This window comes from Mesocricetus auratus, unplaced genomic scaffold, assembly GCF_017639785.1.
Source record: "Mesocricetus auratus isolate SY011 unplaced genomic scaffold, BCM_Maur_2.0 Super-Scaffold_100020, whole genome shotgun sequence".
NCBI classification, from domain to species: Eukaryota; Metazoa; Chordata; class Mammalia; order Rodentia; family Cricetidae; genus Mesocricetus; species Mesocricetus auratus.
In genome coordinates this window covers 11,862,702-11,934,790 of record NW_024429201.1, presented here as the reverse complement: position 1 = coordinate 11,934,790, position 72,089 = coordinate 11,862,702, and the positions used below count along the sequence as shown (strand labels likewise).

Here is a 72,089-nt window from a genome sequence, read left to right as displayed (position 1 = left end):
CGGTAAGATTGCCATTTTTACTATGTTGATCCTACCTATCCAAGAGCATGGGAGATCTTTCCATCTTTTGGTGTCCCTTTTAATTTCTTTCTTTAAATAATCAAAGTTCTTGAGCTACAGGTCTTTCACTGGCTTGGTTAGTGTTACCCCAAGGAATTTTATGTTGTTTGTGGCTATTGTAAAGGGCGATGTTTGTCTGATTTCTTTCTCAGCCCTTTTATTGTTTGTATATAGAAGGGCTAATGATTTTCTTGAGTTGATCTTGTATCCTGCCACTTTGCTGAAAGTCTTTATCAGCTGCAGGAGTTCCCTGGTAGAGTTTTTTGGGTCACTTATGTACACTATCATATCATCTGCAAATAGTGAAAGTTTGACCTCTTCCTTTCCAATTTATATTCTCTTGATCTCCTTTTGTTGTCATATTGCTCTAGCTAGAACTTCAAGTACAATATTGAAGAGGTATGGAGAGAGTGGACAGCCTTGTCTTGTTCCTGATCTTAGAGGAATCTTGTTGAGTTTCTGTTCATTTAGTTTAATGTTGGCTGTTGCTTTGCTGTATATAGCTTTTATTATGTTAAGGTAAGTTCCTGTTATCCCAAATATCTCCAAGACATTTATTATGAAGTGGTGTTAGATTTTGTCAAAGGCTTTTTCAGCATCCAGTGAGATGGTCAAGTGATTTTTGTTTCTCAGCTTGTTTATACGGTGGATTATATTGATGGATTTTTGTATGTGGAACCAACCCCATATGCCTGGGATGAAGCCTACTTGAGCATGGTGGATGAGTTTTCTAATGTGTTCTTGGATCCAATTTGCCAGTATTTTATTGAGTATTTTTGCATCAATGTTCATGAGGGATATTGGTCTGAAGTTCTTTTTCTTAGTTGTGCCTTTGTGTGGCTTGTTTATCAAGGTTATTGAAGTCTCACAGAAAGAGTTTGGCAAAGACCTTCTGCTTCTATAGTGTGAAATACTTTGAGAAGAATTGGTATAAGCTATTCTTGGAATTCCTGGTAGAATTCTGCACTGAGGCCATCTGGCCCTGGGCTTGTTAGGGTTGGGAGACTTTTGATGACTGCTTCTATTTCCTTAGGGGTTATAGGTCTATTTATATTGCTTATCTGTTCTTGATTTAGTTTTGGTAAGTGATATCTATTCAGAAAATTGTCCATTTCCTTTAGATGTTCAAATTGTGTGGAGTACAGGTTTTCAAAGTATGACCTGATAATTCTCTGGATTTCCTCAGTGTCCGTTGTTATGTTCCCCTTTTCATTTCTGATTTTGTTAATTTGCATGTTCACACTCTGTCGTTTGGTAAGTTTGGATAAAGATTTGTCTATCTTGTTGATTTTCTCAAAGAACCAACTCTTCGTTACATTAATTTTTTTGTATTGTTTTCCTAGTTTCCGCTTTATTAATTTCAGCCCTCAATTTGATTATTTCCTGGCGTCTACTCCTCCTGGGTGAATTTGCTTCTTTGTGTTCTAGAGCTTTCCGTTGTGCTGTTAATTCTCTAGTGTAACTATTCTCCAGTTTCCTCATGTGGGCACTTAGTGCTATGAACTTTCCTCATAGCTCTGCTTTCAAAGTGTCCCATAAGTTTGGGTATGTTGTGTCTTCATTCTCATTGAATTCTAGGAGGTCTTTAATTTCTTTTTTTTATTTCTTCATTGACCCAGGAATGGTGCAACTGTGCATTATTCCGCTTCCATGAGTTGGTAGACTTTCTGCAATTTGTGTTGTTGTTGAATTCTGATTTTAAGTATGGTGGTCTGATAAGGTGTATGGAGTTATTCCAATTTTTTGTACCTGTTGAGGTTTGATATGTTGCCCAGTATGTGGTCGATTTTTGAGGTTTCATGTGGCACAGAGAAGAAAGTATATTCTTTTTTATTTAGGTGGAATGTTCTATAGATGTCTGTTAATCCCAATTGGGCCATAACTTCTATTAGTTCCTTTGCTTCTTTGTTAAGTTTCTGTCTGGTAGTCCCGTCTAGTGGTGAGAGTGGAATGTTGAATCTCCCACTATAAGTAGTGGGACTTTATCTGTGATTTGAGTGTTATTAATGTTTCTTTTATGAACATGGGTGCCTTTGTATTTGGGGCATAGATGTTCAAAATGGAAACTTCATCCTGTGATGAGTATGAAGTGCCCTCCTTCATCTTTTTTGATTGAGTTTATTTTAAAGTCTAATTTGTTAGATACTAGGATTGCCATCCCTGCTTGTTTCTTGTCTCCATTTGTTTGGAAAAATCTTCTCCCAACGCTTAACTCTGAAGTAATGTCTGTCTTTGAGGTTGAGGTCTGTTTCATGTATGCAGCATAAGGATGGGTTCTGTCTTTGAATCCATTCTGTTAGCCTTTGTCTCTTTATGGGTGAGATAAGACCATTAATATTGAGGGATATTAATGACCATTGATTCCTCATTCTTGTTTGTTTTGTAATAGTTGATGGTGGTGGAATTATGTATGGATTTCCACCTCTTTTCTTTTGGCTGTTGGTAAGGTGGGATTATCTATTGCCTATACTTTTCTGGTTGCAGTTAATTCCCTTGGGTTGGGGTTTTCCTTCCAGAACTTTCTGTAGGGCTGGGTTAGTGGATACGTATTGTTTAAATCTGGTTTTGTCATGGAATATCTTGTTTTCTCCATCTATATTTATTGAAAGCTTTGCTGGGTATAGTAGTCTGGGCTGGCATCCATGGTCTCTTAGTGTTGGTAGAATATCTATCCAGGACCTTCTGGCTTTCAGAGTTTCCATGGAGAAGTCAGGTGCGATTGCCTTTGTTTGTTATTTGGCCTTTTTCCTTTGCTGTTCTTAATATTCTTTCTTCATTCTGTATGTTTGGGGGTTTTTACTATTATTTGGTGAGGGGACTTCCTTTTGTGGTCCACTCTATTTGGTGTTCTGTAGGTTTCTTGCACCTTCATTGGCATGTCTTTCTTTAAGTTGGGAAAGTTTTCTTCTAAGTTTTTGTTTGAATATGTTTTCTGGCCCTTTGAGGTGAATTTCTTTACCTTCTTGTATACCTATTATTCTTAGGTTTGGTCTTTTCACTGTGTCCCATTATTTCCTGGATATTTCATGTTAGGGATTTGCTGAACTTAAGATGTTCTTTGGTTGATGAATCTATTTCCCCTTGTGTATCTTCAACACCTGAGTTTCTGTCTTCCATCTCTTGTAGTCTCCTGGTTATGCTTGTATCGGTAGTACCTGACCATTTGCCCAGCCTTTCTATTTCCAGTATTACTTCAGACTGTGTTTTTGTTTTGTTTTTTTTGTTTTTGTTTTTGTTTTGTTTTGTTTTTTTGTTTTTTGGCTTTTCGAGACAGGGTTTCTCTGTAGCTTTGGAGGCTGTCCTAGAACTCACTTTGTAGACCAGGCTGGCCTCGAACACACAGAGATCTGCCTCCTGAGTGCTGGGATTAAAGGCGTGTGCCACCAACGCCCGGCCCAGACTGTGGTTTTTTTTTTTATTGTCTCTATTTCAGCTTTCAACCCTTGCACTGTTTGAATTGTTTCTTGTAATTTTTGCTTCGTCTTTTCCTCTCTTTCTTGCATTTGTTGAATGTTTTTGGTTGTCTTTTTTTCCATTTCTTGCATTTTTAAAATTGTATTTTCCTCTATTTCTTGCCATTCTTTCATTTTTTTGGATTGTTTTTTCCTCCATTTCTTGTATTTTTTGGTTGGTTTTTTCTTCTCTATCTTTAAGGGATTTTCTCATATCCTCTTTGAGGGCCTCTATCATTTTCATGAAGTTGTTTTTAAGGTCTTTCTCATCTGTTTCCTCTGCAATGGGCTGATGTTCAGGTCTTGCAATTTGCAGATTCTCTAGTTTCTGGTGGTGTCATATTGGTTTTTCTGTTGGTGGGTGTGTTTTTATATTGTCTCCATCCCATCATTTCTTCCTGTGGGTGCAGAAGGAGTCTCTTCCTCCCCTGGTAGGTATGTGACTATGGTTCCTTTCCAGTTGGAAGGAGTAGGTCCAATACCCTGGTGGCTTTCCTCTTGTGTGGATGGAGGCCGTCCTAGTATCAGGACCTTGGTAAACTCTGGGTAGGCTGGACCCTTGCCTTGCCTGTCCCATGGGTGGAGAATGGGACTTGGAAGCTGGCAGTCTCTGGGCGGGCTCAATTCCGTCGGGCTAGGATCCTGATCTGCTGTGCACAGACCTCTGATCTCTGGTGGTTCTGTTCAGGCCATCGGAAGTTCAGGCTACTGATTTATTTTAAGTTAATCTTGTATTCTGTTACATTACTGAAGCTGCTTATCAGTTGTAGGAGTTTTCTGGTAGAAGTTTTGGAGTCACTTATGTAAACTATCATATCTTCAGAAAATAGCAAGAGTCTGACTTCTTCTTTTCTAATTTATATCCCTTTTGATCTCTTTTTGCTTTCTTATTGCTATAGCCAGAACTTTGAGTACTATGTTGAGTAGATATGGAGAGAATGGAAAGCCTTGTCTTGTTCCTGATTTCAGTGGGATTGCTTTGAGTTTCTCTCCATTTAGTTTGAAGTTGGTTGTTGGGTTCTTGTATATGTTCCTTGTATCCCTATTTTCTCTAAGATCTTTATCATGAAGGGGTGTTGAATTTTGTTGAGGACTTTTTCAGCATCTAGTGAGATGATCATGTGTTTTTTCTTTTGCAGTTTGTTTATATGGTGGATTACATTGATAGATTTTCGAATGTTGAACCATCCTTGCATTTATGCGATGAATCCTACTTGGCCATGGTGGATGATTTTTCTGATTTGCTCTTGAATTTGGTTTGCCAGTATTTTATTGAGTATTTTTGCATCTATGTTCATTAGGGAAATTGGTCTGTAATTCTCTTTCCTAGTTGTGTCGTTGTGTGGTTTGTGTATCAGGGTAACTGTAGCCTCATAAAAAGAGTTTAGCAATGTTCCTTCTGTTTCTATTGTGTTGAATAATTTAAGGAGTATTGGTATTAAATCTTCTTTGAACATCTGGTAGAATTCTGCACTGAATCCATCTGGGCCTGGGCTTTTTATTTTCGGTTGGGAGACTATTGATAACTGTTTCTATTTCCTTAAGGGCTTCAGGAGTATTTACGTTGTTTATTTGTTCTTGATTTAATTTTGGTATTTTGTACTTATCTAGAAAATTGTCCATCTCCTTAAAGCTTTCCAATTTTGTGGAGTACAGGTTTTGAAGTATGAACTGATGAGTCTCTGGATTTCCTCAGTGTTTGTTGTTATGTTCTCCTTTTCATTTCTGATTTTGTTAATTTCGATGTTCTTTTGTCTTTTGGTTAGTTTGGATAAAGGTTTGTGTGTTTTGTTGAATTTTTCAAAGAAGCAACTCTTTGTCTCTTTGATTCTTTTCATTGTTTCTATTTTACTGATTTTAGCCTTCAATTTGACTATTTCCTGCCATTTACTCCTTCTGGGTGAGTTTGCTTCCTTTTGTTCTAGGTCTTTCAGGTGTGCTGTTAATTCTTTAATGTGACTATTCTCCGGTTTCTTCATGTGGGCACTTAGTGCTATAAACTTTACTCCTAACACTGCTTTCATTGTGTCCCATAAGTATGGGTATGTTTTGTGGTCATTTTCATTACATTTTAGGAAGTCTTTTATTTCTTTCTTTATTTCTTCCTTGACCCAGTGGTAGTTCAGTTGATCATTTTTCAATTTCCATTAGTTTGTGGGCTTTCTGAAATCACCGTTGCTGTTGAATTCTAACTTTAAGCTGTCGTGATCTGATAGGGGTTTATTCCTATTTTTTTTGTATCTGTTGAGGTTTGCCTTGTTACCAAGTATGTGGTCTTTTTTTGTGAAAGTTCCATAAGGTGCTTTAAAGAAAGTATATTCTTTTGTGTTTGGGTGGAATGTTCTATAGATGTCTGATAGGTCCAGTTGAGTCATAACCTCTGTTAGTTCCCTTATTTCTCTGTTAAGTTTCTGTCTGGCAAAACTGTCCAGTAGTGAGAGTTGGGTGTTAAAGTTTCTCACTCTTAGTGTGTTGGACTAGATTTGTGATTTAAGCTTTATTGAGTAATGTTTCTTTTACAAATGCAGGAACCCTTGTGTTAGGGGCATAGAGGTTCAGAATTGGTATTTCCTCTTTATGGATTTTTCTTGTGATGTATATGAAGTTCCCTTTATTTTTTCTTTAGGTTGGGAAAGTTTTCTTCTATGATTTTGTTAAATATATTTCCTGTGCCTTTGAGTTGGACTTCTTCTTCTATTGCTATAATCCTTAGGTTTGATCTTTTAATGGTATCTCAGATTTCCTGAATGTTTTGTGTTAAGGATTTATTGGATTTAAAATTTTCTTTGACTGATGAATCTATTCCCTCTTCAATGCCTGAAGTTCTCTCTTATATTTCTTTTATTCTGTTGTTTATGCTTGAATTTGTGGTTCCTGATCATTTACCTAGATTTTCCATTTCCAGAATTCCCTGGGTTTGTGTTTTCTTTTTTGACTCTGTTTCAGAATTCGTGTTTTGAATCATTTTCTTCACTTTTTGGTTGATTTTTCTTGGTTTTCTTTAAGGGATTGTCAATATCTTCCAATTTTTTGTTTGTCTTTTCCTCCATTTCTTTAAGGAAATTTTTCATTTCCTCTTTAAGGGTCTCAATCATCCTCATAATGCTATTTTTAGGTCATTTTCTTCTAATTCATCTGTGTTGGGATGTTTAGGTCTTGCTGTTGTAGCACCGCTAGTTTGTATTATTGAGTGTGTTCTTACCTTGTTGCCTATGCATTTTTTTAATCAATATAGGTGGGAGATTGTGCTTCAAGGGTCTCTCTTTCTTCAATTGGTATAGCTGGGGGTTGTGGCTCCATTGACTGCTCCTTCGGGCACTAGTTGTGCAGAGCTCCTGGTGAAGACTCCTCCTGGTGGAAATGGGCCCAATGCTCAGGTGATCACTCCTGAGGTACAGATGGAGCTACAGCTCTGGTGGACAGTCATCCCGTTGGAGGTATAGGTGGGACTGAGTTTCCAGTTGTCACTGTTGTAGCAGGGTATCTCCAACTGAGAGTGGATGCTGGCTGGGACACAGGTGCTCTTTCCCAGAGGAACCTTTTGTGACAGTTTCTGGAAGCTACTGCTGGAAACTGCTGCTGTTTCATCTGGCAACCACTCCTCATTCCTAGGCCTGACGCTGGGGCTGGGGCCTCCCTCTGACACTGCCCCCCAGGTCTTGGACTCATGGTTCCTGTGATGCTGTTTGGGGCTTGAAGTTCAAACCTCCCTCTGATGCTGTTCATGGGTCTGAGGCTCCTGGCTCTGTTGATGCTGCTCTGGGCCTGAAGTTACTACCTCCCTCTAATGCTGCTTCCAGGCTAGTATTCAGGCCTCTCACTGATGCTGCTCCAGGACCGAAGCTTAGGAAATCATACAATAATTTTATGCATATAAGTGTACATGATCCTTTGTAAGTGGCCTGGGTTAGTGAAACTCTTCATAGTATCTTTATTGCTTCCTATGACCCCTGTATTATTATTGACATAAAGAAATATGCTATTTATTTCTCTGACATAACTTCTGTATATCTTAATTTCACCCTTATTCTGTGGTTGGCTGTGTAACTGGGTGGCTGGCCCCTAGCATCTTCTTTGTTCTATCTTGCTCCTTCTTCTTCCCAGATTTCTCCTCCTATTAATTCTCTCTGCTTGCCCACCCTGCCTCTCCTTTCTCCTGCCATGCTATTGGCCATTCAGCTCTTATTAAACCATCAGGTGTTTTAGAAAGGAAAGAATTACAGCTTTACAGAGTTAAACAAATGCAGCATAAACAAAAACAACTCATCTTTACATCATTAAACAAATGTTCCACAGCATAAACAATTGTAACATACCTCAAAATAATATTCTACAACAACTAACTAATGATAGTCTAGCATTCCATCAACTTAAGATAAATCCTAAATCTTCTTTCAAGCTACCATCTCCACACACTTCAAAGGAAGACACGAGTAGGTACCACACTTGGAAAGGAATGAGAAGGTTCTCAGCCTTTTCTATACTAACAGCACAAACTGCAGGATTACCATTTTCAATAAATGAGATCCCTGGCTTCTGTAATAACATAGCCTTGTTCTCATAGAAGAAAAGGGTAAATAAAAAGTAAGCAACATTAACCTATTTTTAAAATTCATGTAAATTGTTCTTTTAAAGCATATTCCCTCCCCATCTAAGAATACTTACTCCATGTTGCATGGATTTGAAATCTCTCAAATCTCAAACTTCTGAAGGTAGTTTTGATGTCCCTACACCCAGACTCCAGGCTCTCCCTGTGGGAAAGTGTTCATGATCCATCTGACCCACACGACTGTCTGGAGGAGTAAACCCTTTGAGGAATGCCATGTCTCCCATCCAACTTTCCATGATTCTCTGCTTATTTATTCTACATAGTTATCCAGTTCTCTTTGTGCTTTGGCTACTCAGTTATTTTTAAAAAGATTTTTTTAAAACTTTGGACTTAGGTTTACAGAAAAATTTCAAAGTTAGAACAAAATGTTCGTGTGTAGTCTTCACCCAGCTTCCCTGAATGTTAACATCTTCCATAACCACAGCACTCTTCTCAAAATGAGGAAGCAGACATTGGTAAGATACACTAACTTGCGTGTCAGCAATTTTTCCACCTAATGTCTTTCTCTGTTCCAGGAGTCAGTTCAGAGAAGCATATCACAGTGAGTCATCATGATTCTTAGTCTTCTCCAGTCTGTGACTGTTTCTCATTCTTGACCTGTTTGCATTGACCTTCCTGATTAAAGACTATGTGTCAGTAACTTTGTCAAATGTGTCTCAGTTCATGTTTGTATGACATTCACCATTAGCCTACTAGAGTTATACATTTGAGAAGAATAGCACTGACGTAAGGAGCCTGCTCATCACTGTAGAGATCAGTATAGACTCAGGACCCCAAGACTAAGTTCTCAAAACAAAGATTTATTTGCCCCCAGAGGGACAAAGGGCAGGGAATAAGAGACAAACACAGGACGGGATGAGGGAGAAGGGAAAAGGATCAAGGGAGAGGGGGCAGGGGTATTTGCCCTGGAGTGGGATAAAGGATGGCCTCTGGATAGAGAGGAGACAGATGTGGCCCACAGGAAAATGTCAGTTTAAAGGTAAAAGGGGGAAACCCCATGTTAGGATGAGGTGTTTAATTTTGACTGGGCATGTTAATTAGGTCAGCCAAAGGGGACTTTTCATTACTGCACTTCAATACTTTGATAGGGGAACTTTGGTGGTCAGCCTCAGGAGGAGGAAGTGGCCAAATAAGGAAATAGACCTTGGTGGCTAGCTTTAGAAATGAAATCTAATGCGTTTTTTTTTGTTTTTTTGTTTTATGTTTTGCCACGCAGAGGGAATGGGGAGGAGGGCAGCGTCTGCCAGAGCCATGTATGCCAGGCCTGGGCTGGCTAGAGTTCTGTCAATCACTCTATACCAAAGGCTTCTCCATTCATCAAAACTCATCACTGCTGGTATGGACTGCATTTCCCAGGTCCCTTTCTTCTGTACTGTATTGTTCAGACATAATGTACTAAGCCCCACCCCCATAAGTGATCTGCATACATCATTCAGTGTCCATCAGACCTGCTCTTTGTCCTCCATTTGTTTATCAGCCATTTGCATCAGTGGGGAATTATGGGTAGTGCTTTATGTTATAACAGTCTTGAAGAAATTATTTTATTGCTCAAACTGTTGCAGCTTTGTCACTTGGGAAGTTGCTGGGACAAACACTGTGTCTTTTTTGGCTCTAAATCTCATTTTGCTCTCTCCCTTTCTGCCTCTTTCTCTCCCTGCTCCACCTCTCCTACTTCACTTCTGTTATTATAAGATGTTCCAAGCATACCAAGCACTCTCCTTTTCTGAGCCCTATGATCAACTGATTCATCAAGGTCCCCTGGTTCATTCTACAGGACACTGGCAAAGAAACCAAGATCTAGGTGCTGAATGTATTACTTGCTAATGACTACTGGGATTAATAATTAGGACTATGAAAAATATGTGTGTATAGTCACCCACATAAGCCCATATATTTCACATATATACATACATATGTCTGTATGCATGTATGTGCATATGTCCATATGTATGTATATGTGCATGCATGTGTTTGTACTGACATATCTGACTCTACCCCAGGGGTCATCCTAGTCCTTCTCCTTCTTCCTTCCTTACCTTCTTCTCTGACTTTGAGAATTTGTGTCCCATTGACTAGAATTCACTTGTAACAGACACATAAAGTAGCTTTGGAATTGCTAGCTTACATCTTTGTGAGAAAGGAGAAAGGAATCTACCATCTGCAATTCAGTACCTCCTTGCAGTGTTTTTGTCTTTAGCCTTACAGTGTCTAGTCAAAACACCATTTTACAAAGTTACATAGGTAAACTCCTTTTGTTCCAACCTCTTCATGAGCTTGTGACACACCAGAACTCAGTTGCCGGTTTGAATTTCACCTGGTACCAGGATAGTTCTCGGATGTCCCAGTTGACCTTCAGAAATGCATATCAAGTTTCCTCTTTGTAGTATAGTAAGCTCCATGACCTTCAAGATGCTATGAAAATGCTGAAAGTGTGCTGTACTGTAAGTAGAAGACTTAGATCTATGTTCTAGATCCACCATGGTGTGATCTGTCTATGACCACTGAACTTTGGGACCTCAGTTTTTGTTTTTGTTTTTGTAGTAAAATAGAGATGACTTGCAAGTCTTAGACTAATGTAGCTGACTATGACTTACAAGTTGCTTGGACTAGTGTTTCTTAGCATTTGAGCCAATTAACATTTGAACCCAATTTGTCTTCCTCTGCCTTAATTCTTGCCCACTGTAGCCCTATCCTCCAAGCTACTTGGAGACAAAGAACATTGCTTGGGTCTCAACCCTCAGTCACTGACAATAGCTCTTTCAGAGATTCCTCCTACATCTGTACATGGGTAGTTCATGGGGCTGGACTAAGGACTGGCTATGGCTTCTCCAACACCCTAACCTTTATATGCTTCCTCTTTTCCTCCATAGATTTTGTTACCAAATACTTTTTATCAATAGACTACCATCTACCATATACCACTCAGGGAAACAGTGTAAGACATTGGGAATGAAGGGTTTCCCCCCCCCCCCGGACTCACCTACACAATTTCACCTGAAGCTTGGCTCAGCAGGGGCCAGCCTACAAAAGCACAATGCTGTAAACGTATTTTGTTTGAACTTCAAAGCATGAGAATATGATTATTATCATTATTACTTCATCCACACCAATGAGTAAGCTACATTCAGGAAGCTAGACACACTATTGCCAGAGTAAAGTACAGGGACCTGAATCACATCTCACAGACACCTGGTCATCAGAACTCTTTCCTGTTCCGGTTGGTTCTGCCACCCTGTCATCTCAAGCAAAAGCTTCATGCTTCAGAACACACAACTAGATCCCTGCTAGAAGGGATGGTTATCTAGCGGATTGTGCGCAACCAGCCAGACACAGAGCCCAGCAGTCGCCAGAAGCCTTTCAACTGTTTGAAAGTGTATGTTAAAAAAATGAAGGCAGGCAAGACAGAAAAGCTGGCCTCCCATCCCTTCCTAGGCCCTGGGGGAGCCCTCTGATGGCCGCTCTCAGGGAGCACAGAGCGCGGTTGACAGCCATGCCTGCACTGTACAAGGTGCACAAGGAGAACCGCCTAATATTGATTTCTGAAACAGAGACAAGAACTAATGACAGCATTTGCTTGACTGTGGGTCTCCTGTGGCCAGCAGCAGAAAGATAGCACAGAGGCGAAGCGTTTGTTCGCCCAAACATCCTCCTGCCCTTGTTCTACCCAGCCGCTGTCTCTGCCTCCCGTTTCCTGGTGGACACTTGCTGTCTTTATGGAAAAGACTTGTGGATACACCCATCTGGACCTGTCTGATGGGGGGTGGGGAGCAGGAACAGGTGGCGTGGTTCCCGTTCAAAAAGCGAGAAGCAAACACAACCCTCCTCTGTGCCTCCACTGCTAAGGAAGAGACCCTTAGAAGGTTGTTTCCAGTCCCTGTGGACAATGGTCAGCCTAACCTTTTCCATAAAGGAGGTTGCTGCCACAGCAGAGATTGTCCATTCATGGCCCGCTGCACAGCTGATCTGTTCCCATCTTACAATGGTGCTGAGAGTTTTACGGTGGGGGTTGAGATAAAAAGAAGCTTCCAAAAGCAGCTACCAGTGCTTGTCCTGGAGACAGGACATATAGGTGAGGACTTCTGTGATGACTAATCCTGGTTGTCAGCCCGACTGGATTGAGAGCCATCTAGACAAACGTACTTCTAGGTGTGACTATTTGCACAGAAACATTGTTATATGTACCAATAAATAGAGGTGGGGATATACAACTTGAATGTGGGAAACCCTGTCTCAGAGATGGAGGCCCTAGAAGGAATGGAAGGTAGGAGGAGGAGGCTCACTCACATACTTACTCCTTGAACAGATAAATCTTTTACTGATGCTGTGGTGAATGGATATCAGATGCCGAATTGCTCAGTCTTCGAAGGTGGACTTGCACCAGTAATCCTCCCAGGGGTGCTAGGCCTTCAGTCTTAGAGGAGGCTGTCTTATCTCCCCCTTCTTAGAGTAGCACCAGGTTCCCCAGCTCCTTGGCTTACACATGACTACTGTGGGGCTATCCAGCTTTCAAACTGTGCAGATTGATCTAAGAAGTTCCCTCTTAAACTTCTGTATGTATTCTAGGAAGCATGGGGAGGTATATCTAACACTAAAGTCCTTTAGGACATATACCAATCTACTACTATAAAAGCTGTGAGGGAGATAAGGAGGAATTAGAGGGGGTAGATTGGGGGTGTGTTTGATCAAAATAATTATATTTATATATAAATTTTTCAAGCAATATAATGAAGTAAATAGAATCATATGTCCCCTTTATTATATATGTATTCCAATGGTTCTACTTCTTCGGAAAACAATGACAATGCAGTCTCTGCCTCTGGTTAAGACTTCTTTTGTTTCATGGCTGTCAACAGAATCCACAAGAACACCAGGAAACATTCATCCTGTAGGAGTGGATGGACCTCTCTTTGGAAAGGATACCCTTAGAGCCAAGAGTGTTGGCCCATGCATGTTATCCCAACACTCAAGAGGCTTTCCATTAGTTTGAGGACAGCTTGAACTGACTCTAGGTGAGGTATGGTCAACCTTGGTTACAAAGTGAGACTGTATCTTAAAACCAGAAAAAATAACCACTCTGCACATTGAAAGCCAACTGTTGACAAGAAAAGCAAGCTTCACTACTTAGGTTTAACTTTGAATCTATTCTCATGTGGTGAAATTATATTATTTCCCAACAGTGGTATTTACCTGTTATGGATTGTGTGTGAGACAGCTTTTGAAGTGGGTTATGAGTATGATCAAGAAAGCTATTTCAGAGTGAGTGACAGGCTAGAGGTCAATGGAAGAGTTATATGTGTAAAAAGCCTGTGAAACAGAACTTATGATTTTTTCCTTCCTTCCCACCTTCACTCATAGTCTTTAATCTGTAACTGCTCTTCTAGAGAGGTCAGAGAAAGACAATCAAGGTGTATTTTTGCTTTTAATTCAGCAAACAGAACTACATGATGTCTTAAAGGGCTAGGAGAAAAAGGATGTTGAAGGAAGGAAACAGTGGGTCTTAAATGTGTCACTGCACAGATGATATGTCCCATAACCTAACTACAATATTTTTAGAGTCTTCGGAAAGGGTGGAGAAAGGAATTTTGACATTCTCGTTGTGAGGTTTCATAAGGACTTTCCTCTATGCTAATCATAACAATTGTTCTTCTAGATTGCACTTTGAGAAGATGTTTCTCTAAACCAACCAGGAATGATAGTAAGAGAATTCTCTAATGTGTATAACTTAGATTTTAAAATGTAAACACCAGACAAATAATGCAGAATACTTAAGTAGTTTTACTAGGCCCAAACCAGAAAAGAATTAAATACAAAAATCTACTTGGATCTGAGAGACCGGTAGTCATTTCTAAGTTACTTCCTGTTCTTTCTGAAGAAAAAAGTATGTATGTGGAGCTCTAAGAGTTCTGAGAATGAAAACAAAGGTTCCGTAGTCTGTTATCCAAGCAGAGCAGTCAGGAGGCAGGCTGGCTAGGCACTATCCCCAACCTGACCCCATTAGCAGCAAAGAGGGAGGAACCTGTCCCCACCACTCATAGTGATGGAGGTATGGACAGGTGGGCATGATGGAATGGAAGAAACTAGTCTCCAGAAACACAGGGGGGTGGAGGGCACTGCCTAGCCAGACACCTGGATGCTGAGAGTCTGAAGTAGAAGACAGTTTAAAGTAAAAAGCCCAGAGCCAGAGTGCTGTTGAAATTGAAGAAATCAGCCAGATGGTGAGCTGGGCTGGGTCAGGGAAGAGCTATCAAGTCAGTCATGACATTGGCCAGTCTGAGCTGGCTCTTGGGGATGAGTAAGGAATTGGTGGGTTGAAGACGTTGGGAGAATTTTGTGGGGTTCAAAAGCTGCAGCTGGCTGAGGCTGATCTGATCCAGATGTGGTACACCAGCACAGTGCTCCATGTGGAAGCCATCTTTTAGCACAGGACAAGGCAGCCATTGGCATCCTGGAGCTTCCTAACTGCAAAGCTGGCCACTCTCTATTTCACTCATTGTCTAGTTCCTTATTTGAAAAGTTAGGATAATATTAGTATTTATCACAAAGTGTTGTTGCAAGAACTGAATGAGTTATATATACTCAGTGTTAGCAGCGATGGTGGCATATCACATGTCCATAATCCTAGCACTTTGGAAAGTGGGGTGGAGGATGCTGACTTTGAGGCCAGACTGGGTATGGAAAACCTGTCTCAAAACCAAACCAAACCATATTAAGTGTTTAGAGAGCTAGCTAGAAGATACCACGTGCTCAATAAATATTAGCTCTTAATATGATTTCCCGTCTTCATCTAGAAAGTTTCAGTGAGCTATGGAAGAATGAATCCCAGTACTGAGCATACCTAGGGTGCTTCTTTGGGAATGTAAGACCTGCCCCCCAAGTGTCTGTCCTGCATTGTCCCTGTCATAGTTTAAGGTAGTCTTCCTCCTCTGTCACCTCCTCTCTGCCTTCCTAGTCACCTCCTTTCCACCTCACCATGACTGCAGGGATCTCGGCAATAGTCTATCTTGTCTTACCCTGACCTTCAGTTCCATCTTTACTCAGCCACATGGGATCATTCTAAAATGAATATCTAATCAAACCTTCTGGCCTAGTAACCTTCATGTGTTCCCTTTATCCTCAAGGTCCTTTTCCTTTTCTATCCTAGAGTGACTGAGGATCTCCTTGCAGAAGCAGCTGGCTCTAGGGCTGCGGAGATGTATAAGGGGAACCTGGAACATCAGGTAATAGCAGAAAGTAAGGAAATGCTTAACAAAAACATTAACTTGTGTTGATATGGGAAATGTCAGAGTGATTGAGGGGCCAACTTGGAAGGGTTCCTAACAGCCAAAGCTGGAGCCATTTAAACACACAACAGCCATGTGGAAATAGAATTCAAAGCAAAGAAAGAGCCCTAGTTTACAATGTAAGCTTATGTGAATGGAGAAAAACCAAATCTCCCCTGCAGAAGAATGCTGAGTGACTTGTGTAGACAGCTCAGTTCTCTAAGCATGGGCTGCATACAGTCTGTTCTTTCCAGAGAACACAGCTTGTTAAGGGGAGAAACAGAACACGCTTGTGTTGAAGTCGCCTGGCAAACACTGTCTCTATTGGTGACCAAGGTCAATGTAGCAGTGTAACTAACTCATCAGCAAGAGGTATATAGCTCATGCGATTTGGGACAATACAATGAAAATGATTTTGCCTTAGGAGGTCTTTCTCTTCATGAGGAAAAAGACAGACCAACATCTTACAAATATTTAATTAGTCCAACGTCATCAAAAGAAAAAAGGGGTGAGAAACAGTCTTGGGTAAGATGATTTTAAGGATCAGTTGCAACTAAATGCAACGTTGTGTTCTCTAACAGGAACAAACAAGAAAACCTAAATGAAGTATTAGCCCATATCATTATTGGTTTATCAACAGATACTGTAGATATGTATATATAGTGTTGAATAGTAGGAGAAGCTATTTGGGAACCATAACTTTCTTAATATTTATGTTACTCTAAAGATTTTTTCAAAATTAAAGTTCATTAACACGGAAAAAAGAAAGAAGTCAGAGAAATTTTATACCAGTCTCAGAATTCTGGCAGGTGAGCCACCATTAGACTAAGCCCATTCTCAAATTAATAACGGTGTCTCCTCTGCCTGTAGGGCTCTCCAAGTTCTTTAGGGAGGTAAGAACAGTGATAACCAAAATTGTCCATTCAGAATCTGGGTGGTGCCCAGATTCACCCTTCCATGGTACGCAGTCAGCAGGGCACATGACTGATGAATGCCATGGACTTGGGAAGGAGGCGGCTTGGTTCTGAAATGGACTCTAGTAATGTTTTTAGCCTGTTTCTTCATCCAAAATGCAATAAAATAATGATACTCATATAAAGTGGGTGAGTTTATATGATGAAATAACAAAATGCTTAATATGCAGACTCTACATAGAGGTAAAACAGAAATGGCTTCTATTACTTAAAAACGTCTCAGTTATCACAGTTGTTGATGTGCATGTCACCAGAAACGGTCTCAGTGTTTGTCCAGAGCTGGTTCAGGACCTCAGGCTGGGACTTACATCAGCTGCTTTCAGGGGCTGTAGATTTGGAAGGAAAGCCACAGGGAGACCCACTATTAACCTGAGGCAACCGTTGGCCATTCTCTGATTGCATTCGTTTTCTACAAAGCCAGGAAGCTCTGTTTAATCTCCATCTAGTATTTGGCCTACACAATGATTACAATCAGATCCAAACCAGTTCAAGCAGAATTTTGCCAGTAAAATGTCATGAGACCACACAGTTAATTCTTATTACTTCAATAAATTGAAACATTCAACAGCTACAGCTTTACTTCCAACCAATCAGGCATTTCATAATTCTAACACAAATGGCAATTGAGTGTCTGGCATGATGTGTTCTCGATGCTGGGAAGGCTTCTATGGTGAGGGAGCATCATTCTGTCCTCCCCACAAGCATTTACCAAGGTCCTCACCACATTTGCTTAGTTGATCAGGTAGAGATGTTGGTGACCATGATTCCTGGCACCGCCATCCTTCTTTCCCCTGAGGACTGGCCAAGCAACTTCCTGGCTGTCTCCACCCAGCCTGGGCAATTTCCTGGCAGAGTAGACCAGCTGCAGTGCCAGTTCTTGGGGTCAGGTTTCTAGCCTCACAAGTCCCAGCTTAGGCTTCTATTCCCTTAAGTGTTCCTTCCTAACAAGCACAGCAAAGAAGAATCCCATGATGCCTCAGGCAAAGGCCACAGCATCTTTAAGGATAGTCTACCATCCTTTTCTGTTTTTGGTATACTACAATTTATCTACAATATAAAAGTCACTAGTGTGCTCATTAGGTACTTTGGTTCCATTGCAATATGAATTCATCACCACATGTTTATTGAGTGCCCAGCATTCATGATCAGAGCTTCAAATTATCCACAGAAACAGGTTACTGATAATTTGTCTTTTCTTTTAGCCTTATCTTTACTATTAGGTGTTTTACTATTTCCATAATAATTTCAACATTGTTTTTTCTGTGTGTGTCTGAGTGTCCATGTGTGTACACTGTCCCTGTGTGTGTGTGTGTGTGTGTGTGTGTGTGTGTGTGTGTGTGTAGCCAGCACATGCACCATGCACAGTGGAGGCCAGAGGTTGACATGGGGTATCTTCCTTTATTGCTTTCCATATTACACAATGAGACAGTCTCTTGGTGAATCAAGACCTTGTGTTTCTCTAATCTTGCTAGTCAGCTTGATGTTGAAGTATCCTGTCTGTACCTGGGTCCTGGGATTACATGCAGGTCACCTGCCTGCCTGCTAATTACATGGATGCTCGGGATCCAAACTCCTGTTCTCTTTCTTGGGCTGCACGTGCTTTACCCACTAAGCCAGCTCCCCAGTCTCTCACATTGAATAATGTGGTGGTCTGAATGAGGATGCCCCACATAGGCTCATATATTGAATGCTTGGTCCCCAGTTGGCAGAAATAATTATTTGGGAAAGAATAGAAGGTGTGGCCTTGTTGGAAGAGGTGTGTCACTAAGGACAGGTTTGGAGGTTTCAAAAGCCCAGGCCATTATCACCAGTTAGTGTCTTTTTCTCTGCCTTGTGTTTATGGATCAGACGTGTTCTCAGCTCCTGCTCCAATGCCAGGCCTGCCTGCCTGCTGCCGTTCTCAGTGTATTTATAGTGTGGACAAACCCTCCGGAACCATGAACCATGAACCATGAGCTCCAAATTAAATGTTTTCTTTTTCAAGTTGCCTTGGTATGGTGCTTTGTCATGACAGTAGAAAAGTAATTGAGTCAGAAGCTGGTACCAGGAAGTAGACTAGTGACAAGTCTGATCATAATGGGTTTTAAAGGAATGTGGAAAATTTTAGGATTTTGGATTAGTTGGACACTGTGGGGAGCTTAAAGGACCATGCTTGTAGGAACTTGGAAGACAACGATGCTGAGATCAGAGTGAACTATGGAAGTACAGTTGAAGAAGTTTCAGAGGGGAACAATATTCGCAACTGAGTCTATTTGTGTAATATTTGGCAAAGAATGAATCTGTATTTGTCCTTATCCCAAGAATCTGCTTGAGACTAAATTGAACTGTTTTGGACAAATTTCTTTGTCCAAAGGGGATTTCAAGATAGCCTAATATTAACTTTGTCATGTGGTCATTAATGATCACTCTTATTCAAGTCTACAATAAGAAGAGCAAGTAGAGCAAAAAAGAAATACAAAATTCAGTTTGTGGAGAAGTTAGGAAGTTTAATGTTGCAACCATAGTTTATGTGGAAAGAGATAAGGGAAAATGGAATTAAGGGAATGGTGCCCTCAGGGCAAGACCCTTGCAAATTGTGAAAAGAAAAGGTCTAAGAAATTCTTTGTTTCCAAAGAGCAACAGCAAATTAAGGCTTGTGCAAATATAATTCACAGAGGGACCAGGTTCTACCTCAAGCAAGCGACAGAACTTGGCAGCATCAACCACAGGGTTCTGGCTTTAGAGTCAAGAATGATGCAGGCTTAAGAGGGTTGTGGAATTTTCCTCTTGTGGTTAAATCAAGACACTAAGGCCAGATGTGTGACAGGGACATCCCTACATGGAGACCCACAGAGGTCATTTCATGAAGCTGTGAAAGTGAAGCCTGGATTGTGTTTGAGACGCTAAACTGTTAGATGTGCCAGAGCCATGAGATGCCTGCCAAGGAATGCTGCACACGAGGAGTGGAATCAGCCGAAGAGAGAAGTGTGCCGCAGTCGGCAAAGCTGGAAGCGCAGTCATCTAAGCCCTTTGACATCGGACATGGAGTTACAAGATCTGGAGTTTGCCCTGCTGGATTTCAGTCAGTCTTGCTTTGGTCCAGTATTTCCTCACCATTCCCCTATTGCTCCCTTTTAAAATGGTGATGTATGTTCTGTGCTGTTGTATATTGAAAATATGTAGTTTGCTTTTTTATTTTGTAGGGGGTTACAATTAAGAGATTTCCTTGAGCCCCAAAAGAGACTTTGGACTTTTAAACAGTGCTGAGGCTGTGAAAGACTATGGGGACATTTGAAGTGTAACTAAATGCATTTTGCATTATGATATAGCTGCAAGCCCATAGGATCCAGGGAGTAGAATATGATGATTTAAATGAGACTACCCCCCATAATCTCATATATTTTAATGTGTGGTCCCAAGTTGGCGAAACTGTTTGGGAAGAATTAGGAGGTGTGGTCTTGTGGAAAGAGATATGTCACTGAAGACAGGCCCCTGTCATTTCCTGTTAGCACTTTTTTTTTTACTTCTGCTTGTGAACGAGAGGTAAGCTCACAGTTACTGATCCAGTACCATGTCTGCCTATCTATCTGCCTGCTGCCATGTTTCCTGCTGTGATGGTCATGGACTAACCCCCTGGAACCATGAACCCCTAATGGAAACTTTCTTTCATAAGTTGCCTTGATCGTGGTGTTTCATCCTAGCAATAGATAGGTAACTAAGACAAATACCTTAAGTCTTAAGGTATTTTTCTTTTTTCCTTTTCTTGTATATCTTGTTCTGTGGGTCTTGCCACGAAGTAATCTTAATCTTAAAACATAGCAACAATTTAGGATTTGTTAACTGAGTTCATACCGAATTTTCAGTACAAATTTCCCATCCATTCCACTCTGCTATGAACAGCTGGTTAGTCCCAGTCTCAGCCCTTAGGGAAGGGGTAACTAATGTTTGGTGTGTACCCATAGGTCCTGGTCACTTTTTAAAGCACTCTCCAGGCATCCTTTGCAGAGGTGATTGACTACAATCATCCTAACGTGAAATTTTTTTCAGGAAGTTTAACATCATGTTTGCCTGAGTATGTGCAAGATAAGCTACAGTAAAATCTGACTAGTAGTTTAATAAGTGACCTGCGTATGAGGATAGTATTCTCCTACAAACCAAGGTAGCACCTTTATATACTAGCCAATTGTAAGCTATCGACTTGAATATATAATCTGTTTTAAATCTTTATATACCTACTAAACTCTACTTATACATATAAAGGAATAATATAAAGGAATTTTGTAGAAGAAAAACCTAAGTTGCTACTAAAATTATTCAACATGTAGACAAATGTTTTAGAATGGTTTCTGACATATCTGTCTTTGCCCAGTGTTTGGATGTCTTATTAACAAATAAGAATTTGTTATTTGAGTTATTTAAACGATGGGATAACAGGTTAACTTGCTATAAATACTCTTGGCTTTAGATAACTCTGGCTGTGAAAGTGTAAATTAAATACCTGAGAAATCTCACCTGCATAGGAGAGCATAGTTAATTCAGGTTCCTCTTCAGAAGCTGGTCACACTTTCTGGTTATTCATGACAAGCTCAGGTAACATTATATTGTATCTGTAGAAGAAAAGGATGCATTCAGGCATTTGCAAAAGTGGATTGGTTGAAAGTCCATTGTCAACCTACTGGTATAACCTGGGAACACTAATGACAAGAAAGACAGTTCTTCCATTTTTACAGAGATGAGTCTAGCATAGTTAAACCAGATAGGAAAGGACAAAAAGTGAGGTCCAATTCAATTTACTAAAATGTTTGTGTATGTGTAAATGACAACAGTTACAAACACAATTCAGTGAAGACCTTTTGACAATGGTCTAGGCTTAGGTAGGCCAGCCAGTCTAGCCAAGATGGTGAGCTTCAGGTTTAGCAAGAGACTCTGTCACTAGGGAGTAAGGCAGAGAGTGATAGAGCTGGATCATTGACAGTCTTGGTTGCCAAGTAACTTACAGCTAAATAATAAACATGGATGGATGGGTGGTTGGGTGGGTGGATGGATTTTACTGCATGGGAAAAGCTTATAAGGGAGCAGACTGGTAGGACAAGTATATGTAACTACGCTATCAGCTATCAGGTATGAAATGACCACATGCAGGGCAAAGAAGATGCTGTAAGGAGAAGATTAGGGATCTAGGTCTCTGATAGAGAAATACAGGGACAGAGTCTGTGGGGAACTGGCAGGGGGCAGGCAGGGCTTTGCTAGGAAATGGCAGCCCGAGAGAACATTTAAAGCACAAACAACTCAATGGAGTTTTCTGATTCAAAATAAACTGCAAAGTGTATTAAGCAGATTGGGAGAAGAAAACAGAGATAAGAAGATTCATTAAGTAAAGTCTTGATCTAAGATGGGTAGTAGGACAAGAGACAAGGAACTTGTCAAATGCATAACTAAATTCTGGAGTAAGACTATCAATGAGGGGCATAGCAAATATGAACAAAATACAATGGTCTATATCTGTATCTATGTAGATGTATACATAAAATGCAATGGTCTATACCTACATCTATGTAATTATATGCATATATGAAAATGCTATGCTGAGCATATAGCAGTAGATATTAAAGTACTCTAGTTTTTTTATATTGTTTTGAAAATATAAACTTTTTTGACCTTGACTACTGAACATATTTGGAATAGCAATATAAGAGAAATGACAAAAAAGCCTAAAACCGAGGCAGCAGACACAGTGATTTTGGGGTGTGTGTGTCAGAGGATGATGTCAGCTATCTGACTCTATCGTCCTCTGCCTTACTCCCTTGTGACAGTGTCTCACTGGACCTGATGCTTGACATTTTGCTACGCTGGATGGCCAGGGAGCTCCTGGGATCCACTTATCTCTGCCGCTGGAATACTGGGTTGCAGGCACATGAAGCCATGCCTGGCTTTTACATGGATGCAGAGGATCTCAACTCAGGTCCTTGTTTTTGTGCAGCCAGTGCTCTTACATACTGAGCTACATCCCCAGCCAAGGTAATGTTTAAAAAAAACCCTGACATGTAGAGCTTCAGGAGTGGAGGAGACTGTATTTTATCTTAAGGGCCAGAGGTTTATCATATCTTAGTGGAAGGAGGTGTTGGTCTGAGCTGGGAAAGCAAGGATGGCAAGAACATGCATAAAAGAGGAGGCAGACAGAAATGCAAGATAAAAACAACTGGTTGAGAACGGTGAAAACCAGGGAAGTTAGTCACACTGCTGCTATCCCTATTATTAACAGCAGTTATTTAATCCTCGGCTACTGTAGCCATTAAAGCAATTATTTAGATATTAGGTCTATAGATTGGAAGACATTGAATATTTTGTAATAACCTGATAAATTACAAGTTTTTTTTTAATTTTGGAGTCTGAGATCACATAGTAACAGCTTCAGCATCTGGTTTGTTTTTCATATTAAGATTCTCAATCTCCATCCAAGAATGAGAGAATATTAAGTGCCATCAATTTATCCAGGATCTCATAGGCAAATGATAAATTAACCAAGGATATGGACTTTGGAAAATGTTATTTTCTAATAGAATTTCTGTTTAAGGCTAGGGCTGGGAAAATTAGAATTGCTTGTAAAATAGGAGATGAAAAAATCATTTTTGTTCATTTTCAAGTGACTACAAAATTGTAAGCATTTCTAGTGAGGAGGGGAATCTTTATAAATGAGGAAAAATGAATGGAAGAACAATGAAGAAAAAAATCAGTGACTGCTTTCTGCTTCATTCTGACACAGAAAGTTAAAACCAGGTCGGGGTTACTAGTGACACGTATGGCTGACTTTAAAAATCACATTTTATTTCATTCTATAGACAAAATTCGATTGCTTTGGATCACTTTGAGGTTCTAATGAGCATTGTGTCCAACATACAAGTTTAACAAACACCTTCATTCCCTGCTCTTGTTGCAACCCAAGCAGACGCAATTCAATGGTGAAGTGAGTAGGTAGATATGGTGGTTAAGACCATCAAACCAGTGTTATTTGGTTCTTAGTTAAGCCTGACATTGTGATAGTAATGATTCTACTCGTACTGCATTAAAGAAATTTGTATTCTAATCAGGAAGAGTAGCAAACATCTACAGACTCAGCATTCAGAAGACTAAAATTGAGAGTTTGAGGCCAGTCTGGAGTAGGTAGGGCGACCCTGTCTCAAAAACAAACAAAACAAATAAAAAGAGAAATAAAGAAATTGGCATTCTTTATAAATGCTGTCTGTGGCCTTCAGCTGTAAGATCACTCTCTGGTGCTCTTACACTCATGGAAGCTGCATGTGCCCTGTGCATCGTGCCTGCTTATTGGATCACAGGCAGCCACCAAACTGTGCTGAGAGGACCCCAAATCAAAACGGGAACCCACAGGGACACGGCAGGACACTTACCTTCTTTGGGAAAAGCACAGCGACAGCTGTCAGACCCCATGAGACCCCAGCTCACAGTAGTTTATAAAGCTGGGTTTTGTCATTTGCCCTAACAATAGGAAATGTTGCAGGAAATCAGCTGAAACAGGAAATGACGCGAAGACTTAAGACCTAAGTGGCGTGAAGTCTCACAAGCACACGCATCCTATTTGCTAAGCAATTGAGGCTAAGGATAAAATGAATATGTTATTTTCTCTTTAATTTGTGTGTTTTTAACTAATAACTGATTTACTAGGACATAAGTGGTATTGATTTAGATGAACTATTATATCAATAGAATCACCAAGTAATTTTTGGGATATCTATGGACAAAATAAAAAGATTGCTAACATGCTAAGGGAATGAGCCAGCAGTCCAAAATGCTTGGCAATGACTATTCTAATGCACTCACTCAGAATCAATGAAAAATCTGGACATAATATGAATAAAAGAAATTCAAACATCTAGAACATTTTGAGAATCAGAAAAGAGAAAGTTAAGGTGCTATTGAGTTTAGTCTTTTAAAAAGAATAAGTTTAGGTTAAGAATGGTGGCACGCATAATTAATGCCAGCACTCAAGAGGCAGAGGCAGGCAGATCTCTGTGGTTTTGAGGCCTGACTGATCTACATAGTGAATTCAAAGCCAGCCAAGCTTACTTAGATACTTCATGTTGGGGAGAAAGCAAGAGTTCTATAAATGGCAACAGAAGAACATTTCTGCTGGGAGAAACAGCATGGCCAATAGCCCAGAGGCATGCCAACATACCTTTGCTTGTGTTGTGGGAAAAAGCCACACTGTCTGGAAAAGAGGTAGGGCAAGTTGTGGCAAGAGATGACCATATTGCCAGTACTGCAGCTTTTTTTCCATGCACAATGAGAAAACTAGAATCTTCTGGGGAGGAAGTAATAGGATAAAACAAAACAAAACAAAACTATCATGCTTCAGGAAGCTTCGTGTTACAGTGACACGCAGCATGGGTAGGCCGCTGGGAGGAGGGAGAGAGGCACTGTCTCTGTGGCTACCAGCTTGGACAAGTCCCCCTTTCTGTAAAAAGTGTGCTTTATTAATCTAGGTATTGACAGTGTCTAACTGTAGCTGTAGTTTGAGGCACTGAATAAAATTTGAACTTGTGACACCTTGGGGAACAGGGAACTAGATTGCTGTAACCATGGAGAACTCTCCTATAGCGCAGGGGCGAGTTCAAACTTGTGATGTCAGTTTGGAAGTCATCCACCTTGAAATAAAGGACCTTGACAAAAGCACCACTTCACAGGGAGAAAATACGGACTGAAAAGAGCCACATCCGGTTCCTGGGGAGGGAGCTTGAGCTGCGCCAGAACCGGCAGAGAAAGATGGATGATAAAGGAAGGGGGCCCGCAGCCAAGGAAGCACCCACCCGGGAAGCAACTGAAAGCTTTCTGGATGGAGCTATGATGTATAGCGGCTAACAGAGAAGGACAAATTCTCCACAGCAGCTACGGGGTGCACCTTTCACAGGTCCTCGGTGACGCTCGAGAGGACACTGCGAGCAGGTGTTGGAGGCAGATGCCAGGTGTCTGTGGAAACGACCTGAGAAGCTCTTCTGCAGAACTTTGATGATGAAATGGTCTGAAGTGAGAGCATTAGGAAAAGCTGTTTGAGGGGACGTGATTCTAAGACAGGAGACAGCTGAACATATGATAAGGCATGGAAGGGTATATCTAAGAGCCATCAGTACTGTTAAAGGGGGGTGGTGCCTCAGCTTTCCAAGAAGAGGTATTGAAATTAAGAATACAGTTTATTTCTTCCCCACCCCCCACACACACTGTGTCAGGCAGGGGCATCTATATGTGAGAGGTAAGGAGGACAGATGCAATGAGGTGAGACAGTCATAGCATGGGAAGAGTTCTTTCATTTGAGGATCTGGTTCAAGTAAGTAAATGCACTAAGATTAAGGGAGCTGCCTTGCTCACGGCTGGCGTAGGGCTTCAAAAATAAGGAAACATTAGAACAAATTTTCTGATTTGGGTATAAAATTAAAGATGTGTATGGGATGGTATGGAATTCAATATAGTTGAGCAGATATGCAAATAACTATAGAGAGATGGAAGCAGAGATAAATAGAAAGAAAGAAAGATAGATAGATAGATGGAATACTGTAATTCCATACATGTTTTTTTCTGCCTCTGTCTCCTGAAAGGAAAAAGGACTCAGCAATTCTTCACTGAAGTGAACACATATAGTGTAAAGTTAACTTTAAAATTACACACTTTCTGAAAAGAAAGTCAGGACTGCAGATAGGGAAACAACAAGCAGGTGTCTGACATTGTGCCAGAGACAGAGGAATGAATGCTCAAAGAGTCCATGTCAAAAGGACCAGGGGCCAGACTTAAGTGCCTTCTACTGGGAAAAAAGGCTAACAATTTCAAATCAATATAATGCTAATAAAAGATTATACCCATTTATCAAAATAAGAAGTCATGCATCCATACAAATACATGGTTAGTCAATGTGAGTGAAAACAGGTATTACATCATTCCAAAGGCCCTCCCACAACATGTTTATTAACTTTAGAGGAATAAAGAACAACTTTCTGAAAAGAAGGTGGGCTAATGCCACTTTAGTCAAGTAATTTTAGAGAACATCATCAGTAGCAGGCCAAATGCAGATTGTGGGCCACCTGACAAATCTCAATACCCATGTCTCACTCTGTGAAAGTCCTACTGAAGGTGCTGAGCTGGAGTTGAACCATTCAACAGGTGATTGCCAGTAGGAGCAGGGACTCTGACAAATATACTGCCTCGAACATTGCACATTCCTACACCTTCAGACAATTCACAAAAGTCTGAAAAAGATAAAGGAATTAGCCCAGACCCTGGGTTGAATAGACACTACAGTGCTGCCATGCCCCTATCTGCAGAAATATACATCAAATCCAGGGAGGTAAGATGATGAAACTTTGTTTAGCAACAATTTCATACAGTTCAGCGAAAACATAAGTTCTGAGTCATATTGCAACCTTTGTATGTCTGATATTCCATCAAATTTCGAAAGTATAATTTATAAAATGTGTTCAATACATAACCAAGAGCAATGGAAATAGACTATATTATTTTGGGGGGTTTCTGGGGCCCCTTTGATCAACAACTCTATAGGGATATTCTATAATTAGCACAAACCCTATTGCTGGATATAACCACACACTTTGATTACAGGAGACAGAGAGATCAAGTGGGTACCAACCCTGGAAGCTACCTGCTGACTAGCTTGTCTAGTGCTGCAAGGTGTTTTGTAGGCAGTTTGGGGTCAGAGGAGAGTCAAGACAAGTCTTGCTGACATTTATTCCTAATAGGGCCAATCATTGTTGTAGCTTATAGTGACCACAGCACACAGAGGAACTGAAGTAAGAGTGATGGGTGGATATGATCTAAATATATTCTGTTCATGTAAGAGATTACCAAAAAGTAATTTATTTTAAAAGTATTCCTTACTTTAGCCATTCTCTCGAAGCCATAATGGGCTTGTTCCTATATAGCTGCCTTCCTCTAAGCTGGAGTCCTTGAAGGAACATGCATGAGGTTGACATGCAGCTAGGAAGCCCAGTCAAAAGCAGCAGAGCTCAGGTCATCCCCCAATGAACTCAAATTTGGAATGGCAGAGTAACAATGTTGAAAACGCTTGCAGCAACTTTCAGTGGAGCACTGCTTGGCAGAACTAGGTCGCCAAGTGAACTCCAGTCTCTGCAGTTTCTACAGAGGAAGGGATCAGCTTCGGGAGGGTGCTGAGTTGTAAACAGAGGTTTCTCTGTCCCACCCTGTCCCTTCTAAATACTCACTCAGAAGCTTAATATTAATCACAGAATGTTTGGCCTATAGTTCAGGCTTGCGACTAACTAGCTCTTAGATTTAAATTAACCCATTTCTATTCTATTTGCCACTGGTCTTGTGGTTTTACCTGTGCTCTAATACATCTTGTTCCTCCTGTGGATGGTTGGTGTCTCCCTCAACTCTGTCCCTCTATATCCACCTCACCTTATCCTGCCTTGCCATAGGCCAAACAGCTTTTATTATTAACCAGTGGGAGCGATGCATATTCACAGCATACAGTAAGACCATCCCACAGCACTAAATCTGACTCATTACTGCTGCTGCTGTTGCTGTAGCTGCCAACACCACCAGCACCAGCATTTCCAGAGCCATGCTGTTCTTGCTATGACTACAGTGGAAGCTTTGTGCTCTCTTCCATCACACCTTCCAGCCAATCATAGATGCTGCCACAAATATAAAGCTAGGATGCTCCATACTAGACCATAGACACAGTGGGAAGCCAGCTACCTTGGTCCTGTCTTCCAAGCATCATGTAAGTGAGCCAGTCAGGCCTATACTTTATCACCACCTCCAAACAGTCTTTGAAGTGCAGTGTTTAGACTTCAAAGTCTTTACTATAGGAAAGATAATAAGATAAGGATGAAATAGGTGTGAATTACCAAATCATCAAGTTCATCAAGCAAAACAGAGAGAGTAGGGAGGAGGAAGAAAAGAATCCTATCTTATTTAGATAGTGGCCAACACCGTAATAAAATTCAACATAGCTTAAAGAAAAGCCATATACATTTCAGTATAATAATGTGCAAAATGAAATTCTTAAAATAATAATTCACCATTGATACAAGATTAAAAATGTTGCAAAAATAATACTATACACCATTAGAAGGAAGTCTAAAAGCCTGTATCAGAGGGATTGATTGCTGGTTCCAGATAGCTGGTTCCAGATAGCCTCACTTCTGAGTCCAGGGTCTATTTTTGATGCCTGAACTACTACTTTTTGCTGAGGTCTCTCTCATGAACTCTACCACCCACAAAGAAGACAGAATGGACTTGTTCACAGAGTGGCATCACTCAGGAAGTTGGAAGAAGACACTGGGAGGCCCCTCTCAGAAGACTAAAAGACTAGTAGTCATGTAGTACCATTCACACATCTTGTGTGGATAAACTGTGAACCAGCCCGGGGGCAAAGTATGTAAGACACCTTTTATATGCAAAGCTACAAGAATTTTACAGTCACATTTGATGTGCCATGGAAGATCTCCATTGCATCTGTCAGTATTCCAACACTATGACAAAATACCACTCCCAATTGGCTTACTAAAAGAAAAGGTTATTCTGTCTCTCGATTTTAATGGTGTCAGTCCAGTAATCCCCACTGCTTTGGTTGAGGCAGTACATGACTGTTGGAGAACACAGTGGAACAAACATGTTTGCCTCTGTGACCAGGAAGCAAAAGGAGACAGGGAAGAGGCTGCCCACCCTGTATCCTCATCATCTCAAGGACCTCGCCTCAGTGATCCATGATTTCCAACTAGGCTCTCCTTCTTAATAGTTCCACCACCTCCCACTGGCACCACGCTGGGGACTAAAAGACTTTAACACAGGCATTCAGTGGGCATTCAAGGTCTGAACTCTAGCTGGTTTATAATAATACTTAGGAAAGGCTAGCAACCTTTCTGTGATTTCAGAATACTAGGTACTGGTTACAGTTGTTCATTACAGTGTACCCTGCCCCCAGCCACTGTGTCTGAAATGTGACTACATCTTCCTTATCCTGCTCAGAGCCCCATAGGTATTCAGATTCTTGCATTTGTCAGAAAATCATTATTCAGCCCTCTTCTTGGTTCTAGAATCTAGTCCATAGACTTAAAAACAAAACGAAACAAAACCAACTCACAACAAGAAAACCTTTTCTGATGAAACACCAGCTGTATTTGGAATTTTTTTCTCTGTATAGTATGTTCATGGCTGCACAGGTGCTTTGGCACAAAGGTGTTAGGCATCTACTCATGGGCACGATTTTCACAAGAGCAAAGGAAGGCTTTGGGCACACTCTGACCATAATTATGTTAAGGGATGTACAGATGTAAGGTGGACAGGAGTAACCCCAGTGGGAGCCAGATTTCCGAATGCGGGAGATGAACTCTCTGCATGAACAGGACTGAAGGTGTGGCACAGTACATCAGCTTGACAGCAGGACCCAACCAAGAGCCCTGGTTCTCTGCAGTTAGTGCTGAGGGTGATCCCATACAAGACCTGTGCCAGAGATGAGACCTCAGGCAGTAAGTGATGGGAATGGTTTTCTTCTTAATTTTTAAGAACTACAATAAGGCATACTAATGCTTGTCCAGATTATCAAGATAAAGTGACAAACCACTTAGTAAATGTTCTTTGTAAGAGAATTCTGCAGGAAAGGGTTTTCCTCTAGTCAAGGCGATGGGGACCTGACTCCTTCAACACTGGAGTTTTAATTGAGAGACACTGACTCTTGATGGCTTTGGATGCTGACATTGAATATCTCTTTTCTCAGCTTTTATACAAGTGACATTTAGCAGCTATTTAATTACAACATGTTTATGGTGTCTATATGGAGCTCATTTCAGATTCCAGAGCCTCGGGACACTGAAACCATGTTTAGAATTGTAAGGCTATGCAGAGTGCAGTCTAGCCCTTCGCCAGTGTGAGGTGTTTATAGCCAGCCTCCTTTCCTCTTATTTGACAATGGTGGGGTGACCAGCTATTACAGTGGATCTGGCACACTTTTTCTTCTTCCTTATTTCAACACACAACAAATCCCCAATACTTTTATTTTTATTAATATTACTAAACACTATCACATTCACTAAATTCAAATATGCAATTTGAAGTTTAACAAATGCATAAAATTGTGTAATCACCACTACAATCACGATATAATATTTTCATCAAAATAATCTTTTGTGCTCCCAGAAATCCTCCTGCTTTTATTTCTGGCATCCTGCCAATGCCTGATTGGCTTTTTATCACTCTAGGTTTTCCTTTTCTAGAGTTGCACATAATGGAACCATACAGGAAGTTGTCTTTTGTGTCTGGCTTTTTCACTTAGCATAATGCTTTTGGGATGAATGCATTTTTGCTGAGTGTTTTAGTAGCTCAATACTTTTTTATTTTTCTTTAACAAAATCACTTATTGTAATTAACTCACAAATAAAATCACCACATAGCGAGTTTAAGAAGCCACTCATACACTTGCCTTGTCCCAAACTCTGTACATTGTAGTCAACTTCTATATTGTTGGAATGGCCATTCTGAAACAATGGGGCTCTGCTTGGTTTTCTACACACTCATAATCAATTACTTTTATTCATTGATCCACCATAAAAAGGAAAGAAATCATGATGGAGTTGAAACCAGAAAAAAATAGCTTTATCATGCTGGCTTTAGTTTCCTTATCTTCTCTCATTCCCTTTGGACTCTGAGTAATATTCTCTTGTATACTATCATTTATTTAAAGGACATTTGAGTTGTTCTTAGTTTTTGCAGTATTAATAGAACTTCTTTAAACATTTTGCACACAAGTTTTCCTGTCAGTGTATGCTTTTATTTCTTTATGGAGTGGGATAGTTGGTCACAAAGATAAATTATATGCTTAAGTTTGCAAGAAATTGCAAAACTGTTTTCCAATCTGTGTTTTCACCTGCAGTGTGTGAGAGTTGAGTTCTAGTTGCTAAGTATATGTGTAATACATGTTTTCTAGAACAACCACAAAGGGAGGCTGGGTGATGAGCAGGGGGAGAGTGTGTAGCAGAACCCATTGGTCTGGAAACAACCAGGCTGCTTTAATTGAGATGAATTCGGAAGTTAGACCCTGAAGAAAGAGTGTGATAGGAAAAGAAGCAATTATCACTTAAAAACAGCAGTGACTATGTGATGAAATGAGAAGAATTAAGGCTGTGAAAATGGCCTGTGGCAGATAGAGTTGGAAGAAAAATAAACAAGGGTTCTTCTGTAAATAGGCCAACAGTTAGAAAAACAGAATTGGTGACTAAAGAGGGAAAAGTGCTGAAAAAAGGGTGTTTCCTCACCTTGGGCTTTGCATTGGCAAATGCACTGAGTTCTTGTTATTATAAGATGACCACTGCTCTTAATACAAATGAACTACTAATTTATCTGTGTGGCATCCCTCTATATGAGGGGATAGAGGAAAGTGCAGTTTTCTTAAGACATCATAGGCACAGGAATGACAGGTCTGGTCTAGCACAGGTGCTAATCCAGGTACCAATGCAGGTGCTAGACCAGGTTGTAACTAAACTTTGGCACTTCCACTGAGGTTCCAGGCAAGGGCAGTGTTGCTGGGCTACAGCTGTGGTGTTAGGCAGCCCAGGTTCAGGTCCAGCTCTGGCACAGCTGTGTAAGCCAGGGATACTTCCTAACCCCTCTGCTTTTTTTCCCTGCAAGACGGAGGCACTCCCTAGCAGCACTGTAATGATTACATAAGCCACATGCTTAGGCTAGCACCCAGCACGTAGGAGGAGCTACATATTTCTGGAGATGTCTAGAGATCCCATTGTCTAGGGCAGCTGGTCTACCAGCCTTGAACCATGTTGGTTAATCTTTGCTCTGTGTTTAAGCTCCCCCGGTCCTGTCCTGTACTTCTGGTAGCAGCCACTGGTTCTGCTAGTGGTGGTAATTAAGGGAGCTCATTCAGAGCCACTAGACTGAGACTGCATTGGCAAAAGAAAACCCACTGAAAGCATGTCAAAGAGAGATTAACCGTTTGATAAGCCTCACCTGGTGGAAATGTCACAGGTTCAGTCCCGTGGGGAGACATAGACATTTCTACAGGCAGAGGTGATGCTCAGAAGGTACTCAGACAGAGCATTTGAAAGCATTTCCAGTCTAACCCAAAGGCTCTGTTGACAGCTAAAAGCGCTGCACCAATGTGCCCTTCTCTCCACGGCAGCCAGGCTCTGGCTCAGCCCCAGCAGCCAGTGAATAGATGTTCTTGAATTGTTTGCATCCTGCTCCTTTATCTGCCTCCAGCCTGGTGTGTATGTCCTAATTGGTCCTCTGGATCCAGCCCTCTTTGGCCTGTCAGCTCAGCAATGTGTACACAGCGCACTTTCATCTTCCTGTTGCTTGGTGTGTTGCTCTGTTCTTCCAGTTTTCTGATGTTAAAATGCAGTTTGTAGGGCTTGGATGGTCTTCATGCCATTTCTGCCTCCCTGTTAGTAACTGTATTAGAAAAACAGCTGTTAATCTCAATTAGGTTTTGATTGCTAATTAGCAGCTACCTGTCAGGATCATGCAGCCCCCTTCCTGGTCCCATCAGCTATTTCTCATGCAACTGGTACACTTGGTTTCCATGAGAACCGTTTAACTAAATGCCTCCTCAGCCAACACTGAACTGTCTTCTGTGGTTTTGATGATCTCCAGTATATTGCGAGGTTCCTCGTCTGCCTCCCACCTTCTTCACTTTCTGCATTTTAGCCTTAAACCAGACTTTCCAGTGAAAGCCGTTCTATGCGTACTGTCGACACACGCCCGTTTTGGAAATGGGTACGCGACAATTAGTAAGTCCATTCTTCACAGTTTAAAACTTCATCTGTTTATGGTGTGTGCTCTTTTGCCTGGATCCCATTTACCTATACGGAGAGTTGGCAAGCTATTTCATGCAGGCAAACCTGGCTGCCTGCCTTTTTACATCAACGGAGCTTTGTTAGAATATAAGCCCATGGTGTCACATGCTGTCTGTGATGTGGCTGCAATCAATTACAGCAGCAGGATAGTCATATCAGAGACTCCATGGCTCACAAAGCCTCAAGTATTTGCTTGTTCTTTTATGGAAGAAGGTTACCAACTCCTGACCTTCCTATTTTGAAAGTGTGGTTTCCTGGAATGGCACTGTAAATGTCACCTGGGAACTAGGATTTTACAGTCTCAGGCTCCCCACAAGAGGGCTAGGGCTCAGAAACTCAGAGAACAAAATCTGTATGTTTAAAATTTCTATTTAAAATATTTAATGATAAACAAATATCACATGCACATTAACATGTTATGATTATTTGATATGTTTATGCACAATGGCTGCAGTGATCAGGGTGATTAGCCTTCATTGTCACTTTGCCATACACCAGAGCCCTGGAGCTTGTCCATCTTATAGACAACAGTTCACACTCTAATTTTAAAGATTTGAAACATTTAAGCCACAAGTAAAAATTCATGTATTAAAGGCATAGAGTATGATTTTATATGCACATACATTTTTACGATGATTCTCAAATCAAATTTGCATCTGTCATGACTCACATTGTACTTTGCATCTCAGTAACTTGCTGGTCACATGACTAGCAGTTTGTATGTTTTGGTCAACATCTTTAGCAATCTAGATATATATGTAGGTGTGTATGTATAAACGTATGTATGTGTATGTGTGGCATATGCCTGTGTGTGCACATGTATGGGTGGGTATGCTTGCATGTGTGTGTGTGTGTGTGTGCACATGCGTGTACGCACATGCACATCTGGAGGCTCACTAGCTGTCTATTACTCTCCATCTTATTTTCACAGACTGGAAACAGTGCCTCTAACTAAACCTAGAGCTCCTTGACTGGTGAGACTAGCTGTCCAGTGGATGCTTGGTATATGCCTATAATTGCTCCTCCTCACCCACCACCAAGGGATTAAAAGCATCTACTCCACACAGCTTGCTTTGTGGATGCTGGGATCTGAACTCAGGTCCTCATGCTTGTACAACAAGCACTTTACTCACTGAGACATCTTCCCAGCATCTCCCTAGCCCAGCAATCCTGATTTTAAGGACCCTTGAGGCGATGTGGGTACAATGAGAATATGGAAACCACTGACGTCTACCATTAAACCTGAGAGCCTTTTTCCATGATATATGCCAAAGATGAAAGAGAAAATCTTTGACTGAGCAATGGGTACTTGGATAGCTTTCAGGAAGGGGATTTGAACTAGGGATGTGCAAATACATTACATGTCCCTAAATGGCCAAAGCATGAGATACCTTTGTTTGTGGACATGGATCTAGTGTAAGTTATCATTTGTAATCACTTCGTTGTATGCTTTGCCCATTTTTCTGCTTGGACTACTAAATATGTTGCACGAGTCTTTTGTGTTCTGGTATAGCTGATTCCACATCAGCCCACATTTACTGCTATACAGGTTGTGCTACTATGAATTTTGACGGGCGGGTGATTTACATTTTTGTGTAGTCCACTCAATCAGGATGCTACCTGTTGTGACTCATACGATTGTTTCTTCTCTGTTTCCGAGATCATTTTCTCCAAGGGCTGTTGGTCCTCAGGAGCTGCCTCATTAGCAGCATTCTGTCTTGGTGCTCCCCTCTTCATCTTTTAGTTGTGTTGTGAAGGAGGTAACTTCTGTCTGTCAACTCGAGTCAATCAGGGATTGGGCTCAGCTATTGACACTGCTGTGTTAATCTTAGCTATAATTCTCAAGGCTCCCGCTTGTTTCACACTAACTTGCTCTTTTTGTGGGAACCATGTTCTCACAACTATTTGCTGAGGATCTCAAGCTCTTTAGCATTTTTCTTCTTTTCCTCTAGCAACTGTTTCCTCAATGTTTGTCTCTTAGATGTTGGCTCACCTTTTAAATTGCATCTTTTTATTTGCTTAGTGTGTATGTATGTGTCTGTGTGTGTATGTATATGTATGCCTGCGTATTTCTGTGTGTGTATGCATGCATGTCTGTATGAGTGTATCTGTGTATGTGTGTGTCTGTGTGTATGTGTGAGTGTGTCTGTGTATCTTTGTGTGTGTATGTGTGTTTGTGTGTCTGTATGCGTGTATCTGTGTATGTATGTGTCTGTGTGTGTATCTGTGTGTGTATATGAGCATGTCTGTGTGTATCTGTGTATGTGTCTGTGTGTGTGTGAGTGTGTCTGTGTATCTCTGTATGTGTATGTGTGTTTGTGTGTATGTCTGTGTGCATGTGTGCTCATGCTGCCATGATGCATGTGTGGGGGTCAGAGGACAGCTTGTGAGAGTTAGATCTGTCTTTCCACAATGCGGGTCATCCCATCGAGGTTTGGCAGCAGGCATCTTTACCCACTGAGCCACCTCAGTGGCCCATCTGCTCACTTTTGAGTTTGAAATTCTCTCAACCAAGACTGGCAGGCCATAGCCCATGGGCCAGATTCAGCACATCTGCCACTTGCCCTTGGAAATGTTTTTCTCAGAGCACCCCCACCCCTGCTCCTTTATGTATTGTCTCTGGAAACTTATCTACAGTGCTTTTGTGTCTACAGCAATGGAACTGAATAGTCGAAACAAAGAACTGTACAAAGCCAAACGTATTTACTCACTGACTCTACACAGAAAACCATCGAAGCTCTAAACTGAGCACATTTCTTTTCATGGTCCAATAGAAAAAGTTTCCATGGATACCTTGCTTTATAGCTTGCGTATTTACATGCTAGTGAAGAAGAGAGCTGAATACAGACAGTGTAGTGGGCAACAAGGGGGCAGATATTGTCATAGACAGAGTCTGAAATATCCCCCACAGCCTCATGTTTGAGCGTTTGTTCTCCAGCTATAGAGGAACCATGACCACAGGCAAGTGTGGAAATTCTTAGGAGGTAGGTAGGGCTTAGCTAGAGGAAGTGAGTCACAGAGGGGCAGGGGTAGGGGCAGTTCGTGGAGTGTATATTATCCTTCCCTGTTTCCTGCTTTTCTCTCTGCTTCCCTCTCCCCAATGATGTAAACAGTTTCTGCCACCACAGGTTGAGCTATTCTACTATGACTTTCCCACTAAGACAGACGGAAACTCTTTGAGACCATGAGCTCAAAAAAATACTCCCTCCTCACTCCCCTTAAGCTATTCCTGTCAGGTTTTACAGTCACAGGGATGCATTAGTTTCTAATGCAAACAGCAGGGTGAATATTTTAACTTCTAAGTGAGGAGATTCAATTTCCCACCACAGGCATGGATTGAACTCTTCAACCCCACAAAAATGCTGGTGAATCCCTTTGTTAAAGCTACTTCTTCAGGGAAACATGTATTTGTAAATTATTCTGGGGAAGAAATGAAAATCTTGCTTCCTTCACTCTGCTAGTATCAAGAGACTAGGGATTTCTCTAGTTCTGTGTGCCCCCATCACCTCCTCCCCTATTTAGCAATCAATAAGGTGGAACTTCTTCTATAAAGAAAGAACTTGTGTTTTGAGTGGCATTCCTTAGACTCGGCCTTGAAAGAAAATGCCCTGACTAATCCTTGGTCCATATTTAGGACAGTGTAGTAAAGGCCTCTTTTCCCAGATCCTTGGAATGCAGACATGTCCAATTGACCACGATGGAATCCATTCAGCATAGGTATTTGACTATGAGCAGGGAAGGCAGGCATGATGTGCACTAGGAGTGTTACAGCCTAGGATATTGGGTTCCAGCATTTTAGATCCAAACAGATCTGCAGTGGGCTTCAAGGCTCTGTAGTTCAGACAAGCTCCCAGGTGCTACTGGCCCAGAAACTGGCTGCAGGGCTTTCCTGAGAAGATCGGATCTCCTTCGTGGAATGCCTTGTGGCTTTTTTGCTCTAGATGTGGTCTCTCCCAATCCTGCCCCCCACTCTGTGTTCCGTATTCCCTGGTACATTGATAGTGCTTGTTTTGTTTGTATTCTAACAGATTTAATTTTTTCCAAAGTACTCTTTGTTATCACCTTTATGAAGAGGAAGGTATTAGACATATTCCATCTTCCACTTAGTTAAAATCTTCCTTTGCCATTTCCTACTTAAAAAGGAACTTCCCCAGGTTGACAATTATCACTAGTATTTAAAGTGTTAAAGGTCTCCCACTGCAATTTATTTTAGATAAAGGTATTTTAACTTTGTTTTTCCAAATGGTATCCATTTGTTCCATATCATTTATTCAACAATTGTGCTGTCTCCACTGATTTTTGATTCCACCTTTAACATGTACTCAGTTTGGGGTATGATACCAAATCCATTGCATTGAGCCTGGTGCTTCCTTCAGCAATGTCCACTGCTTTCATTACTAAATTACATCAACGAGGAGAGTAAGTTCCCTTTCACTGTTCTTTACTTCCAACATAGTCTTGATTATTTTTACCCTGTCTCTTTAAAGTCCCTTTATCATACTCCCTCCTCTTCATCCATCTTGGGTTTTTAAATGAATATTTCATAAATCTGTCCACATTTCCAAAAGCAAAACTATTGCATCAATTGAGTCAAGTATTCTTATATACAGTTCTAACTTTTCTAGTTGCAAAGAGAAGTCATATACTCTTTTAATGGCTAGTTTTATGTCACCTTGACCCAAGGTAAAGTCATCAGAGAGGAAGATCAGGCCATAGAGAAGTTTGCAGGGCATCTTCTTAATTTGTGTGATGGGGGAGAGATTGCAGTCTGTTTGGTGGCTCTGTGTATGATTGTGTAGAAAGTGTGTGTCTGTGTGTGTGTGTGTGTGTGTGTGTGTGTTGGGAGTTGGGGGCTCATGGGTATGTGCACATTTATGTGCGGGTAAGTGTATAAATGTTCAGGTATACATGTATAGGCCAAAGGCCAACACTATACACTGAATGTCCTATTCAACCCCTGTCCAACTTATTTTTTTTGGAGACAGGGTCTCTCACTGAATCTGGAGCTCACCAGTTCTTCTAGGCAGTCTGGCCATCAAAATCCAGGGATCCTCCTGTTTTTTTTATCCCCATCCCAAGCACTGGGATTACAGCTGTACTTTGTCTTACTCTTATTTTTAATGTAGGTAGTGGGGATGTGTGCTCAGGTCTACATGCTGGCTCAGCAATCCCTTTACTGACTTGACTTGTCTTCCGAGCCCTGCTTAATGGCTCTTGACTTAAAAATCTATAGCAATAAGTTTACATTATCCTGAATTTTTGCAATAAAATGAAAGAATGATGAAATGCTCACCATATCAGAAATGCAATTCGTATCTGAGCTACCCTTCAGTAGCTGGAGATCATGGAGAGTAGTGAGCACAGAGTAAGCAAACACTCCTCTGTTTTGTGTTAGCCATGGGATGTGCACTCACTACCTGGATGGTATCAGAATACATCAGTCTCTTAACAGTCTAATTTAACTTAGTTCATGTCCCAAATTTATCTTTCCAGTTCCAGATGATGTTTTGCATATTGCCTTTAGTTTACAAAACAGAAGTCAAATCATGAAATCTTATCCTTGTGTTAAAATTAGGCAAGCATGCTGTAAAGAACACTTAAAGCCATCCACACACTGTCCATACAACTCTATATGAAACTTAGGAAAATAGAAAAACTGTACTTGAAAAATTAAGCAGCTATAACTACCTCCCCAAAAAATGAATAAAAGGAAAAACAAAACACCTAAACTTACAATACCATCAAATGCAAGTAATTCTTCCTAACTAAGGCATACTAGACATAGATATGTCATCATTTTGTATGCCCCAAAGATGAGTGAGAATTCTACCATATAAACTATGTAAGTCTGTGGGTGGTAAGGTTTGTGCTGTAGTTCAATGATTTGAAAATGAGGCAGGATGCGTGCCTTTTAGAATCAAATAGAATAGAGCAGAATAGGGAAACAAAACTGTTAAGGCTTTTTTGTTTTGTTTTGTTTTTGTCAACTTGACACAAACCAGAATAATCTGAGACAGGGAACTTTAGTTGCCTCTGTCAGATTGGTCCATAGGCTAGTCTGTGGGCCACTTCATGATTAATGACCAATAAGGAGGGCCTAGCTCCAATTTGGGTCACAAATTACTGTTGAGATTGCTGTTGCCTAAAACAGTAATGGCTCTCTCCTCTGGTCCCTTGAAGAGACAGATGACCCTCCTGCCCCAGACTTGGTTCAGATATTGAGACCATACACTCACCACACACACACACACACACACACACACACACACACACACACACACACACACACACACACACACACAGAGAGAGAGAGAGAGAGAGAGAGAGAGAGAGAGAGAGAGAGAGAGAGGAAGAGAAGAGACTCAAAAAACATTGTAACTTCCAAAAGGTCTCTGGAGAAACATATTGAGCCTGCCAGCATGTCTTCAATGATTTAAAAGGAGCAAGAAAAGAAAACTGCCTCTTTTTCCTTGTCATTAGTGAGGATCAGAGCTAGAGTCCTCCGAGCAGACAATGACCATGATGTAAGTCTCCCTTCAGTACCATGGAGAGAGCACTTAGGCATCTTTACTGACTTGCAAAGGTATGAAGAAGCAAAAACAGAGGCTGTATCTTAAAGCCCCCAGCTGTCAAACATTTCAAATAAATAAATAATAGAGTGAGGGCCAGGGGGCTGGCTCAGAAGGTGAAGGCACTACTTCCAATCCCGATGACCTGAACTTGATCCCTGAGACCCGCATGCCGAAGGAGAAAACCAACTCTTGAAAATTGTCCTCTGACCTCCACATGAAAACACATGCCCCCCCCACATACATACATGCATACTCAAACACATAAATGTAATTATAAATAGAAAAATAGAGGTCTGGAGAGATGGCTCAGTGCATTAGCTGCTCTTGTAGAAAACCAAGGTTCAGTTGCCAGGCTGCACATGGTGGCTCACAACCAGTGTAATTCCAGCTCCATGGGATCTGACACCCTCTTCTGGCCTCTGGGGTGCATACACATACTTGCAGACCAAACACCCATGCACATAAAATAAAAGTAAATCTTTAACAAAAACATTTTTAAAAAACCAGAGTGAGATTGCTTGTTAATGCTTGCCAAAGGTGGCTGTCTATATTAATTAACAAAGCTTAAATGCAATATTCTTCTCTATTCTTCAGACCCACTGGACATATTTCAAGTACTTAACAGTTATATTTGGCAGGTATATAGAACTCTTCTGCCATCCCAGAAAATGCTACTGGACCATGCTGATCTAGTGCAGGGTCAGCAAACTGGAGCCCGCAGACCAAATCCCACCCACTGTGTATTTTTATATAGCCTGCTAGATAAAAGTGGTTTTTATGTTTTTAAATGGTTGGCAAAAAATAATATTTCATGACTTGAAGGTTCTATGAAGTTCAAAATTTTAGTTCCCAGAAATAAAATGTTTTTGAGCTGAGCCATGCTCATTCACATGTGTGTTGTGGTCAGAGCTGCTGGGGCCGGAGTAACTGGGAGAGAGACCATATAATCGCAAAGCCTAAAGAATGTGTAGTCTGATCTTTTAAGACAAGTTAACGAGGATCTGGGCTTCAGGAATAGGGTGATCCGCTGGTCTGGGAAATGGGGGTGGAGTCTGTACTTTTCCTGAGTGTGGTGTGTAAGGACCTAAGACGGGGCCTGAACAATATTGAAGAGATGTTGGGAAGGAGGAAACAGAATGGATGTTGGAATGCTACCAGAAAGACCCACCAGACCTGGCAGGGACCACACTAATATCTATCCTCTGTGTGGAAAGCGCTCACAGGCCTCAGGGTCTCTACTCTAAACAGAGACCACTCTTGCCACAGCACTGAAACCTGTCCTGACTTAGCCACAAAACTTTGATTCTATTTTATGTTCGTGATCTCACCCAAGGTTCATGACACCTTAGTCATGAAAAATAAATTTCACATTCAGCTAATGTCACACTGTCACTGCTTGCATATTATACAAAATGTCATTCCAATTCTTTGTGTCACAACCTTCATTATCACTTTCTCTTCTTCCTACACCGCCCCCACCCCTGCCCTGTCTCCGGCAGCTCCCTGCAAGGAGTTAGCTACTTTATTTCCTACCCCTTGCTTACATGTCTTTTATCTTATTTTTATTTATGCGTGTGTGTATATGTTTGTGTGCATATATGTATGTGTGTGTGTGTCTTAGTAAGGTTTTTATTGCTATGAAGAGAGACCATAACCACAGTAACTCTGACAAGGAAAAAATTTAATTGAAGTGATGGCTTGTAGTTTCAGAGGTTCAGTCCATTATCATCGTGACAGGGAGCATGGTGGCGTACAGGCAGTTGTGGTACTGGCTACATCTTGACCAGAAGGCAGCATGAAGTCAACTGTTACACTGAATGAAGCCTGCAAAAAGAGACCTCAAAGCACACCCCCGCAGTGACACACTTCCTCCAACAAGACCACACCCACTCCAACAAGGCCACACCTCCTAATAGTGCCATGCCCTTTGGGGGCCGTTTTCTTTCAGAGCACCACCTGTGTGTGTGTGGGTGTGGGTGTGTGCGCGTGCTCGTCTTCATGAATTTACGTGTACCACCTGTGTACAGTGCTTGCAGATGCCAGAGGAAGGCATTGGATTACCTGGAGCTGGAATTACAGGTGAGCTGCCCAGTGTGCCTGCTTGCAACAGAACCTAGTTCCTCTGCAAGAGCAGTAAGCACTCACAACTGCTGAGCCATCTTCCTAGCCTCAGATTTCCTCCTTTAAAGAGGTTCCTGTCTAACTAACTTTGGTCAGATAATTAAGAAACCCAGTTAAGATATAGATTTTTTTAAAAATTATGTTACTGGCCTTTTAAACTATATATACATAATTACTATGTATTCGTTAATAGACCCTCCCTTCCCCTTAGAATAAAACACATTCTAGAGTATGCATGAGAACAGATTTAGTGCAAGCTATTGCAACATACATTTTAAAAGGGACGTAACTTTTTAGAGCGCTTTTGACAGTACAGTTGGGAGTCTTCCTGCCTCCACATGCGTAACCACCCCAATGATTACCTCTTCACACACACCTGTATGGCACAGTTTTGAGAATTGATGAACCTTTATTAATTTTATCATAATCATCCAAAGTCCACAATTTGCCTTAATACTTAGTCTTGGTGCTGCTACACATTCTCTTGGTTTGGGGGAAAATGTACTGAGATGTAGCCACCACTGCAAGAATAGTTTTTCTGTCTGCAAAATCCTGTTTCTAGGTTTAATCATCCCTAATATAGGGTAGCCAGTGATCATCTTAGTGTCTGTGATGGTTGGTTTTATTTATCAGTTTAAAAGTATCTAGAATCACCTGGGAGACAGGCTCTGGGCATACCTGTGAGGGATTAGTTTGAGGTATTGTCTTGACTTTGCTAATTAAGGAGGGAAGAGTCATGCACTGCGGGAAACACTATGCCTTGGACGATATGAGCTTCCTGACTGTGAACACAATGTGACTAACCATGTCATGCCCCTGCTGCCATGACTCCCATGGGTGACAGACTGTACCCGGGAACTGTGAACACAGGGAATGGTGAACACAATGTTGCTAACCTCTCCTGCCCCTGCTGCTGACTCCCCTAGATGACGGACAGTACCCTAGAAGTGTGACTGTGAATACAATGTGTCTAACCCCCTCATGCCCCTGCTGCCATGATGTCCATGGATGACCGACTGTACCCTCAAACTGTGAACCAATACAAACCCTTTCTCTCTTAAGTTGCTATTGTCGACATATTTTATCACAGCAAGAGGAAAAGTAACAAAGACACTGTCTCCATGATTTTGTTTTTCCCAGAATGACAGACAGTTGAAATCTTTTCAGATTGGCTTTCTGCCTAGTAATAGGCATTTAAGTTTCCTCCATGTCTTTTCATGGCTTGACAGCTCATCTCTTTTCAGTGCTGAAAAATATTCTACCCTGGATAGATTAGTACCACAGTGTATTTATCTGTTCATCCACTGAAGGACATCTTTGTTGCCGCTGACTTTCAGCAATTATGAACAACGCTGCTATAAATATTCATGAGTAGGTTTTTGAATGAACATGTTTTTAATTCATCCAGGTAGCTATCTAGGGTTTTGTTACTGTATTTTGTGATGAGAATGCTCAGATTCATTTGATTTTTTATTTTATTTTTGAGTCAATGTCTTGCTATGCCGTTCAAACTGATTTTCAATTCGATATGTAGCCCAGGATGGCTTTGAACTTGTGCTCTTCCTCAAACCTCCCAAGTGCTTGGATTACAAGTGTATGCCACCAGGCCTGCACACAGAAAGTTTTGTTTAGCTTTGTAAAGCTGTTCTCCAAAGTAGCTATACCATTTTGCATTTAATCATCTGTGCTATGCTGCCTTTTTCTGAGATTACAGTATAATCACATCATTTCTCCTTTTCTTTTCCTCCTCCATTCAAATCCATATACCACCTTGCTCTCTTTCAAATTCAGGTCCTTTTTTCATTAAATTGCTGCTACATGCACACACACACACTCACACACACACACACACACACATACACACACACCTCGGTCTATACAATCTTTTAGCATATGTCTGCCTAATACATATAATATTCAATCTCTATTTATGTACTAGTTTCTTGCATTTCTATCTTTGGATGCCATTCTTCAGGCACTCTATACACTTCATTTTGAGACATACCCACTTATTTTTGCCTGAAGCTCACATAGTAGGCTAGGCTGGTCAGCTATCAAGCTCCAGGATTCCTATTATCTCCACCTCTCCAGTGCTGGGATTACAAGCTCACACTACAATGCCAGGCATCTTCACCTAGGTTCTGAGAACTAAACTCATATTCTTGTGCTAGTAAAGCAAACATCTTACAGACTAAACCATCTCCCCAAACCCTATTCTTAAGTTTAAGAGTTCTTTGTTTATTTTAGACAATCTTTTTCCAGCTAACTGGAATTATAATACTAATGAAGTCCAGCTAATCAATTACATATTTTGTGTATTATGCTTTTGATTGTCATAAACAATGTAGATTTCCTCTTCTGTTTTCTTCTAGAAGATTTCTGGTTTACGACTCACATTTAGGTTCATGATTCTTTTCTTTTTTCAGTTAATTTTTGTGACGGATATAAGGCATGTGTCTTAATTTACCCTTTTGCATGTTTTTCAAGACTAAAATAAAGGGTCATTTTTTCTTCCCAATATCACACTATCTTATTTTAACTTTATAACAGATCCCAGAATTAAGTAGAAACATCTCTCCATCTTTGTTTTCCTTCAATATTATGTCAGGTATTCTAAATCTACTATGTTCCATACTAACTTTAGATTCTGTTTGCTAACAGCTACAAAATAACGTTTGAGGAATTTTGATTGGCACTGCTTTGTTTTTTGGTTTTTGGTTTTTTGGTGTTTTTTTTTTTGGTTTTTACGAGACAGGGTTTCTCTGTATTGTTTCAGAGGCTATCGGTCCAGCCTAGCCTCGAACGCACAGAGATCCGCCTGCCTCTGCCTCCCGAGTGCTGGGATTAAAGGCGTGCGCCACCACCGCCTGACTGGCACTGCTTTGTATATACAAATCAAAATGAGAAAAAAATGTTATCTTGTTAATATTAAATATTTCTAGCTATAAGTGTGGAAGATTGCTTCAATTATCTTGCTTTTCCTTTATGTCTTCCTTCATAGTTTTGTACTTTCATCATATATGTGATACACTCACGCATACACACACATGTATTATAAAATCACATCCATTTTTTAAGATTAAATTTATATTACTGGGTACTAGTGTAAATGATAGTATATTTCTCATTTTATTTGGTTATGGCTGTAATATATGGAAAGCATCTTACTTTTTGTATTGGTTATTCATGCTGCTACAATTGTTTATTTCCTGGAGCTTTGAAAATTCCTATGGATTTTCCACATAATAAGCATGCAATCTTTGATCAAATACAGTTTTACTTCCTTTTCCCAATTACCAAACCTTTTATTTTATCTTCTTATCTTAATGTATTAGCTTGAACTTCCAAAATAATATTGAAAAATAGTGAGGAGAAATTATATCTTGCCCGTCCCTAATCTTTATGGGAAAGCTCAAATTTTTCAACAATAAATATGTTACAAGTTGCAGGGGCACTTTGCTGGTGTAGATATTCCCTGTTAGACTGAATAAATTCCTATTTTCAGTTAATAAGAGTTTTTCAATGAATGAGCAGTGTATTTTGTCAAATGCTATTTCTGCATCCATAAATTGCATACTTGTTCTTCTTGGGTCTATTGACTGATAGTTGGAATAATCGATTTTCAAATGGTGACTTATCTTTTGTATACCCAGGATAACTCCATCTGTGTGGTGACAGTTAATTATGCATGTTGTGTTCAATTTGTTAATATATTATGTCTATACTCATTAGATATAGCATTTTAGTTTCTCTTGCCTGAAATATCTTGACCTGATTTATATGTTAAGGTAATGTCAAACTTCTAGAATTACGTAAAAAGCAATTCTTCTATTTGTCTTCTGAAAAGTGTTGTAAAGAATTGGTGTAATTTTGTCTTTAATACTTGGTGAAATTTACCTGTGAATTAATTTGGGTACAGTGCTTACTGTTTTGAAGGTAATGAATAACTGATTCAATGTCTTTAAAAGAAATAGTCATTGTGGTGGTTTGAATGAAAATGCTTACATAGGCTCATTTATTTGAATGCTTCAGCCAAGATGGTGGAACTATTTGGAACATATTAGGATGTACAGTCTTGCTTGAGGAAGTGTGCCACTCTGGGTGAGCTTGTAGATTTCAAACTCCCATAGCATTCCTAGTTAGATTTTTCTGCCTCAGCTACTATTCTAGAGCTATGCCTGCCTGTGGCCATATTCCTTGCAATGATGGTCATGAACTCACCCTCTGAAGCTGCAACCTCCAATAAACTCTTCTATAAGTTGCCTTGACCATGCTGTCTCTTCACAGCAATAGAAAAATAACTAATACAGAAGTAGATGGACATATGTCTGCATAGAAAACAGATGTTGGTACCAGGGAGTTAGCTATTGTCGTGATAGATCTGATGATAACGTCTTTTGGAGGAATGTGGAAGACCTTTGGCATTTGAACTAGGAAACTGATTGAACACTGTAATTGGGTTTAATAGGCCATCCTCATAAGAGCTTGGTATACAGCTGTGCCAAATACAAAGTGGACTATGGAGGCTCAACTCAGGAAGTTTCAGAAGGGAACAATATTAGCAATTGGACTAGAAAATGATTCCGAGGACATTTTTACTAAGAATGTGGCTGCTCTTTGCCCTTGTTCTAAGAATCTGCTGGTGCTAAATTTAAGAGTTTGGGAATGATTTCTTTGGCAAAAGAGATTTCAAGGCAGCCTAACCCAGACACTGTCCCTTGTCTATTAGTAATCACTCTTATGCAGATCTGAAATGAAAAGGGTCAAGGAGGCCAAAAAAGAACTATAACATATACATTGTTGAGGAGAAAATGAGCACTAGGAGATTTAATGTTGGGGCCCAGTCACGTGTTCAAAAAGACGAGAGGTTTAGAGAGAAGTCTGATGGGAAATGGAATAAAGGAAGACATGCCCTCAGGGCAAGACCCTACACAGTTAAGTTTCCAGCTTGTAAAAAAGAAATGCCTAAACTGGGCAGTGGTGGCGCACGCCTTTAATCCCATCACTCGGGAGGCAGAGGCAGGCGGATCTCTGTGAATTCGAGGCCGGGCTGGACCGACAGCCCCCGAAACAATACAGAGAAACCCTGTCTCATAAAACCAAAAAAAAAAAAAAAAAAAAAGAAAGAAAGAAATGCCTAAGTAATCTTTTGCTTCTAAAGCACAGGGAAGCTTATTAAACAAAGGAAAACAACAAGCCAAAGCTTATGCAAATGCAATTGGAGAAGGCGCCAGGTGACATCCTAAGCAGGCAGCAGAAGTTGACATCATCAGCCAAGGTGGTTCATGCTTTAGAGTCATGAATGATACAGGAGTAAAGAAGTCATGGAATCTTCCTTCCCTCTTAAGAAAAGGCACTGAGGGCAGGAGAATTTCCTTATGGAGGCCCAGGGAGGCCATTGTGTGAATCCTAGATTGTGTTAGAGACTCCAGACTTTTGAAGATGCAGAGTCAAGTAAAGCTGCACATTGGGAGTGGGACCAACTTGGGGGGGGGGAATAAGAAGGAGAAGAGGGGGAGGGGGAGAAGTAAATCTGGATGGAGGCTTCATCTAAGCCCTTGGGCATTGTGCATGGAGCTACAGGATTTGGACTTTGTCCTGCTGGGTTTCAGTCTTGCTTTGGTCCAGTATTTCCTCACCATTCTCTTTTTCTTCCCTTTGGAATGTTAATATATATCCTATGCCATTATTTGCTGAAAGTATATAATTTGATTTTGGTTTTATAGGCAATTACAATTGAGAAATTGTCTTGAGTCTCAGTAAACTGAGTTGAGTCTGTGAAAGATTATGGGGACTTTTGAAGTTGGACTAATGGTTGCAAGTCTATGTGGTCCTCATAGGCTCGTATATTTGAATTCTTGGTCTCCAGTTGGTGGAACCAATTGGAAAAGATTAGGAGGTGTGGTCTCAAGGGAGGAGTGTCTCTGGGGGTGGCCTTGGTTGTAGGAGCTCAGACCATTCCTAGTTAGCTTTCTTTGCCTCCTACTTCATGATAGGATGTAAGCTCTCAGCCTCTGCTCCAGCACCATGCCCGCTTGCCTGCTACCATGCAGGCAACATTTTGTTGTAAAAGTCTCTCACATCCTTGGATACATTAATTCTTAATTTGTTCTGTTTTTTGAAGCAATTGTGAATGATATTTTCCTCAGGATTTCTTTTAGTTTCTTATTTTTTAACAATATTTTTATGTTTTTAACATTCATTTGTTGATTTGTGGCACACACTACAGATGTGGAGGACAAAGAAAAATTGGGAGAGTCATTTCTCTCCTCCCATGTATGTGTTTCAGTAATTAAACATGGATCCTCAGAGCTGGCAGCAAGTGGTTTTCTACAGTAAGTCACGTCATCAGACCCACAGATTTCTTTCTTGGTAGGTTCTTTATTGACATCCAGAAAATATTGATAATTATACACTGAATTTTATATCTTGCTACTTTGCTGAAGTCATTATCTGGCCTAAGAACTTTCTGATGAAATTTTCAGTGTCTTTTAAGTATAAAATCATATTGTCTGCAAATAGGGATAAATTAATTTCTTCCTTTTTTATTTGCATACTTTTCTTCCTTTCTTTTGTCTTATTGCTCCAGAAAAGACTTAGAGCATTATAGTGGTTAAGTGGAGAGAATGGACACCTCTATCTCATTCTTGATTCTAGAAGAAATGCTGTTTAACCATTGACTATAATATTGGTTATATATTTGTATCTATCAGCTTTATAATGTTATGTTCCCTTTAACACTAGTTTCTTTAAAGTGTTTGTAAAGGGGTGCTGAATTTTTCCAAAGGCCTTTTCTGTATAAATTACCATTTTATTTCTTACTGAAGTATATTTATGTGCTGAGTTTCACTTATTGATTTATTTATATTTAATATACTTTGTATCCCTAGAATGAAGCCAACTTGGTCAGGGTGTGTGTTCATCTTAATCGTATTCTCAAACTCTATTTGCAAGAAATTTATTGACAATTTATGTCTACATTTTTCATGGAAATTTGTAGTCTTCTTAATTGCTGTGTCTTAATTCAGTTTGGGTATTAGGACAATTATGACTATGTAGAATGAAGTCTTCTCTTTATAGAATGTTCCTTTTCTTTCTATTTCATGGAACAGTTTGAGAAACATTGGTGTTAGTTCATTTTCAAAGGTTTGCTGGAATTTTAGTCCACATTTCATTAGTGTTTTTCCTGATGTTTTTTTAAAATTTTACTATATAGAAAATTACATATCTGTCCCTCCATTCCCTCACCCTCCCATCTTCCCATGCTTCCCACCAACCCCCTAACTTACCCACCACCCACTCCCCAGGGATAGTGAGACCCTCCATGGGGAAATCATCAAAGTCCATCATATCATTTGGAGGAGGGCTCAGGGCCTCCTTTCCATATCTGGGCTGCAATAGTATCCCTCCGTAGGGAATGGGCTCCCAAAGTTCATTTGCGACCCAGGAATAAACACTGGCTCCACTGTTAGAGGTTGCATAGACTGCGGTGTTGAAATACTTGTTATCCAAGCATAGCAGGTGCTCCTTACCATTTATCGTCAAGGACTTCAACTGTCAGTCTTCCTCAACTTCTACTCTTTCTTGACCATTCTCCACAATTCTCTTTGTAGTGATATTTTGCCATTCACTCTCTTAGAAGTTGATACTGATTTGAAGTTGCCTATTCTACGGCCACCAAATGGTGTTGAAGAAAATGAAGTGAGACCCCTATGCCCTAGTGACCCGAACGAAGTAAATCCTGTATCAAAAGCAGGAAATCCACCTCCCAAAGAAGGAAATCCACGGAAGGCAGAGAAAAACGAGCCTGCACCTCGGCTTCTATTTCATCAGGAACCCCTTCAGTTCCCAAAAAAGTCATCAAATGGGTCTTCAAAGAAGTCAAATGAAAACGGGTCCCTTCCACTGAAAAATTCCCTGAAGACATCATCTTGATTTCAGAATGTGAAGCCAAACTTATATGGACAGTCAAAATGACTTAGGCCGCCTTCTCCACCACCATTTAATCCTTCTTTGCAGTATTTGTCATAGATATCCTGCTTTTTTCCATCTGATAACACCTCATATGCCTCAGCTACTTGTTTGAATTTCTGCTCTGCCTCTTCTTTATTTTCAGGATTTTTATCCGGATGTCTCCGATACCCCTTTTTAATGTTCTCAGGTGAGACATGTCTCTGCACGCCCAGAACTTCATAGTAATCCACCATGTTTTAACAGATTGTTGGAACAAATCCGAGTATGTGGCGCCCGGGAGGGGGGGTAGGGAGTTGGGCGACTGGTCTCCTGGCACAACTGCACTGGCAGCGGTGTCCAAGACTGCCATTTTTACTATGTTGATGCTCGGTATCCAAGAGCATGTGAGATTTTTCCATTTTCTGGCATCTTCTTTAATTTCTTTCTTTAAGGACTGAAAGTTATTACTGTACAGGTCTTTCACTTGTTTGGTTAGCATTACTCCAAGATGTTTTATGCTCTTTGTGAATATTGCAAAGGGTGATATTTCTTTCTCAGCCCATTTACCATCTGTATAAAGTAGGGTTATTGATTTTTTTTTTTTTAGTTAACTTTGTATCCTGCCACTTTGTTGAAGGTATTTATCAGCTATAGGAGTTCTCTAATAGAGTTTTTTGGTTGACTTATGTAAACTATCATATCATCTGCAAATAGTGAAAGTTTGACTTCTTCCTTTCCAATTTGTATCCCCTTGATTTCCTTTTGTTGTCTTATTGCTTCAACTTCAAGTACAGTATTGAAGAGATATGGAGAGAGTGGTCAGCCTTGTCTTATTCCAGATTGTAGAGGAATCATGTTGAGTTTCTCTCCATTTAGCTTGATGTTGGCAGTTGGTTTGCTGTATATTGCTTTTATCATGTTTAAGTATTATCCTGTTATTCCTGATCTCTCCAAGAATTTTATCATGAAGGATTTTGTCAAAGGCTTTTTCAGCATCTAGTGAGATGATCATGTGGTTTTTCTTTTTCAGTTTGTTTATATGGTGGATTACATTGATGGATTTTCCATATGTTGAACCATTCCTGCATCCCTAGGATGAAGCCTACTTGGTCATGGTGAATGATTTTCGGTTTGCCAGTATTTTGTTGAGTATTTTGCATCAATGTAATGAGGGATATTGGTCTGTAGTTCTCTTTCTTAGTTGTGTCTTTGTATGGCTTGGGACCAAGGTAATTGTAGCCTCATAAAAAGAGTCTGGCAATGCCCTTTCTGCTTCTATTGTGTGGAACAATTTGAGGAGTAATAGTATTAGCTCTTCTTTGAATTTCTGGTAGAATTCTGCACCGAAACCATCAGGCCCTGGGCTTGTTTTGGTTGGGAGACTTTTGATGACTGCTTCTGTTTCATTAGGGATTATAGGTCTGTTTAAATTGCTTATCTGTTCTTGATTTAATTTTGGTAAGTGATATCTATCCAAAAAATTGTCCGTTTCCTTTAGATTTTTGAATTTTGTGGCGTACAGGTTTTCAAAGTATGACCTGATGACTCTCTGGATTTCCTCAGTATCCATTGTTATGTCTCCCTTTTCATTTCTGATTTTGTTAAATAATGTGCTCTTTCTCTGCTTTTTGGTTAGTTTGGATAGGGGTTTGACTACCTTGTTGATTTTCTTAAAGAACCAACTCTTTGTTTCATTGATTCTTAGCAATGTTTTCCTGGTTTCTACTTTATTGATTTCAGACCTCAATTTGATCATTTCCTGCCGTCTATTCCTCCTGGGTGATTTTGATTTTTTTAGTTCTAGATCTTTCAGTTGTGCTGTTAATTCTCTAGTGTGATTATTCTCCAGTTTCTTCATGTGGGCAGTTAGTGCTATGAACTTTCCCCTAGCATTACTTTCAAAGTGTCCCATAAGTTTGGGTATGTTGTGTCTTCATTCTCATTGAATTCCAGGAAATCTTTAATTTCTTTTTTTTTTATTTCTTCCTTGAACCAGGGATGGTGCAATTGCACATTGTTCAATTTCCACGAGTTTGTAGGGTTTTTGTGATTTGTGTTGTTGTTGAATTCTAATTTTAAATCATGGTGGTTTGATAAGATGCAGGAGGTTATTCCAATGTTTTTGTATCTGTGGAGGTTTGTTTTGTTTCCAATTATGTGGTCGATTTTAGAGAAGGTTCCATGTAGAGCTGAGAAGAAGGTATATTCTTTTGTGTTTGGAAGAAATGTTCTATAGATGTCTGTTAATCCCAATTGGGTCATAACTTCTGTTAGTTCTTTAGTTTCTTTGTTAAGTTTCTGTCTGGAGGTCCTGTCTAGTGGTGAGAGTAGAGTGTTGAAGTCTCCTGCTACCAGTGTGTGTGATTTTATGTGTGATTTGAGCTTTAGTAATATTTCTTTTATGAATATGGGTGCCTTTGTGTTTGGGGCATAGATGTTCAGGATTGAGATTTTATCTTGATGGACTTTTCCTGTGATGAATATGAAATGTCCTTCTTCATCCCTTTTCATTGATTTTAATTTGAAGTCTTATGTGTTAGATATTAGGATTGCTACACCAACTTGTTTCTTGGGTCCATTGGATTGGAAAATCTTTTCCCAACCCTTTAATCAGAGGTAATGTCTGTCTTTTATATTGAGATATGTTTTTTGTATGCAGCAGAAGGATGGATTCTGTCTTCGTATCAATTCTGTTAGTCTGTGTCTTTTTATAGGCAAGTTGAGACCATTGATATTGAGGGATATTAATGACCATTGGTTGTTGATTCTTGTTTGCTTTGGATTTATTGGTGGTAGTGCTATTGTGTTTGGATTTCCCCCACCCCTTTTTTTCTTGGTAAAGTGGAATTATCTATTGCCTATATTTGTGAGTGTAGTTATCTTCGTCGGGTTGTAGTTTTCCTTGCAGTACTTTCTGTAGGGCTGGATTTGTGGATATTTATTGTTTAAATCTGGTTTTGTCATGGATTATCTTGTTTTCTCCATCTATGGTAATTGAAAGCTTTGCTGGGTACATTAGTCTGGCTTGGCATCCTTGTTCCCTTAGCGTTTGTAGGTTATCTATCTATGACCTTCTGGCTTTCATAGTTTCCATTGAGAAGTCGGATGTAATTCAGATAGGTCTGCCTTTATATGTTACTTGGACTTTTCCTTTGGCTGTTCTTAATATTTTCTCTTTATTCTGTAGGTTTGATGCTTTGATTATTATGTAGCAAGGGGACTTCTTTTTGTGGTCCAGTCTATTTGGTGTTCTGTAAGCTTCTTATGTTTTCATAGGCATATCATTCTTTAGGCTATGGAAGTTTTCTTCTTTGATTTTGTTGAATATGTTTTTCTGTACCTTTGAGCTGCATTCTTTCACCTTCTTTTATACCTATTATTCTTAGGTTTGCCCTCTTCACAGTGTCCCATATTTCCTGGATATTTTGTGTTAGTGATTTGTTGGAGTCTTCAACACCTAAGATTTTCTCTTCCATCTCTTGTATTCTATTGTTTATACTTACATGTGTCATTCCTGATCATTTACCCAGTTTTTCTATTTCCAGCATCCCCTCATTCTGTGTTTTCTTTATTTTTTTCTACTTCAGTTTTCAAGCCTTGGACTGTTTGAATTGTTTCCTTCACTTGTTTGTTTGTTTTTTCTTGGCTCTCTTTAGATTCTTTAAGAGATTTGCTTATTTCTTAAATTTTTTGTTTGTTTTTTCTTCTGTTTCTTTAAGGGATTTTCTCGTTTCCTCTTTGAGGGTCTCTATCATCTTCATAAAATAATTTTTAAGGTCTGTCTCTTTTGCTTCATCTGTGTTGTGCTTTTCAGGTATTGCTGGTGTGGAGCCTCTAGATTCTGGTGGAGTCATAGTGGTCTTTCTATTGCTGAGTGTGTTCTTATTCTGTCATCTTCCCATCCTGTCTTTGAGTGGGGTCTCTCTGTCTCTACTGGTCTCCCTGTGGCATATATGGGCCAAGACTTGAGCATCTGCAATTCTAAATGGTCTGGCTTCTCCTGGTATTCTCCACACTCATGCAGAGCTTGGTGGTCAGAGCGGGAGCCAAGAGTGGGGTGTGGCAGGAATCTCCTCCTTCTTGCCTGAAGCGGCATATGGAGAGTGAGGGGGAGCCAAGGGTGGGCTGTGACAGGACTCACATCCTTCTTATCTGGGTGGGTCCACTGGATTCGAGGAGTAGGCTCAGGAAGATGGAGGGAGGGGGTGATAGGCAGGGGTTTGGTCCCAAGGAGGACCCTGGGGCACAGAGGGTGTGGAGAGAGCCAAGGGTGGGGTGTCTCTTTCCTAATCTTTATTATTTATTGTTTGAAATTTTTCCTATTTTGAAGGGTAAGTTAATGTGGCTTACACTTTCCTCTTAGAGCTGTTTTATTCCAAAAGGTTTTGTAAGTTATGCTTTCATTTTAATTTTATTCTAGAAACAATTTGATTTCCTTTTTTTCAATGACCAGTGGGCCTTTCAACAGTGTCTTGGTCCATTTTCATGTATTTGTGCTTTCTGTAGCTTCTCTTACCAACTCATTTTAGTTTCATCATGCTATAATCTAATAAGATACAAAAGATTATTTCAACTCCTCTGTATTTGGTAAGACTTAATTTGAGGCCTAGGGTGTAATCTATTCTACTAGAAGTTCTACAGGTACTATGAAGAGTGTATAATCTGTTTCTGTGAGATGAAATGCTCATTTTGTCTATGTTTCAGTTTAACTCTGAAGATCCTTTGTTAATTTTTAGTTTAGATGACATATACAAAGATAATAGTAGTGTATTAAAATCATCCATGATTATTATATCAGGACTTATCTGAAATTTTATGTTCAGTTTTGTTTGTTTTATGAAATTTGGAGCCTTTGATGTTGGTATCCCTTTAGTGATATAGAGCAGTCTTCTTTATCTCATCTGACTAATTTTGGTTTGAAATGTACTTTACCAGAAAGGAGAATGGCTTTAGTAGCTTATTTTCTTTTTCAATTTCCATTCACTTAGTAGATTGCTTTCAATTATTTGACCCTCCTTCTCTGTGTTTGCCAGACAAGCATCATTTTTGGAGACAGCAAATCACTGGATCTAGTTTTGGTTAGTTTGTTACTCTATCTGTGTCTTTTTATTGATGAATTGAATCCATGTATACTTAATGTTATTACTGAGAGATGTTTACTAATTAATACAATTTTGGATTTCTTTTCTAATTGGCTGAGTTATTGTTTGTTCTTTATTTTATCCCCTGTTACCATCAGGAGTTTTCCCATTTAGTGTGTTCAATACAATGGATTTCTTCTTAGATCTTCTTTGTTCAGTCATTCCTTCCACAAATTTTATTTTGCCTTGTGTTATACTGGTTGAGATTGTCTTTTTCCTTCTTCACTGCATGATATTCACATAAGCATCTTCTGCGTTTCTGACTTGGTGGACATGACCAGCCTTAATTAGTACTTGTCTTAAATTTACTTTATTAATTTTTAAAAATTACTTTGCCATGTAAACTAACAATGTTCCACACAAGAATGATAGGCTAACAAATCTCTAGTGACAGACATGAGAAACTTCCTTTCACAGTGTTGGTCAGGGTAGTTCAAGTGACTCCCAAAACAATACAAATTATCTTTATAGCCTTTGGGTATCTTTCTGTGGTTAAGTGTGAGCCCATATTACTGAAGTCACCACACAATTAGGACTTGAATGACTGGATCTGTCTTGAAAGCCTCTCTTCTGTGATCCAGGGTCCATGGTTCCAGAAAATACTTTGCAACCTGCCAAGGGAGAAAAACATTTAAACAGTTTTACCAAGCTACAACATCTATGGGCCACAACAATCATCAGCATGGCAAGATATGCATAAAGCCCCAAGAAGTGGCACTTACATGTCAGTGACAGGCCAACAGCTCTCTAATTGGAGTTAAGACTCAATCAACAGAATGGCAATCACGCCTGGTTCTGAAAATCTAGCTGGCTTCTGGAAGCTAGCTGAGAAGTAAGAAGCAATAAGCAACATTCCTGTATTTTTCCTACTCCACTCCCTCCAGGTTCCTACCTTGCCCTCCCCCAATGACTGACCATTGCCTATCAGGTGAGATAAACATTTATTCCGACAGACGCTTTAGGCCAGTCAGTGTCATAGCACAGCAACAGAGAGGCATACTAGGACTCCATTTCACCAACCTGATCTCCTTCCCTGATGTTTTTCTTTTGCTCGATTAAGTCTATTGGTGATGCTTTTCACTCCTTTAAGTACCATTCATTTGAGTTTTTCATTTTCAACATTTCTTTTCAATGTTATTGTTGTTTTAATCTCAATGATCTCCAGGTCATTCATCATTTTTATCAAAAGGCTTTTGGAATCTTCACCTGACATTTTCCCTATTTTAGTATCTCTGAATTCAGTAGTTGAAGAGTTCTTATCTTTTGAAGGAGACATACTGTCCTACTTTTTCATTTTCTTGTAATTCAGTGTTGTTATTTGTGAATTCTTTGGCTTGAGTATCTCTTCTGCTTTTCTTTTTCTTTTTGGAGGAAGGGTCCTCTTATTGAGGGTCCTTCTCTTAAAGGCTCAATTCCCATTACCTCCTGGGGAAGACAAACTAAACTCTTCTGGACATGATTTCAGCATCAACTGTTGCACTCTGCTTACTTCTCTGTGGGGCTTTTAATGTTGTTCTGTATTTTATAGTATAATATTAATGTCAGCTCATGGGTACAAACAAGAAAGAAAGAATATGTCTTAGAGTGATGTGTGTATGTATCACGTTGTTAAGGGGCAACTTGTGACGGCTATTCTTGTTGTCAACTTGACACACTAGGGAAGAGGAAATCTTAATTGAGGAATTGCTTCCATCAGATTGTCCTGTGGGGATGTATGGAGAGCATTCTCTTGATTACTATTTGGTGGAGGAGGGCCTAGCCCACCGTGATTTGTGCCACCCCTGAGCAGGTGTTTCTCTGTGTCACACATCATCTTTTTTCCCCTGCTCTTTCCAACTCTATTTCCCTACTTGTGATAGAGTCTTTATTTTGTTATTCTGACTTCCTCCTCTACTAGCTCACATTGAAACAAACTCTGATCCTCCATCTTACCCACAACCCAATCTCCTTGTTTCTAAAAGCCTCCATTGAGATTTCTTTCAAGTCCTGTCTGCTGGCACCAAATTCCTTCCATTTTTGTTTGTCTGAGGATGTCTTTATTTTCCTCATTTAAAATGTATTTGTTTTATTCTTTTAGAGAGAAGGAACAGAGGAGGGAGAGAGTGGGAGAGAAAGAGAGAGAGAGAGAGAGAGAGAGAGAGAGAGGGAGAGAGAGAGAGAGAGGGAGAGGGAAAGAGAGAGAGAGGGGGGGAGGGAGAGAGAGGAGAATGGAAATGCCCACAGATGCCAGACTGATTCTCCCAATCTACATGTGCAGGCTGTAGAATTAGACTCCTTTACAAGAGCAGTATGCATTCTCAATGGGCTGAGCCATTTCTTCACAGCCCTCATAACTCTAAAAGGACAAATTCATGCAGAATAGTATTCCAGGTGGTGGGGAATATTTCTGTCAAAACTTTGAATCTTTTACTCTATTTCCTTTTTTGTGTATGGTTTCTCAGGAGTCAGACAGGATTCTTATTTTTAGTAAGGCCTTTCCCCTCCTCCCTCTTTGTTCTTTTGGGATTTTTTCCTATTGTATTTTCTGTGGTTTGAAAGGGATATGCCTAGGGCTAGTTTTCTGATATTTATTCTGCTTAGTGTTTTTGGGATCTTTTTCCAGCTATCACTCAATGTCTAATATTAATTTAGGGAAAATTATCAGTCACTTTTCAAAGTATTTCTTCTGCTCCCTCCTGTCTTTCTCCTTGTAGTGTTTCATATATTCTGTTGCACCATTTAAAACTATAGAAATTTCAATATTATTGGAAATCTGTTCACCCCCTGCCTTTTTCACGTCTTGTAAGTTTCTACTGTATTATTCTCAAGATCAGTAGTATTTCCTTAGCCATGCCTGGTCTACCATTATAGGCATCAGGGACATTGTTTATTTCTTCCACGGTGGTTTTGATTTCTAGTCTTTTTCTGTCCCTCTTTCACTTAGAATTTTATCTCTGCTTACTCTTCCCATTTGTTCTTTCCTAGTATCTATTTTGTCCACTACAGACCCATGCATATTAATCATAACTACTTTAAAATTCCAAGTTTGGGAATACCAACCTCCCTAGCACATCTGAATCCAATTCTAATGTTTTCCTTCTCTCTTCAGCTTGGTTTTTGTTTGTTTTGTCTAGTTATCTGTTTGTATTTTTTCTCATTTGATATCTACACACAACATTTAGAGGGGAATCTGCTGTGAATAGGTCTTTGGTAATGGCATGCTAGATGTAGAAAAGACAAGTATTTTGTAGCCCTATGATTTAGGTATTGATCTTTCAGTGAGTTTGTGCCCCTGGACTCTGAACTTCACAAGTATTTCACAGTCTTTACTGTATTCCACTTGGGCGTTGCTAGAAGATGTTGGATTATGTATTTCCCTTATTTGGTCCATTGGGTGATTTGTTTGTTTTGAGGCTGAGTCTCTCATATCCCAGGATAACCTTGACCTTTCTAAGTAACTGAGTGTAACTTTGGACTCCTGATCCTCCTGCTTCTATATTTCAAATGCTGGGGATTATAGATGTGTGTCACCATACCTAGTTAATGTAGTACAGGGCTTTGTACATGGTAGGCAAGTTCAGGGCCACTGGACTTTACAAAAAACCCCAACAGTTTAGTTCTGGTTAGTTTCTCCTGAAGGTAGACCTTGGTAAGAAGAACATAACACTATAGCATGTTTCCTCTTTCACTGCTGAACTAGGACCTGACTTTTCTCTGGTACTCACTATGAGAACCTGGTGAAGCACTAAGAGATAAGCTCAGTCAGTCATGGGATTCTCTGATGACTTGCTTTCCCTGAAGGTTTTAACACTGAGATTTGTACACATAACTCCACCAGTCATTTGTTACTTCCAGTTTAGATTTTCTTGTGCACAGTTTCATGAAGAGGTCTTTCTGCCTGTCTGTTTCTCCAGATTGGGGGTGCAATAATTTGGTTTCGCTTCTTTTCGAGCATGTATTGATCTTTCAGCAACCTCTGCTGTTGCGTTGGTGTTCGCAGGGAAGTAGAGTCTTCCAATCTTCTTACACACCAAGTCAGAAGTCCTATAACAACATCTTGTCTTCTTACGGTGCTATGGCTGTGGGTGTGTAGTGTATGTACAAATGAACTACACTTAGAGAAATTCTTTTCAAAATGGATCTCTTTTCTAGAGACTTTGAGATGAGTCTGATTCTAAAATGCTTCAGCTTTCTTTTTCTCCTCCCAGTGGGTTTATTTTAAATGGAATTTCGCACCAACTCAAATCGACGAGAAGAACAAAACACGATACAAGGGGTGAACATACTTTGGATTTGAAGCACTAGTCCTCAGTGCACAAATGTTGTAATACCACACACTAATTCCTATGAGCTGCCAGCAAATAATGTTTGTGGATATTAAGTAAATATGAAAAGGGATAGAATTGGGCTAACTAGAAGCAGAAGCGGAGGTCAAGTGAGATTATTTTAAATTGACTCGATTTGGGGAGAGCTGTTGTGATATTGAAGTAGCAGCCTGGTAGAAGCTCACAAGTGGTTCTGATTGCTAATTGGATTGGAATGGAGCAAATTGTGGATTTTGAAATTTGTGTTGCCCCCAGAGCTATTATCTTCTTAAAAAACAAAAGCGAGAATGGGCTTTAATGAAGGCATTAATAGCTTTTGGCAACAATGGAACCTCTCTCTCTCTCTCTCTCTCTCTCTCTCTCTCTCTCTCGCATACACACACGCATGCACACACACACACGTGCATACACACACACACAAGTCTACCACAGGAGCACACCTTCTGCTAACTGAGGCGAGGGCATGCACCCACAGGTGCTTTCCTCAGAAGGGCTGATATGCATTGCTGGATGCAGGGAGTTTGCCAAGTTTCCTCGAGGAATGGGCCACGGAAACCAAATGGGAATGAATTTCAGAATAGGGAAGACACAGAACATCGGGGCGTGCTTATGTGTGTTTGGCTTTCCTTCCTGATTCTCCTAGCGTGTGAGGCTGAAACCTCAGGTGAGTAATAGGACAGTAAAAAGCCCAGCACAGCAGCTGCTTCCACCATGCATTCCCGTCCACATCGGCCCACTACACTCTCTCCTGCCATCAGGATGGGAAGAACTCCTGTAGTTGCCTCCGTTTCTACACCCTTAGTCAGGATCAAGTTCAGTCTCCAGTCTCCCAAACTCAGTTGAAACAGGAAGAAGTCAGGTCGGGATTGGTTTCTCCCCCTTCTATCTGAATGGATTTCATTTGGAAGAGAGACAAAGAGAAAGGGTTACCATCTGAGAGTAACATGCTGGTGCCACTCACACGTCTGAGTCACCACTCTGCGCAGGCTTTCCCTCTCTGTATGTCCTTTGAAGCTCTTTGAAGACAAAGAAGCCATCTAGCCTTTGCCCAGAAATGTTCCACATGCAAAGCGGTCTTTTCAAGTGAGGTTTTAATCACTCGTGGTTTCCTGCGTGTGGCTGGCACACACAGGCCATCCATTTTATAAATTGAAGATCTTACTTTTCCCCACGTGAAGATTATGTATCTAGATATCCCAGAAGAGAAGGGCTGTGCTGATAACCATATTAAAATCATAAAAATCCCATTATGCCTTTCAAGGTAGAGTCAGGTTTAGTTCATCAGAATTGGTTTGCAAGATTCCATTTGTTTCTGTGTTTAAAATAGTGTCAGGTTGACAAGTCTTTTGTTCCTACAGTATCAGAGTGGCTTCTATTCTAATCTGTGTGATACTGGAACAATACAGATAAGCTAAACCTGGTTTAATCAATTCTGACTCTTCTGATCTGACTGATATTTTCACATGGATTTTGATTAATCAGAAATGTATAGAATATTCATGCCTCATCTCCCAGTTATGACAGGTGCAGACTTTGTTTTCTTATGTTCAGAACGATGCCACAATTCAAAGTGTCCCTTTCATCTGACATACTACTAATTGAAGGATGTCTTTTGTGAAATAACAGAATAGCCTACTGGCTTTGTACTTTTGAAATAGAAAATGTGGGTTAGAAAAAAACCCTGCAATGTGTTAGAAGGATAAATAAATTCATAGTGATATGATTTACATCCTCTCAAGTTAAGAAAATTCTGGAGGTTTTATTGACTCGATAAAGAGAACAATAGGAAAATACCCATAAAGGACTTTGAAGCAGATGTCAAAGGATGGAAACCAGCATGGAAGGTGTGATTTATTTACCTTTGAGAGGAGTAGGTTTTTCTCTTCTTCATCAGGGCCTGCTATCATAAATCGGCGGAAATTGTGCCAAAGAAAAGACTAAGGCATGTAGAAGGACTCAACAAGGCCCAGCCTCAAACACACATCAGGGGTGTCAGTGAGGAGGCCTAGGTAATATATTGAGCCTTGGGTAGTAGATCAGTATTTATCCCGGGTATACAAATGGACTTTGGACTCCCATCCAACAATGAAAGATACACTCTCACCCCAATAGGTTAGCAATGTAGATTTATAACTTCTTGATTTCTGCACACTTGTGTATCCCTTCCCACTGGCCTTGCCATGGGCTCTCACACACAGAAATCACGCTGATTTTGGGGAAAGCATCCACCGATGACCCTGTTTTCAAGAGCTGAAGTGGGATTTCCATCAGCTTTATGCCAGTCTTCTACCTCTCCAAGGAACAAGTCTTCAGCTTATCAAAGGGAAGTAAGCACTCTTACCCTTAGACACTGGTGAAAACTCATTGCAGCTGAGGAAATACAGGAGGAAAAAAAGCATGAGAACCTCTAAGCTTGAAGGAAAGAGGGGAAATGAGAAGGCAGTAAGGACCCTCCAGACTGACTACCTGTCTCTGAGGCATTGTCTGAATGGCAAACAGCACCCTTGTTACCTCCACCCCACTAACAAATGTCAAAGAGCAGTGGGCCCCTACTGGGATAATTGTTAGTATGTGAAAAAGATACCTTCTTAAAGTTCAACAAGAAGATATCATCTGACACCAAAGGTGAAGCAGACACTGACACAATTCATCAACACCCCGTCCTGAGTACAAGCTATCAGTAGGTGAATATATAGCAGATGGTACATTGTGAGTAGTTATAGCCACAGTAAGTACTAAACACAATTCAATCTCTTTCCAGAGAGATGTAAAGCCATACATTACAGACATGGTATAGGAAAGGCACACTCATTCCCAGTCACGGACCTATGTATTTCAATCTCTACTACTCTATACAGCTTTCAGCAGAACTTATCAATAATTAAGAATGACCACAAGCAAGTGAAAGAACACATTACAAAGAGATAAACCAGACAATAGAATCAGACTCAACTCTGCAACACATTGAAACTTCCAGACAAAGAAATAAAGTAATTGACCAATCCGTTAAAGGTGCTAGTAGGAAAAAACATTCAATTAGCAATAATCCACCATAACATAAACCTCAGCCACAAAACCACCAATGCAGAAAGCTAATAGCTCTAAATATAGGAGAGAAGGTGGGTCACACAGAAAGGGATGGAAAGTGTAAGCGAATGACTCGTGGGAGAGCTGAAGATGGCAAAGCCATGAATAGGCTCTGCAGCAGCCTCAACAGGACTTAACACAACTGTGGAAAGGATTGGTGAATTTCAACCTTTGGCAGCAGAAATGATCAATCCTGTAGCACAGAGTCACACTACGTATGACAGTAGGGAAATGAATGGTTTAGCATGGATGGGCTTAGATGTGCAGAAACAGAAGAGAGAAAAGGAAAGATGCAGTAAGAGCTGATTTCCCCCCAATTGAATGACAGGAATGACATCACAGATGTAATAGTTCAGAGAACCCTGTGTGGCAGTGTACACCTATAAAATTCCAGCATCCATGTTGGGAATGGAGATAGATCATGAGGTTCTGCAGTTAGAGAATAACCCAGGCTACATAATAAGACTATACATATATATATATATCTATATATATACACATATAGAACTTTATATATGTGTGTACATGTGTACATGTATATATATGTATATATATAAAGTTCAAAGAAAATCAAACAACAAATTTAGTTCTCTATATAACCATATCACATCTAAAATGCTAAACTCCAAAAACCAGGGAAAGATATTAAAGCAGCTAAGACACAATAAATAAATTATGTTTTTAAGGAAAACAAAGATATGAATGACAACAGATTTATTGTTAGAAGCTAAAGAAACGAAAATTTATTGGAATAATAATAAATTGAAGAACAGGAAATGTCAACTCAAATTCTGTACTTGAAGGAATATCTTTGAAGGATGGAGAGAAATAATCATTTTATTTAAATAAGACAAACAACAGGGTATATCTACCCTGTAGAAAAGTCATTAAAGGCTTAGGCAGAAGGACGTGAGCATAAAACAAAAACTTGGACCTATACAAAACTAAGAATTCTAGCAAGAACAAATTTTCTTTTAGATCTTCTGACATGTAATGGTGTACCTAAAAGAAAATTAACAACTGATTTTCAGAATTAATACAGAGACTTTTGAAAACAAAGTTCGACATCTATTCCTGATTATAAACTCATTTTCTTCAAAGACAAAAGGCAACTTGAAGGGACTACAGCTAGCAGCACTGGGGAAGCCTGTATACATGACTCCTCCCTCCTACGATGCAGGGCAGTGGCAGTTTCCTTCTCACTCCTATTTTGTACCACACTAAAAGTCCTAGTGATGTCAATGAGCAATTAAATGAAATAAAAAGCTCACAGATTGCAAAAGAGGTGATGATAATCTCTAGTCATAGGTAACACAACTGTTTGTAATCCAGAATCTCAAAGAATATGCAAAAGAGGTCCTAGGACTAAGTCAGTTCTGTAAGAATGCAAGATACATGGTAAATATATAAAATTTGCTTCTATCTTTCTATATAAATTAGAATCTATGTTTAAAAACAATACTATTTACAATAGCAACAAGTACAGAATTAGTATCTAAAAAAATTAAAGGACACTGGTTTAAAAAATGCTACAACAACAACAACAAAATTAAAGAGATTACTACATTCATGGATTGACTAACTTGTTAACAAGACAGTTCTTTCCAAATTGATCTAGAGATTCAAAGAAATCCCTATGAAAACCCTAAAGGGAGCTTCTATTGATATTGACCAGCCACTTGTAGCATTTATATAAAATAGGAAAGGGATAAGATACTCAAAAGAATTTAGAAAAAGGATGAAATTGCGGACAAACTCTACTTGATTTCAAATCTTCATGAGCAGTTGTCAAAATGCAGGCAGTGAGTCGCTGCTATTAGGATGAATAAGCAGAACAATGGGACAGAGTAAAGATGACAGAAGCAGGGACCAGGGGCTCAGGGGGTTGCTCAATCAATAAAATGCTTGCCATGCAGGAACAGGGACCCAGGTTTGACCCCCCAGAACCCATTTTAAAAGTGCTAGACATGGTGAAACCCACAGCTGCGAAGGCAGACACAGGTGGATCTCTGGGGCTCACTTTCCAGCCAGCCTTGCCTAGCTGGTAAGTCCCAGGTAAAGGTGAAAACTTTGTTTTATTCTTGTTTAGACAATGTGCAGTGCCTGAAGTGACACCCGAGATGGTTCACCACTCTCTGTACACAGGCCACATGTGCATGTAGAGCCACCCCCAGACATGAAGGCACACACCCACATACACACGCCAACGGGCCACCCACATGCCTATATATGACAACTGAAGGAGAAAGCAGAGTAGGAGTCATTTCAGGAAATAGTGCTTATTTCTATGCAAATGAAACGGAAGAGAAAAGAAGTGACCCATTCTTACTTTACAAAATCCAGAAAGAAGGGACGTTCTCATTACCATTGTTATGCCCTAGACTCCTAGAAACAATATCAAAGGACTATACTAGTAAAAGGACTTGGTTTTTAAAACATGGGAAGCAACTCAATCATCTTTAGACAAACTAGCCCACCCATATAACGGAAGACCACTCAGCAATGACAGACAAATTATGACACACACAATGACACAGATGAGTCTCCAAAGCAAGCTGCTGGATGAGAAGTATCACTTCAGTGAGGTGACGTTCTGGGACAAGCAGAGCTGCAGGCTGGAGAGCAGACTGGTCCTCACAGGTGCTGGGAGCTTTGGAGGGCTGGCTGTGAGACAGTGGCAGAAGGGACTATTTTGCTGTAAGGAAGCCATTCTGAACCCCCGTATTCTTTATGTTTAATCTCATATCCTCCACATTGATCAAAACCCTTAGAACTGTGCACCACGAAGATTGGATCTTACTATCTGTAAGCTTAAAAATAAAATTTGAAATAAAAAAGGGAGTAGAGTAGAATCCATCACTTTTATGGGTGACACATCTCTTGGTGCTTCTCTGATATACCTGTATTCCAAATCATGTGTGGTTTTATTTGCCTCTCAGACACCTCTCCTTCTATCACCTGCTCAGTTTAGAACTTTACCAATACTAGAGCCACTTGCTATGTGAGAATGTCTGTCATCTAAGATATAGCTAGGACAAGTGGAGATGTGCTGTATGTGTAAAATACATATCAAATTTCAAAGTCTTGGGGACAAAAGAAGTTAAAATATATACTTACATATTTATTCTGATTATACTTGAAATTGCACTTTTTATGTATTGGATTAAGTAAATATATCTACTCTTTAGAGTTACTTTTGAAAACTTTAAGATTGTATTTGTGGCTCACATTTTGTTTTCATTGAACATCATTCATGTAAAGACTCAGCAATGTCTAATCAGCTCTGTTTCTCCAAGGTGATAAGCCTGGGTTCTTTGGAATAGACTAAATTGGGTCCTGTGGTTACTTCTGGAATTATGGACATTGCTTACCTCATTCTTCTCCCACTCTCTCTTCTCTCCTCCTCAGGAATCCCATAATAGAATGGAGTGACGATGGTACGCAGTTGAGTATTTCCTTTGGTAACAGAGTGTTTGAATGTCTTCAGTGGGAAAAAGCTCCTGTCCTCACATAACCCACAGACACCTACAGAAACTTGTTGTGGAGTATTATTTTAACAGGGCAAAGATGTCTTACATTTGTTTCTGCTGCATTTGTTTAATTATGTAAAGATGTGCTGCATTTGTTTCACCTTGCCTGCCTAAGGCACCTGATTGGTCTAATAAAGAGCTGAACGGCCAATAGTTAGGCAGGAGAAAGGATAGTCAGAGCTAGCAGGCAGAGGGAGTGCATAGGAGGAGAAAGAAGAGAGGAGATAAGAGAACAAGGGAGAAAGAAAGGGACATGTCTGGGGCCAGAAGCCAGGCAGCTGCCAGCCAGAAACACGAAGCAGTGAAAGCAAAACATACAGAAAGAAAATAAGGTAGAAATCCCCGAGGCAAAGCTTAGATAAGGAGAAACAGGTTAAGTTAAAAGAGCAACCCAGAAAGGAGCCTATGCTGGACTGAGCATTCAAAACTAATAATAAATCCTCATGCCGTGATTTGGGAGGTGGATGGTGGCAAAAAGAAAAATCCTGGTACAGAAACTTCCCATATTGTTTGAGTCACTGAAATAAAACGTGTGCCAGTGTTTCATGACTGTTGGTTCAAGAACCAGGGCAGGACGTATTCCTCTTTGTTCTGTTGGCAAGGGTTTCTTCTGTGCTCAGAATGGCATGAAGAACCGGCCTCGGGAGGTTGATGAGAAGGGGTAGCCCTGGAGCCATTCTTCACCTGGACCCAGAAGGAATTTGAGCTTGTGAATCCCAAGTCAGTGCTGTTCCGCAGTCCTGCAGGGATCACGCTTAGGGTGGGGAGTGACTTCCCTGACATGACTTGACCGGGCGAGAGCTGGGACTCTCTGCATCCAGTTCTCTTGTCTGGCACCACGACAAACAAACCTGCCTTTACTAGGACAGTTTGCAGACTCCTGCAGGACTCCACGCCTACTCCAGCACTGCATTATCCGTTACCAAGCATAGTCCCCTGAAGTGACTCCCAAAGGCCCCTGAATGTGCCTCCAAGAACACCTCCCACTCTCCCTCCCCCAAGCTCCTTGCTATGGTTCATTTAAAACTTGGCTTCATCTCTCCTGTGCTCATCCCTTAGGCTGAATGAAGTTACTTTTGTGTGAAGTTTGTGCGTGGATTCATCTCTGCACTGTGGTCAGGCACTGGAAGGATTTTGTGCTAGTTGAGAGTCAAGCTCCTAGAAAGGCTGAGGAATGGGTGGCTTGTGAGTTCTCCTGTTCTAGGATTCTTACATTTTTTCATCCTTATCTATGTCTGAGCACCTAACTTACAGTGAATATCAAGGGTAGAACTTGGCACATGGGAGCGCCTCAGCAAATTCTTGTTTCAGCAAGTATTTCTTACTATTTTCCATCTTTTTTCTCCAAGTCTGTGTAGCCCTGCTTTGCTATTAAATTTTCACTGAAGTCACTGGGCAAAGGCGGAAGTCAAAATAGATGTAAAGCTGTAGCTTTTCTTGGTTGGCTCTCCTATCTTCTTTGTGCCGTTTTGTGTCTAACTTTGGCTGATGAATGTTCCTATGCCATTCTGATTTAGTATGACATGTGAGTTTTCATGAACACAGAGAATAGTTCACCCCGTCTTCCAAATTAATGATGAAATTGTTCCTCAGATCAGACCCAATCTGCCCTCTCTGCAGTTCCCTACAGCCCAATACTCTGTAGTCTATCTGCAGCCTTTCTTTGTGATCCCGTAGCTAATTTTGCAAATAAAATTTCCAGAGCCATATCAAATCTTTATCACCATGATATATTATTACATCTCCTGAAATTCCCCTTCATCTATTCATAACTCCGAAAAAAATTAAAAACACTATAAGGAACAGATTGTTTCTTTGAAGTCCGATCCACTTACGGTTTTTGACAGCATCTTCTTCCTGGTACTTAGAGATGTACATGTGTGTACACATGTAAATACATATTATTGTGGTGATCATGGCAATATCTTCCCTTTCTCCTTTCTCATGCCACAGATCAGGCTGTGGCTCATATTCACAGCACTCTTCTCTGGCTGACAGATTCTCTATTTCCGGGTGGGATCTAGGTCTCAGTGATTATGTGGCTCTTCAGGGTCACCAGGTCCCTTCTGATGGATGCAGGCCCATGTCAGGGAGGTCCTGTCCTCCTACAATACTGTTCAGCCACCCAGAGGGAAGCCCAAGAATCCTGGATTCTGTCATTACTGGCAATTCTTTTTGGAGATTTCCTGGAGATATACAGGGTTTTTAGGAATGAAAAGAATTGCAGAATCAGTTCAGAACAGAAGGGCTGCCTCATTTACATGTGTCCTGAAACAAAGTGGGGGAAGCTCCTAGATATTTAACTTATCTTTATAGTTCGTCTTTAAAGAAAGGAAATGGATGTTTATTGGATGTCCATCCTATTTGGTGAAGCATTCTTTTAGCTCCCATTTAGTTCACACAACCCTAATGTATGTTTTATTAGCTTCCGTTTATAGAGGACAGTATAGATGCTGCAGTTATACAATTGCACCCCAGGCCACAGGGCAAAGGGTGGGACTGTGACTCAAGTTCAAACTATAGAACTTCAGAAACCTGCTATTTCCCCAGTCTATGCTGGTTTTATTTTGCAGCAAGTCATTCCAACACCACAAATAAGTCTCATAACGACTCTGAGTCCAGTTGCCTCTCCTGTACACTGAGGAAGATGGAAAAGCTCAGTGCTAAGTTTGCTATTCACTCTACCAGTCTGAGAACCTTGAAGAATTTGATTGGAAGCAGAAGATTGAGTGAGTGGAACAGGGAAGTGGGGGAGAAGAGAAATTTACTCCAGCAGTCGAAGCTACCCAGGAGGATGAGATGGGAAAGTCTTACAGACCCAAAAGTTCAAGGCCATAATGAGCAATACAGAGACCCTAAACAACTGCCTAAATTTAGAATTTCTTCCCAGCTGCTAACTCTAATCTTGGGTCACTCTCCTTTTCCAGGAAATCCAAAAGAGACGTCCATAGAAAGTCCCATTTTCTTTTTAGTCAATTGCTTTATTACTTTATTACTTGTCTGTGTGTTATATGTGTGTGAGCACATACATGTGTGCATGCATGCCTGCATACACGCATGTGTGTGTGTGCCTGTGTGTGTGTGTGCCCGTGTGTGTGTGCTTGCCTGTGTGTGCACGTGGAGAGACCAGAAGTTGATGTCAAACATCTCCTTCTGTTGCTGTATACCTTAATTTTGGAGGCAGGGTCATTCATTGTCTTCACATCTCCCTCCAGCTCTGAGGTTACAGATATGTGCCACCACATCTAACTTTTAAGTGGATGCTGGGATTTGAACTCAGTCCCCATGCTTCCATAGCAAGCACTTTACCCATTGGGCCATCTCCCAGGTCTCCCACAGAGGATTCTCAAATGCCAGGCCCAGCTCTCTGAAAAACAGGATTCTGTCTTCAGAAATCATCACCACAGGAAGAATTTAAATTAACATATGATATTGTCATTTGATTGATATGACTTTTTTGTCTCCTTCTGAAAACACAGTAGAACAGACACCTTTCCATATAATCTGTACCTGTGTAGTGAGGAAAGTGATCACAGCTGGTAAGGTGTTGTCCCTGAGGTGGCTGTGGACATTCTCAGTGCCTCCCCTCCCTCCCTCCCTCTCTCCCTCCCTCCCTCCCTCCCTCCTTCCATCCTTATTTGGGGAAAGGAAACAAATTTTTACTTCTGGAACTGCTGTGTCCTGATTTGAAGTTTTTATAAAGTAGTATCATATTTTGAAGAATTTCTTTGGTTCAATTTTGCATAAAATGTCTCTGTATTTCTATGGAGTGATGCCCATCTGAATTCTGATGCCCTGTGCTGAAACAAGTACCTTAAACAGTTTAACTACAATTAAGTCTAACCAGGTAGATTTCTGTCAATATTTTGAGGAATACAGAAATGTAGGATAGCTAGTAAAAACCCAGGACCAAAGTATTTCTTCAATTGCATTGTCAAATACGTGCATTTCTGAATGCTGAGATTCATGTAATTTGACTTGATTGAACTAGAAAGTCCGAGTAAGAGCTTGATTTCCAGTCCATTATCCAGGCCACAGAGGCTTGCATAAACTTCGGAAAGCTCAAGAACCTACATCAACCTTGAAGGCAGGAGGGAGGCTGCTGACAAGTACGGGGGCTTCTTCGTCCTCTCGTTTTCACTGTCGGAGCCATCAGCCAGCAGGGGCACAGTGTGCTAGACCACACTCGCCCAGAATGTCTGCACAGCTTCTTCCTTCAGACTGCCATTCTGAGCCAGGAACACAAAAGGCTAGGGAATCTAAGAAAGCAGTACTACTGCACAGTACCTATGCAGTACATGGCAATTACTAAGCTGCCAGGAATCTCAGTTTTCCCACCTGTAAAGTGGGAGTAATAATTACTGGTCTGGTATGGTAAAAAATAAAATGATAAAAATAAGACGTGAACTGTTAAGATGGCTTAGCTGATAAAGGTGCTTGCTGCTAAACCTGATGATCTAAGCTTGAGTCCCAGGACTCACATCACAGAAGGATAAAAGTTACTCCCCAAATCGTCCTCTAACTTCCATGTGCACACTATAGTGTGTGCGAGCACACACACACACACACACACACACACACACACACACACACACCCCTCTCCTCCTCTCTCTAACTCTTCATTCCGAATGGCTTTAAATGACACATGTATCTTCTATTATGAAGCAATGTATGTTTTACTCACAAATATGACTTGACTGTTTCATGTCTTACTGGTAAATAAGTACGAATAAGGCCATCTTGGGTCCCAACTTTTAATGTCTTTGTGGACCCAGCTCTCATTGTCAGTCTGTCTCTTAAATATTTGTATTCCCTGGTGTGTTTGTCTGTGCCTGGGGATTGGTCCCAACCCACAAATGGTCCTGAGCAGCCTCATGTCTGCAAGGCTGACAGGTTCACTGATTGTGCCATGGGCTGACTTTCTTCCTTCTGTACCTACTTGTCACAAGACCCTATGAAAATCTTCTGCTCTGACCATTGATGTAACCCCAATGCCGTTGATGTCTTTCAAACTCAACAGTCTTCAAAGCTCTCATCACCTCCTGAAATGAAAAGGAAAACTTACTTTTCACTGTGCTTAGGTGGAGTCCCATAGGAAAGTTGGTTAAAGCCCACTCTGTCCAGTATTGGGTTACATGCTCGTAATTCTTACATGAGTATTCTTTTCCCATTAAGGATCTGCCCACACTTCCAGAGTCAGAGGTAGGATGACCAGCCATCCCAGTTTGCTGGAACATTTGTGGCTGTAGCACTGAAAGTTCCTCACCCCAGGAAGGGTTTCAATCTTAGGCAAAGTGGAATAGTTTGGTCCCTCCAGCAGAGAAGCTGAGTTGATTGGCCTAATACAAAACTGAACAGCGAATAGATAGACAGTAGAGGGGTAGGTCGGCTGGCAGGCAGAAAGAATAAGTAGGAGAAGAAATAAGAGAATGAGAGAGAGAGAAAAAGGAAGACAGGGAGGAAGGGAGGGAGAGGGGGAGAGGGAAAGAGGAAGGTATCATGACAGAGGGAGGGAAGAAGAGAGAGAGACAGAGAGAGAGACAGAGAGAGACAGAGACAGAGAGAGACAGAGACACAGAGAGAGAGTAAGAGAGAGAGAGAGAGAGAGAGAGAGAGAGAGAGAGAGAGAGAGAGAGAGAGAGAGAGAGAGAGAGATGCCCAGGGCCTGCCAATCAGGCAGCCACCAGCCAGGCAGCCATGGAATAGGACAGGCAGCCATGGAATAGGAATGAAAGAAAGCTAAAAAGCTCCAAAGCAAAACATACGTGAAGAGAAGCAGGCTAATTTGAGTTATAAGAGTTAGAAGGACAAGCCTAAAATAAGATCAAGCATTCATAATTAATAATAAGTCTCTATGTCATGATTTGGGAACTGGTTGGTGGCACAAAAAAAAGCCCGCTACTCTTCAGTTAAATTCCAGAACCCTCCTAAAGAGACAGATAAGGTGAGCAGCACGTGCCTGCAATCCCGTGCTGGTAAGGTAGAGTTGGGCAGGCTCTCCAGGATAAACTGGTCAGCTAGTCTGGCTGAGTTGATGAGCTGTGGGTTTAATGGAAGACCCTGTCTTGAAAAGTAAGATGAAAAGAGAGAGACTGAAAAAGACACTGACATTGACCATTGGCCTGCATGCTCACATGCACACGCATATGAACACACACATACTCAAAAGTGAATGAAATAACAAACAAACAAAGGCTT

At 40.5% G+C, this 72,089-nt stretch overlaps 1 pseudogene; it reads right to left on the bottom strand.

Moving 5' to 3' along the window:
* Positions 1-25,203: 25,203 nt before the first annotated feature.
* On the bottom strand, positions 25,204-50,083 carry LOC101844342 (annotated as a pseudogene).
* Between the last annotated feature and the right edge of the window lie 22,006 nt (positions 50,084-72,089).